This window comes from Helianthus annuus, chromosome 8 (genome assembly GCF_002127325.2).
Source record: "Helianthus annuus cultivar XRQ/B chromosome 8, HanXRQr2.0-SUNRISE, whole genome shotgun sequence".
NCBI classification, from domain to species: Eukaryota; Viridiplantae; Streptophyta; class Magnoliopsida; order Asterales; family Asteraceae; genus Helianthus; species Helianthus annuus.
In genome coordinates, this window is record NC_035440.2 from 87,704,950 (window position 1) to 87,777,038 (window position 72,089).

Sequence of the window (72,089 nt, forward strand, 5' to 3'; positions counted from 1 at the left end):
AAATGATAAGGCCCACTGCAGTATAATTATGGACACTCCGAATTTAAACAGTGTATATTACTTGTACATTTTGTTATAGTTTATCTTGTCAACCTATACTAACATTAGGTGGGGCATCTCACAATACACCTGCGTTGGTTAATAGTATTATCAGGTTTGACAATACAATCAATTGGGAAAAAGCGGCGACCGATCCTCACGCATACCGAAGAAAGCTTAAAAAGTTGCTTTACATACGAGCACGTAAGCCGCCATGCGCGCATGCTCCTTTACATACGAGCACGTAAGTCGCCATCCACGCATGCTCCTTTACTTACGAGCGAGCATACATGCGCTAGCTGTCGGATGCTCCTCTACAAACAAGCACGTAAGTCGCCATCCACGCATGCTCCTTTACATACGAGCACGTTAGCCGCCACGCGCGCATGCTCCTTTATATACGAGCAGGTAAGTCGCCAAGCGCGCTTGCTCCTTTACATATGAGCACGTAAGCCGCCACGCGCGCATGCTCCTCTACATACAAGCACGTAAGTCTCCATCCGCGCATGCTCCTTTACTTATGAGCACGTAAGTCGCCATACGCGCATGCTCCTTTACTTATGAGTGAGCATACATGCGCTAGCTGTCGCATGCTCCTCTACATACGAGCACGTAAGCCGCCACGCACGCATGCTCCTTTACATACAAGCACGTAAGCCGCCACGCACGCATGCTCCTTTACATACGAGCACGTAAGTCGCCACGCACGCTTGCTCCTTTACATATGAGCACGTAAGTCGCCACGCGCGCTTGCTCCTTTACATAGGAGCACATAAGCCGCCACGCGTGCATGCTCCTTTACATACGAGCACGTAAGCCGCCACGCGTGCATGCCCCTTTACATACGAGCACGTAAGCCGCCACGCGTGCATGCCCCTTTACATACGAGCACGTAAGTCGCCACGCGCGCATGCTCCTTTACATACGAGCAAGCATACATGCGCTAGCTGTCGCATGCTCCTCTACATACGAGCACGTAAGTCACCATCCTCGCATGCTCCGTTACTTATGAGCACGTAAGTCGCCATACGCGCATGCACCTTTACTTACGAGTGAGCATACATGCGCTAGTTGTCGCATGCTCCTCTACATACGAGCACGTAAATCGCCATCCGCGCATGCTCCTTTACATACGAGCACATAAGCCGCCACGCGCACATGCTCCTTTACATACGAGCACGTAAGTCGCCACGCGCGCTTGCTCCTTTACATATGAGCATGTAAGTCGCCATGCGCGCTTGCTCGTTTACATACGAGCACGTAAGTCGCCACGCGCGCTTTTGCTCATTTACATACGAGCACGTTGGTCTCCATACGAGTCTGCTGCTCTACATACGAGCATCTCAGCCTCCATGTGAGCCCTGCTGCTCTATATACGAGCATCTCAGCCTCCATGCGAGCCTTGCTGCTACACATGTAAGCACGCTAATCTCCATGCGGCCCTGCTGCTTTACATACGAGCGTGTATATCGCCCGCGCGCGCATGCTTAGCCATATATGAAAACGCTTACAAAATGTAAACTGTGCTACAAATGCACGCACCACTTTGGGTATACGCAAAAACACATTGGCTAAAATAAAGTTTCGCTTACACTTACAAACTTCAAGACAAGCCACATCTCCTTGCTTCACGCCACATTGTTGTTGTGGCACATCGGAGGATTAGCGCAGGCTCGGGTTTCCACTTCATTATCCTGACGCAACTTTATGCCAATTCTCATTCGCGATAACCTGTCCAAAGTGGATTAACACATGCAAATATTGTAGACAAGAATTTACACAGATTCAAAAACTATATATATATACGCATGCTTCATGGCCTAAGACACGAAAAGGTGAATATTTTAGAGTAGCCACACGACTGTGTGCGCACTGCTAAAGCTGGGCCACACTCGAAAATCATCCAAAGGGAAGACACTCATCCAGTCCAGAATTCCACCCACTTGCCTTCCACGAATGGGAGCAACACTTGACTGGGGGGACCTGAAGAGGTATGGTCCCAAATACTGCATAAGTCATGCGCACGTTGGGCCCTAACCACACTCAACTGTCAAAGCTCAGCCAGTTCCAAGACTCGTGCACAAGACCTAACCACGTACACGCAGCCTTGACAAGTTCATGGCAATGCGCCATTACAATTAGCAACTGCCCGTAATCAATTAGCGTGCGCCAGGTTTGCCAAAGCAATTTCCACGATGAACAATCGGGGGATAGTCACTGATCCATTATCTCTACACATAGCTAAAGACAGATGCAACAAGCGTGGGAAGCAACTTTCCCGCACCTGGGCGACAGGTAAGCCTAAAACCCAATCTTTACTTTCGAGCACTCCTAACAAGTCTAGTACTCCTCCCACGCTTGCACGCGGGAGCAGCACTAGACTGGGGGACTTGATGGGGTATGGTATTAGACCTGACCCGAGAGGTTGGATTTTCCCGTTACTTATTGCTTTTATTATAATATTTATTATTATTATTATTGCGTACTAACCCGCGAAGCCTAGCGCGTTGTAGTTTACACTACACTAGGTTGTGGGCTTGTAGAGATAACCCCTAACTAGGCCTGGCCCATTGAGGTTAGAGGAGGCCATATCCCCTATATAAAGAGGTGTTCACTTCATTATTAGGGCAGAGGATGGAGCCGCCACACTTTTGTTACTGGAAACAGGGGATTCTTTCCCCTACCGGTCATCTCTACAGCTCCACTTTTTTGTCTTCTCCATTGCAGATCTAGGTTCAAGAGGAAGAACAAGGTGTGATTCTTCACCCTCACAGAGAAAGCGGTCCAATCATCCCGGCGGTGATTTCGTGTTTCTTCAGTAAGGCTTGCTTATAACTGTCAAGAAGACTGTTTCTCCTGAAGACTCGGACTCGGCTGTTGAGAAGAGAACGTTGAAGCCGCAAAGAAAGGGTCTCCAACGTTCAAAGGGGAATATTCGAAGCATCCCCCATTTTTAGGATAGGTTGTTATTTCTTTTGCTATATAAAGGAATGATCGGATCAGTAGGAGCACACAACTTTTTACGCACACTTTTGCTTTCTACCAGCTGCAATCACTATCAATCACTAACACTTACACTCGAATATCATTGTAACACTTAGTTGATCCGCATCATATCCTGCACTGTATCCTGAAGTTTGAAGTAATAAGAAGAACAAGGCAGCTGCGATTGTCAGCTCCCGAGGTTTTGTGCCGGCGATCTAGATTGATCAAGGGCTTTCCTCGTATATCTCGTGTCACCCTTTACGTTTTTGCTCACTGTTTGATTGTTGGTATAGCTCGATATCCTGAGTTATATCCTGAACACTGTTTTTTGCAGACGATATAATCAGAATATTTTCAACACGCATTGTTAGCATACTACCTCACAAAACTAATTTGATCACTTAATTGCTTAGTTAATTTTTGACCAAAACAACAATTAGGGCTAAATTGTAGATAGTTTTTTTTAAGAAAACACATACCTTATAGACGATGGTGGTCGACGGTGTGGTGGTGTTCGGGGGTTGTCGACTGTCGATGGGGTGGGGAGTGTTGTAGATGTTGATGCGGTGGGGTCATTTTTAAAGCAACAACGGTATGTGATTAGTTTTGTCGGTTCCGTTGTAAATTAACAACGGTAGCTTGTTCTGTTAATTGTGAAGTTGCTTTTTGTACCGTATAGTAACAGTAATTACTCTAGTTGTACGTTTAGTATGTTAGTTTCATTTGTATGAGGATATGTCTAATAATAATAATAATAATAACTCTAGCTATTTGTACGTTTAGTAATAGAATATACTTTATGTGAATATAGTTAGGAACTTAGGATCATGTCATTAATTTTGTAATTATCTCTTCCCTAAATTATGGGATTGTATTTTGTATATATTGAGATATCAATGAAAGAGATTGTCAATTGAGCCATAACATTCTTCATTTAGTATGTTAATTTCATTTGTATGTATTTATAGGTACAATCCATCCCCAGGAGGACCAGATAAAGAAGACAAAGAAAGTCACTGTGTAAGTAGAACGATAAGAGAAAAGGGTTAACCAACATCTAAGAGCAGGGAAAGAGAATGTAGGGAAAATAGTAAGGAAAGAACCCAAGACTTTAATACTATATAGAAATAAGAAAACTAAGGTATATGTGTATTAGTGGTAAATCTATTTAGTGTACAATGGGTATAATTAAAAAAGATTTTTTAGTAGAAAAAAGGTATATAACATCCATAATCATATGTCTATGATTCACATAATTTACAGAAGAGTTAAATGTCATTTTAGTCTATCTGGTTTGTCTCGTTTTGCCAGTTTAGTTCAAATGTTTGAAACGTTGTCATTTTAGTCCAAATAATTTCAAGCGTTGCCATTTTAGTCCACTGGGTTAACTCTGTCCATTTTTTCTGTTAGCTAGAATGGTAATTCGATCATTTTATACGGTTGAATTGCCCTTCTAGTTAACAGAATTACATATAAAATGACCGAAATGCCCTTCTAGTTAACAGAATAAAGGGATGAAGTTAACCCAGTGGACTAAAATGGCAACGTTTGAAACTATTTGGACTAAAATGACAACGTTTCAAACCTTTGGACTAAACTGATAAAATGACCCAAATCACAAGGACTAAAATGACATTTAACTCTTTACGGAACGTATAAATGCCAAAATCTATTTAATAGGTGTACAATACGTATAATTAAAAAAGGATACTTTGGTAGAAAAAAATAATGTGTATAACATCCATAATCATAGGTTTATGATTCTCATATAATTTACAGAAAATGTTACTCATATAAAACAATTAAAACAAGGAACGAAACGGATAAGCAATTAGTTGATCATGCGATTGGTTTCATAGTATTGTTAGTGAATATGCACATAATCTTGCAAACACGTCAGACTGTTCTTCGGTCTTCACGACTGTTGCCATCCAAATCATGATGGGGTGAACAAAACCATGGATTATGATGTTAATTTACACCTCAATAACCTCATTTTCTCCACAATGACCAACCCACAAGTACATAACTCCTTCCTTTCTAGAAGGCAAAACTCTACAACAATCCTTTCTTGGTGCCTGCAAAACATATTGTCAAACCATTTAGCAAAAATTTGTTACATTTTGACTCATACAAATGGGGTGGTGGTTCATAGCAAACGTAAAAGCCTTTAAACACCTTGGAACAGGGAGGTCTTAGATTCAAGTCCCATAGATAATAGGGTTTAAAAGAAATATGTTAAAAAAAAGAAGCAATTTTGACTCATTTATTTATTAATAAATCGCCTTAGTTAGAGAAGACGGGGCGGGTGCGTTATGGAATCCCATAACGCGTTGAACATGTTCGTAACACCGCCGCCGGTGTTTTTTCCACGCGTTGTAACTTTAACGCGTTACACAGATCACGCGTTAACAATTCAAAAAATCGACCGTTGGGCACTTGTATGTGACTTGTATATGACCGTTGGGAGGGAGTGATAGAATTCCATCACTAGTGATTCCACCCCTCCTACATTTCTATCACTAGTGATGGAAATTGGATTGATGACATGGTATTACTTGATTAGATAGTGGGAGTGATGGAATTCCATCACTAGTGAACCACCCCTAGTCCCCTTATATTTCATATCTAAAAGACGGATAAGGAAAAAGAAAAAAAATAGATCATATGGGTATTGACGGACCCAAGAAACACTGGTAGCACAAAGATATACAGAAAAAAAATATACATCAAAATAGTAATAATCCTTAACAATTGAACTATTAGGCGATTACGCTACTTGCTTTCATCACGAATTTAAAAAAAAAAAAAAAAAAAACTAGCTTAAATTTTTTAATTAGACAAAAAATACATTTAAAAAAGCATATCTTGTTATTTTGTAGGAAAAATCACTTTATATTGTGTAAAAATGCATGAAAACTTATGTCAATATAGGTATTGTCAAATGCTATATGTAGTTATAAATTAGATAAATTTTACATAATGTTTTAACATTATTAAATTGATCAAAACAAATTGATATAATTTTACATAATGTAACTTGATCAAAATTTGACCTATTGAAAAGTCAATAAGTGCATTGTAGAGAAGTTTATAAATTTAAAGGTTCTTGTCATGTAATTTTTACACAAAACTACGTTGAGAGATTATTCCTAAATAATTTTATAATCATAGTTTAATTTTAATTCTTAGTTTTCAATAAAACATTAGAGTGCTCGGGTTCGAATTCCTCTTCAACCGAGCTTTGGCCATGTATAGCCCTAGCCGAGATACTGTTAAAAAAAAGACTTTTCATACCCGTGACCAACGATCAGGATCTTCATGCTTCAAAACAACCACCGTATGAATCTTTTCGGGTGATACCATCTTCCACCGGCACTTAGGTTGTCGTTGTCTATGAACACTATAAATCCCAATAATCTGCCTCCTCGATTCATCGTATCGCGTCGAATTTATATAAAAAACAAATGGTGCTTGACACGGGTGATGGGTAACGGGGCGAGTATTAAACGCATAAGCCGTAAAATCCAACACTTTGTACCAATTGACAAATGTCCTACTAGGGGTTTCGAGTTCTCGAGGCGAAAGTATCCCCCGAGTGATCTGGATCGCGAAGCCCCATGACACCAAAACCGACCATTCGCGTTTGGTGTCGTAGCAAATAGATTGTTGTATTAAACTTGCCGAGTCGTATTTGGTGGACTCAAGCAAGTGTTTGACCGACTCGACTCGTTCCATCCCCGGGAATATTGGGTCGATTACGTCGAAGTGGTGTAGCGACACTAAGGGCGTCACCTGGTGGCCGGAGAGTAAGCCCAAGAGGTTGCCGTACACGTCGTTTTGGTGAAAGCCTGGTTCTTTTGTTAGGGGGACGTTGAGTTCGGACATGCATGCTTGCATGCGGTCATCACTTCCGTACAACCCAGGGTACCTATAAAGGAAAATTACCAAAATAAACATACGATCGATTAAAGTTTAAAAAAATATAGGTATGAGTTTTAAAAGCATAAGACTGAACATGTATTCTTAGACTACCGGGTATGAGGACGTCCCCTGCCAGTCGACCTCCGGCGCCGGACCACCTCCCCACCCTCTCAGGCCCGTCACCGTTTTCAACGGCCTTCTGGAGCCGGTCTCGACGCCCCCAACGCACACACATATCTATATATAGAGTCCGGTTAACGTACTATATTCCTTAACGTATAAGTGTACGCTATGAAATTACGCACGTTGTAAAACTCAAAACCCTAATCACCCTTATTGAAAACCATAATTTCCCAACAGCCTTAGTGTAAAAATGTATTTTAACATGTGTATTCTTAACAGGCATACGCCCAAGATAAGTGATTTATAAAAATCAAATTATTTTTAATTGCTTGTTATTATTTTTTAAAATACTTAAGACTTTATTTAACTTCTCATTCTTACAATTAATGTGAATTTATTTTATTTTATTTTATTTGGCAATGGGTATTTTATAAAAACCTATGAAGACAACCATGCTTCATAGGTTTTAACATGGATAAGATTGCTACTCAACCTAATCCGTATCGTACCGATTTTAATACCGATATCAATACCAATACCAAAAGTAAATGGTGGTATGAACTAAAACCGTACCGATTTTGTCGGTTTGGTAGCGTTCGATACCGATTGGTATGAGTATCATTGAAGAAAAACATTGAAACGAAGTACCAAAAACATTAAAAAACGAATATTGATACCGATACCAACCAAAACCATCGAAACAAGGAAAATACATTCTGAAAGTGTTTGATCGGTACTGGTTTGATACGATACCACTAATGGCAATAAATGCTCATCCCTACCTTTTAATACACCGGTCTTGCATCTTTGCTAGCTCCTTCACCAACGGATAACTAATAGCAAACCCACCACCCCCATAAGCCATCGAGTACGAGAAAAATATATTCTGAAAATGACTTTCTGAAGAACTTCCAATATAATAAAATTGATTATGGTTATATTTGTTCAAAACTCTGACTACATTCTCCACAACAAAAACAGTATCATCATCCCCCATCACAAACCACCGGACATCCTCTAGTCCTAACCTCAATGCTTCCGAAACTATCCTCGATATGCGAATGGCCGACCGATGACCCTGGCGGTTTGTGTAGGGGAACCTTGATGTTGGTTGTGAAATGTGGATGTTGGGTAGGCTTAGGCTTTCGTTTTGCTTGATCTTGACTTCGTTGTCGAGCCAAACCGCCCCTCGGGTCTCCCCCGGGCGCCACCATAGCTTGATGTATTCCTTTCTTGAGTCCCATAGTTTGGATGATGCAGCAATGCAAAATGCAATGTGTTTAAGCTCGGTGTTGTAGCCGGTTATTTGGGGGTTGGTATTGTTGGTATTGTTGGTTGTGGTGGTGGTGGTGTTGGTGTTAAGGTTGGAATAATCTTGGCAACTTATTTTGGTGTGGGGAGGGTTGATGAGGAGTTGGGATGAGTAAATGAGGTAGACGAGGAGGAGGGATAAGAAGAGGAAAGGGAGGGAGGATCGGATGGCGGTGATGATGGCGATCAGAGGGCGGTGTGGGGAGGAGGAGGTCATTATAGTGGTGGTTATGATAGGATGTGAAAAGGGTGAAGGTGGTGGAGTATGGTGGTTTGTTAGACCTAAATTTTAGGGTCAATGGTATTTGGATGGGAAGAATGGTTTGTTATGAGTGATCTTCGGATCGTCATTTGTTACAAACTAAAAGTTCAAGAATAAGTCAAAGTATATCCCAAATATATTGAGTACATTATAATTTATCTACTTTAATGAGTTTAATATGTAAGTTTTGATAATATTCTTTTCTCTTCTACCTTTTTATCTTCTATCTTTTGCTTATTATCACTTTTATTTTATACCTAGGGTGGAGCCCCCGCCACGATGCGGCGGGAGCGAAAGGTTAAATCACGAAGCAGAGTAATTAAACAATACACGCACTTTACAATCTTTTAACTTCGAAATTTTCATAGAACTTTACATTAATAAAACACTCAAAATCATCTTACGAATTTTGTAATCTTTTAATTTTACATTTAATTTCTATTTTTAATAACCAATAACAGGTTAACCTATTATAATAATTTATTTTAATTATTATACGATATAAAAATAGCTACCCATACATAATTAGGAAAACAATAAGTAAACGTTACATAAACTAAAAGGTTTTTTTGCATATTTCCCCTTAAAAAACTTTGAAATTGCATATATACCCGAGCCAAAAATTAAATTGCATATTTCCCCTCTATTAACTAGTAAAATTGCAAATTAACCCATTTTAATTTAATTTATTAAAATTAAATTGTAGAAAGACTATTTTACCCTTTATTTTACTAAACTTTAGAAAATTGCATATTTACCCTTTTTTATTAGTTTTTGTCTTTGGATGCCTGTGCAAATATTCACGGCCAATGCAGCTGAATTTAAAACCCATTACTTTGAACTTAACACCACCAGCCATAAATAAAGTTATAATCGCCGGCCATAAAACAATAACTAACCTGAACAAGAATCGCCGGCCGGAAATCGCCGTTGAAGAAGATGAGTCGCCAGCCGGAAATCGCCGTAGAAGAAGAAGAATCACCGGCCGGAATTCGCTGCTGTGTGCTGGTCGCCTGTGTCGCCGTAGAAGAAGAAGAAACCGGCCGAAATCGCTGCTGTGTCTGCTGTGTCGCCTGTGTGGAGAAGAAGAAAAGGAACCGTGGTGTGAATTTGAATGTTCTGAAGATTTTTCTAATAGCTTGATCTTTTAATATTGAGAAGGGTAATTTTGTCATTTTAACAAAGAAGAGGAAATATACAATTTTTATTTAGGCTTGGGTAAATATGCAATTAAGGGTATTTTTAAGGGGAAATATGCAATTATTCCTAAACTAAAATATCAAAGAGTAAAATGCCCGGATAGTCCATGTGGTGAAGTTGGGGTTTAAAACCCCGTAGGAAGTCAGAACTCTGTTGTGCGTCGACGGAAACTCCACCGAAAACGATATTCTTCCACCATTCACTCTCTCTTTAAAGATTTCTCTGTTCTCTCTCTAAAATTTAAATGTATCAGATTATAATGTCTTTCTCTATGTCCCTTATATTTATATACAAAATAAAGCTTCCAAAAGAAGCTAGCTTCCAAGTTGTACCATACAACCAGCAAAACAAAGAAAACACAATGTTGCAAATTACAGTATTATATAATATAATTAGATAATATATAATTATATAATTTAAATTTTTATTTATTAACTAGTCAGTAGTTATTATTATTATTATTATTATTATTATTATTATTATTATTATTATTATTATTTAAAACAAATGAATTGATCATGTTAGATTTGTAAACAAGCTTACCGATCCAAGCCAAACCATGCCTACACTCGATCTTAGCTCATCTATACTATATAATAAAAGAAACTAACAAGTGGACACATGTCATTCATTGAAGGTATCTTATATTAATTAACTAAATATATAAAACAAGAAATTTATGTGTTTGTTTAAATTTTAAAAGGATTATCTTAGAATCTGTTTTTAAGTAAAATAAATTTACGTCATATCCATTTATATTAGATGTTTTTTGTTACTTTTTTCAAGAGATAATTGCATCTAATAATAAAAGATGATTTTGCTTTTCATTTATTTTTTGTTATCTTTTTCAAGAGATAATTGCATTTAATAAAAAAATAATATATCATTATCACTATAAATAAAAATTAAGTTATGAATTATAATACACGAATACTAATACAAATAATTACCAAAGCAAAATTCTAAAAATTAATATATGTTTATTAAACATATTTTATACATTTTATAAAATCTATACTTCTTTCCTATATAATAAAATCTATTCTATATTATATAATAAAAAAACCATTTTGAGAACACTTGTTATTATATTAGGCCATGTTTTATAGATAAGTATTATTTTAGTTTAATCTTTTCTAATTAATTATAGATAATTTTCATACTAAATATTATTTAGTTTAATTTTTTATGGATAATTATTATTTAGTATAATCTCCTTCTCATTTATAATATTATTTATTTAACTAATAGAGTAAATTACGATTTTGGCCCTTGTGGTTATAGCACTTTTACTCTTTTAACCCAAAAAGAATTTTTAACATCTGAGCCCCCAACGTCTTTTTCTAATTTTTTTGCCCCCTAACGTCTTTTTTCTAACCCTTTTAGCCCCTAACATTTAATGGATGGGGTTAGTGTTAGGGGCTAAAAGGGTTAGAAAAAAGACGTTGGGGGCTCAGATGTTAAGAAATTACGAATAAAGTTTCATAAATTATCTTATTATTTATTTATATTAATTACTAGGTTAGAAATATCTTAATAATTAAAACAAATATATTGCATTTTCATAACGAGGGTGGGGGGAACGATTTTCTTCTTTATATTAATTACTATATTAGAAATTATATCTTAATAATTGAAACAAATATCGAGCATTTTCATAACGAGGGGGGAGGGAACGATTTACTTGCTTACCAAATAATTTATTTATTTAATATATTTAAAATACAAGATGAATAATAACTACATTTATCATACTAATAAATTTATCTAAAAACAACCATCTTTTTAAGATGCAACTCAAGTCTATATGTTTAAATTTTAAAGTTATATAACTTAATAATTATCGATAATTTATACTTATTTAATTAATTTAAATATTATTTTGTAGCTATAAGTTTATCTAATTGGCTAATTGCTATATGCCTAATCTAAACATTTCAACAATATTTTTAGAACTAATAAATTAAGACCACTGTTATTTAAATAAAACTTGGGTTCACGTCGTGAGAAAGTCGATGATACAGTTTATCTTCTAATCGATGGTTAAATGTTTTTATATTTATAAACTTGACAAACATCACAAGTTTTGATCATACATAAAACAAAATTTTGTTCGGATATCAAAAAAGTGTCTTAAAATATCGTTTTATAATTGTTAAATCTTCGTTATTAACTATTTGATATTTTATTTTCTCAACCCGTGTAATAAACGGGGTTATAACCTATTTTTAACTTAAGAGATATTGAGCTTATCTCACAAGCAGGTAAATGATTTAATAGATAAATATATAGAAAGCTATATAATAAAAAGTACTTCTGAAAGGTTTGATAAATATTGCATTACTTTATTTATATTCGTTTTGTTGATATATGCTCATTTATGTTCGTTCATTAACAATATAAACACAATATAAACGACTAGTTCACGAACATAAATTTAATAGAGTTGGTATACGTGAGTTATAAGTAAAACTCGATGGGATGTTGAATACTATGTTTCTTGGGTTGTAGTTTTGTCGATGTTTTAAACTAATTGATTCAAGTAATTAAGTTTGAATACAGTTTGGATGATTGGATCACTTTTCCGCGCTAACTTTTTTTTTAAATAGAGGTTATTAAAAATTAGATGTTACACATATGTTCATGAACCTATAGTTTATACTATTAATGAACGAACATAAGCAAATGTATTATTATTTATACAAATATAAATAATACAATATTTTATAATTTTATAGCCTTATATGAATATATCAATTAAATCATTTACCTCCTCATGAAAATCATTTACCTACTCATGAGTTGTGCTCGATATCTCTTAAGTTAAAATGAGCTGAGATCGAGTAAAGACACGGTCAACCTTGGCTAGGGTCGTCCAAAACGTTTACCGCTCGTGTGTTGCTCGACGTTTGGTCGGCACTCTTCTCGGTTCGGTTTGTAAATGAACCAAACATAAGCAAAGGTCCGTTCGACTCGGTTCGGCTCAAACTTTATTTTTTAATTAGTACATATATACATATACACATACATATATAAACACATATAAATTATACATATATATACACACATATACATATATACATAAATATAAATTAAATTTATAGTTTTATATATACCGCTCTATTAGATTTCGGTCCACTATATACAAATTTCCAACTATATCTATACGTACTAGCCCAATCACGCCAATAAAAAAATTAACACAAAATCTAAAAGTTAAACCCTAAACTGCTAAACGACAGTCTGCTCATCGCCTCAATGTCTCATGTTGTTACCTTAAGTCGATCGTATCTTGCTCTCAACGTCATTGTCCGTGTAACATGATCATCGTCTCATCGGCCACAATATTGTTAAAAAATTTTATGCCATGAAATGTGCCATTTTTGAAGGCATAAAAACTCGAGACTAGGGATGAGCACGGTACCTGTTCGGTACCGAACCGATACCTGTACTGAAAGTACCGGTACCAAAAAATGAGAAAAGTGGGTACCGGTACCGGTACCGAATATACCGGTGCGGTATTGGTACCGGTACTGTTACCGAAAAACAAAGAAAGTAGGTACCGGTACCGAATATACCCGGTACGATTCGGTACCGGTACCTGGTATCAAATGCTCATCCCTACTTGAGACCCAACATTGTCACTATCTCTCTCGGCAAATTTAAATCGGGTAACGCATTTGTCAAACTAGCTCGAAGTTTGCTTGGGGCTCGCTTGGAATATTCACTGCTCAGAAAATGCTCTTTTGATTTGAGGCTCAGTTTTAAATATGCCACTCAGCTCGGTTTGGTTCGGTTTGTAAACAGGCAAAGCACAAACAAAGATCCTCTCGATTTGGCTCGACTCATGAATAACCCTTGCCCTTGGCTCTCTAGACGTGTTTTCAAATCTAATATGATTAATTAATTTTTTTAAATATAAAATAAATAAGAAAAGTAAATAAATTACTCAAACAAACGAGTTTAAATAAATTATAAAAAATATACTTTCATATAATAAGTTGATTTAATTAGTTAATAAAAGTTCTAAAATATTATAAAGTAAAAGTAAAAGAAAGAAAATAAAAAAAAAAGAATTATGAAAATTATAATTTTTGTCTTTAGTTTACGGGTAAAATTGTCACATTTAAAAATTAACTTAAAAGTTAAAATCAATTAGTTTAAACGACATAAAATGTAACAACTTTTTCAAGGACATACAAGTTCCAAGGACATAAAATGTAACAACTTTTTTCAAGGACACATTAAACTAAATAAGTTAGGGTTGTAAACGAACTGAACGTTCAGCGAACAATTCGTGAAACGTTCGGCGGAAAGTTTGTTTATGCGATTAGCTTAACGAACGAACACGAACAAAAAATTTCATTCGGTTAGCTTAGTAGTGAACGAACACGAACACAGGTCTCGTTCGTTCGACTACATTCGTGAACGTTCGGTAATATGTTCGTTTACGTTTATTCGTGTTCGTTTGATTATATCAAATAAATAATAAATAATAAACATTTTATCTAAACATATTGAAAACTTGAAATCCTGTTTTTTCTAAGTTAGCTAAAATTTGGACATTCTAAGACATTTTTGGGGATAATTATGTCTAAATTAGTTAAACTTGATTCATCATTTGGTGGTCTAGTAGACTTCTTTTATTTTGATTTATCATTTGATGGTTGTATTTAACTACTTATATCCAATGTTTAAGGATAACAATGTTTTTATTTTTTTATTTTCAACTTAAATGTTCGTTTGCATTTGTTTGTGTTCGAGACCAGTGTTCACGAACTGTTCATGAACAACTGAATTTCCTTAACGAACGAACACGAACATAAACTTTTGTTCGATATGCGTTCGTGAACAGTTCGGAAACATGTTAATTTCCTTAACGAACGAACACGAACATGGCCTTGTTCGCAGGCCCGGTTATAAGCAAGTTCAGAGTGAGCTTGGGAACAGGGCCCAAATAATTGAAGGGCCCAAAATTTTTATGTTTTCTTTATATATGTAGCCCAAATTTTTTATAGGCCCCAAAGTTTGCTAACAAACCCAATCCCTTAACTTATTATAGGCCAAAAACGTTTGTGAAAATACAATCGGTCGGTCGATCATGGCAGGAAATCAAAAGTCGCGTGGTTTTTGCTTTGCACCAGGGTTTTTTTCTGATCAAAATTCAAAGTCATCGACATCAAACGTTGCAACCTACAGGAGTGCGATTCAGGAATCATCAACATCAGACATCCGCAGAATCGCGATTCAAGAGGTATTTGTTTGTTGTCTTTTGATTTTTGTTTGTTGATTGTCGATTGATGTTCAAGAGGTATTTTTATGTTTCATCGTGAAAAAGTAATAAAGTAGTGTAGTCATATTTGTTCTTTCACATATTATGTTATTTTTAATTTTAATTAGTTTAAAGCAAATTACATAGAAAGAATTATGTTTTATGATCAAATTTGCAGTAAACATGAAGTAACTAACTGGACATTTATTCCTATTGTTTTGTAATACATAGCAAGTTTTATTGTTTATGGTCTTTTAACAATATTTAAAACCAAGAGCTTAATGTGTTTATCATCTTTACTGAAAAACGATGATGTTTAATTGATATTTTTGCTTCTTTTACTTTCTTGTATTCACACCATTCTGAATGATTGAATGATCTTACTGTTGTTTCGAGTCTGATTTCGAGTTATTTCGAGTTTACGAGTCGCTAAGTGTTTTCATATCCGGCTAAAGGGGTTGGCAACAATATCTATTGAAAGTGAAATATTAGATACTATGGATTACAAGGAGTTGATCGAGAGCTTTGCTTCAAAAAACGCTAGGAGAACCACACTGTTTGCTTAGCAAGTAAGTTCAATACTTTGATCATTTTTGCTATACTATTTTTGTTAATTTGTTTTATCTATTTCATAACAGTTATCGTAGTATTATGAATTTTTAGTTATATAATTGAATGATTGATGAGATTATGTTATATAAAGATTTGCGAATAGGGCCCAAATTTTTTATCTCGAACAGGGCCAAAAATTTTTTTGCGATTTTCGGAGACGGCCCTGCTTGTTCGTGTTCCTTCAGTTCATTTACAACCCTAGACATAACATAACCTGTAAATTGGTATATAATCAAAGGACATACAGTAACATATTTCAATCTTTTATGTTTAAATCATATATAACCCCATATAAACATAGTGGAGAGTTCAAATGAGAAGAAATTTTTTATAAGAAGAAAAAAGAAGAAATTTCAACCAATAAGAATGTTTTATTTTACTTTATTTAATATAAGTATTTAATGTTACTATAAGGGTACATTGGTAAATCTACATAGGTCATTAATTTGTAGTCTTCCTCTTTAATAGCTAGCTACATTAAATAATTTGTAACTTATCTTCAAAATCTATATTTTTTCAAAAAAATAAAATAAAATAATATAAAGTGTAGGATAAATTACGAGTTGTGTAGGATAAATTTCAACGTGTAGGATGAATTTCAAAATATGTAGGATAATTTTTGATGTGCGTAGGCAAAAAAAGTTATTGTGGAGGATAATAGTCTTTATGACTAATTAATTAGTAAAAAATGATAATAAATGGGATAAGTGAAAAAACTATTTAATGTTTTACAAAATTGCCCTTTGTTCTTTTTCTTCTCAATTAAATTTTCTTCTCAAATGAACCTTCCCCTATAAACATAAACATTCTATAGTTAAAAATCGGGGTTGTTCATAAAGTTAATTTTAGCTTTCGAAAATTGCTCTTTACAAAACTTTTAGTTAACTTTTGAGTTGATATAATAAGAGATCACTTGTTAGCTTGTTCAAATAAATATAAAAAGGCATAAAAGCATTTCAATCTGTGAAGTACAACTTTTTTTTAACGGCAAATAAAGCAAATATTTTATTAAAACAGGATAACAGTATGTTAGCCCACACCAAGATAAATAACATCTCACTAGAAGCAACAAATTAATTAACTACATCTGTTAGCTAAATCAAAGGCACTCCATTCTTCCCATGTGATTCCTTTCAACGTAAATCGGCTCTTGATCCAAAGAAAACTCAAATTTTTTGATTTCAGCCTTCGTCCGAGATAGATTCACAGATTTACAGTTGAAAATCAAGTCATTTCTATTTCTCCATATCACCCAGACTACACTTTGTATCAAAGAATATATCAGTTTTTTTTTTCCACTTTGCATTCCCACTAACCTGCTTATGCCAGTCGAGCAAGTCTTTCACATTGAACGCATATATATGGGATATTTTACACCATTGCGAGACAAAGTCCCACACCATTTGAGCTGCTCCACAACTAATGAACAAGTGCTCCACATCCCATCTGCATGGTCACAAATTCTGCACCTAGTGTACCCCGTCGACCCGTTTCTACGGGCAAGAGCAACCATAGCCGGTACCCTGTCCAATGAAAGCGTGGAAATTAACTTTGGATGGAATCTAGTTATTCCACTCAGAATCATTCCCCAAGTCTTTAAACTTAATAAGCCGAAGAACATTTTTGAGGCTTTTTACCGAAAACATACATGTATGGTCCAGCTCCCAAGCCTAGCAATCATCACCCAAACTCATTATTGCGCCGAACGCCTCCCGGGACAGCTGTGGTAGCTCTTCAATTTCAGTCGTAAGGGCTGGTTAACGAGTCTATTGGTAATCTAAAAGCACCCACCATTTATGAACTTTACCCTATCCGCAATCGTTGCATTTTTTTCCGTCTCCAAACGAAACAGAGCTGGGAACCTGATGTGTAACAACCAGACTTTCTGGGTCATTACTAGATTTGCCTTTTCTCACTTAATTGACTTGTACTCTCGAGATTCCGATTATCGCTAATGGGTTAACGATATTTTAAACTATGTTTTACAACGCATTCACAACGATTATTCAAAACAAATTATCGCATTCAAACGCAGTTTACAACACATACTATTTAAACGCATCTTATCGCATATCGCATCGCATGTTTATACTAAACACTATCACAATGCTATCGCATTGCAATCTCATCACAACTCGAAGCACAGATTTACTTTTATGCATTACGTATTATGTGTGTTAATTGTGTGATTACTTGTTTAATGTTATGTGGTTATCTCATCGCAACGCTTACTCGCAACTCACTTAAACGCAACGCAACGGTTAACACACGAAACGAAAGTTGGAAAACTAACTCGCACCAGTCGTCTAATCGAATGACCGTTCGATCGAATGATCATCCGTCCGGATGACTATCCGATCAGATAGCCATCTGATCGACTGGCCATCCGACCCACGCACCTGCACCGCCTTAACACTCTCTCACACTATAAATACCCACCTGTCACATCACTGTTCACTGATGTGACAGCTCTATCCGACCAACTCGCTCCCAGCTCGTTCTCAAGCACATTTCACTCGATTCAAGGCTATTTCTGTAAGTTTTCTTCTTAAATCTTGTACTTCCATCATCACTACACACTTTCTCATCATCTTCTCCACTGAAATCACTGATTTTCACCATGAAATCACCTGATTTGGACTTCTTGAAGGTGACGTCATCGCGGTTTCTTATGCAAACTGTTGTGTGGCATCATCTCATCAAGATTTGTTCAGATCTAAAGGATTTCTACACTATTCAACACAAATCTCAACAAGTTTTCAACATTTTCCAACTAATTTTATCTCTTTTTGAACTTTTCTTCACATTCACTCAAAACAGATGGAATCTAGACACATTCAGGCTCTTTGCTCACTCTATAGCTGAGAACCGGTCTGAGAACGGATTTCCACCAAAGAGATGACCGACTCACGGGTTAAACATGAAACTCCATCAAGAACAGTTAGTCTGATTGAATAGGGTGATTCTCATCCGATCGGCTGAGCTGGACTTAGTGTGGTTTCCGTTGTTTGACACGTCGTCACACCATCTCCGTTAAAATTCCAAACTTTTAACTTAGGAAACTTGTAAAATTTTCAAAACATCAGGTCGCCCAATCAAATAGCCATCCGATCGGATGACCATCCGATCGAATGACTATTCGACCAGGTGACTTGCCCTTTCATAATTTTCAACACTTAAACAATTTGACCAAACTTTAGGTTTCTCGATCGAATAGCCATCCGATCGAATGGCCATCCGTCCGGATGACCATCCGACCGTATGACTTGATTTATACTACAACGAAAACTTCAAAAGTTTCAGATTAACTCACACACACTCACATCTCAATCGAATGACCATCCGTGCGGATGACCATCCGATCGAATGGGTTCTTATCCGTTCGACTCACCATTCGACACTTACCTCATCCAACGCACTGTTTACACGCTATTCAATGCTTACGCTACTGTCCTATGCTCAGGCTAATCTCCAACGCGCTCCCTTCAATCCAATTCAAGGCTATGTTTATTTATTAAACACATACTGTGAGTATACTCAAACCCTTTTCGGTTAACGCACTTTTGGGTGTTACATACGTTCTCTATAACAAAACACATCAACACACAACGCAAACACTTTTAACGCTAACCGCTCTCGCATGTTATACGTGATTTGATGAATGCTTGTGTGTTATGTTTACACAGTGATTGTTGCCTGACACCTTAGCAACGATAGTACTATTGTTTGGACTCAGCACCTGTCGTGGACAGAGGTTGTTAAGGGTTTTACTTCACATGGTCACAGTGGTGATAATGTGTTGCGCATTCTACACTCGCAGTCATGTCAGTTGCATATGTCATTGTCGATAACTTGCTTGCTTCACATTTCTACGTGTTATACGCTGATTATGCGTAAACGCTTTCGCTATACTGAATGCTATCAAATTTGTGTACTCACCTTTACATTCTATGTATTGACTTTATTTTAACGTATGTGACAGGTGTTTAGGATGTTATGTCTGCTGTGACGAAACAAGCTAGGGAGTCTAGAAACATACTAAATAAATTTGAGTTGTCGGAACAGCTTATTTGTTTTTGAGGCTATATCTGTAATGATCGTTTGCTTTATATGTTTGATGGTATGGGACGTTAAACGTTAAATATAATGACATTAATAGTTGTTATGGATTCTCTTGAACAATCTGTTTCGCTCAATGTCACGCCCCGATGTTTCCGCCATCGGTTGGGGTGTGACATGATGCAAAATGGTTCAGTTCCCAGCCAATTTTCTCTCCAGAACATAATAAGATTCCCAGCCCCCAGGATCCCATGAAAGCACCCAGCCAAGTTCACCCATAATTTTCAATATCCTTGGACACATTAGAGATTTGCTTCCAAGGGCCGTATATCGTCAATTTTCCGGGCACAATATTCCATGTTCTAACATTATTGTGTATGCTCCACACTACTTTTTGCCATAAACTTTCCGGATCGATTTTAAACCTCCACCACCACTTAGCTAACATAGCTAAGTTTGCTTCCCTTAAAGACCCAATACCAGCTCCTTCATACTCCTTTGGTGTCATAACATTTTGCCACGCTACCCAATTGATCTTCCCCTGTTCGGTTATGATGCCCCATAAAAATTCTCTTCAAAGCCTTTCGAGATGGTCAATGACTTGCAAGGGAGCCTTATATAACGAGAAGTAATAAGGTTGCAATGCATTAAGGACCAATTTGATTAAAGTTAGCCTCTCCCTAAACGAAATCGCTCTAGCTTTCCAGATTTCCAATCGCTTTTTAAACACATCTACAACCGGGTCCCAATGTTTCGCCAAGTTCATATTTGCGCCTACTTGAAGACCTAGGTGTTTGAAAGGTAAGCTACCCACCCTACACCCAAGAGTACTCGCCATATTTTGGAGGCGGGCATCATTAAAATTTACCCTGAACACACTACTTTTTCCAAGGTTTACCCGTAACCCCGATGCTAGGTAAAAGCACCAGAGAATTCTCTTCAAGTTTTTTACACTCGCCACGGACTAATTCCCAAAAAAATGACATCATCGGATACAGAAAGTGCGATAACATCGAACCATAATTCACAAAGCGGATCCCTTCATATAGCCCAAGTGCGCATGCTTTGTTCATGACTCCCGTCAATGCTTCCATTGCCATGATGAAGAGAAACGATGACAAGGGGTCCCTTTGCCTCAACCCCCTATAACAAATGAACTCCTGGTGTTAAGGTTGGAATAATCTTGGCAACTTATTTTGGTGGTGGTGAGGGGAGGGTTGACGAGGAGTTGGGAGGAGTAAATGAGGTAGATGAGGATGGGGGATTAGAAGAGGAAAGGGAGGGAGGATCAGTGCGCGGTGTGGGGAGGAGGTCATTGTAGTGGTGGTTATGATAGGATGTGGAAACGGTGAAGCAGGTGGAATATGGTGGTTGCATGGTGATCCATTCTTAAAGCTAAATTTTAGGCTCAATGGTGTTTGGGTGGAAAGAATTGGTTTATTATGAGTGATATTCGGATCATGACTCGTTATAAAGTAAAAGTTATAAAATAAGTCAAGTATGTCCCAAAATACACCTTTATAATATATTGGGTAAATTACTATTTATCTACTTTAATTAATTCAATTTGCAAGTTATGTCATTTAATTTCGATAATTTCATCGAGTGTCATTTTTTTTAAAGAAGAACTTCATTAAACCAAACACACGGACTTATCTCCAAGATAGAGATAAGACACAAAACAAGGCTACGTCACATCAAAACAAAAAATACATCAATCCTTCCAATCTACCGAACCTTCTTTATGCCTACTTCTATACCAAAGATATCCCAATGATTTAACATCAGAGATAATCTTGTACACATTCGCATCCGTACTAGAGAACAACTTCTCGTTTCTCACTTTCCATATACGCCAACACGTCAAAACCAATATACCATACACCATTTCCTTCCTAGTTTTCGGGAGCCTCATGTGATCTACCACCTGAAGCAAATCAACAAACAAAAAGGCATAAATATCCGGAATCTTGCACCATTTAGCGATGCCATTCTATACACCATTCGCCAAAAAACAAGCCGTGAACACATGATCCGTAGATTCTTCCAACTCCCCACAAAACACACACATACAATCGCCATGAAAAATATTTCTCCTTTGAAGAGCACTTTTTGTCGGGATCCTATCTAACCAAGCTCTCCACATAAAGATATTACACTTGTTAGGAATCCATTTACACCACAAATACACCTTTTCGGCCGCTATCACACCTGTATTATTCATCCATTTTCGAGCCTCCTTGACTGAATACCCATCATTTCACCCATTATTCCATATCCAATCATCTTTCCTATCCCTAAGAACAAGTTCAGAGCACATTCGGTGACACTCAATTAGTTCCTGCACCTCATCATCGAGTGAATAAATGAAAATTTTGTCTTCGTTCTATACATTAACTAGGTTAACATTTCCTATTAGTTTTCTTTTTAATTTGTAATTTTCACTATACTTTTCTTTTCTACCTTTTTTTATCTACTTTCTTTTGCTTCTACTTATTATTACTTTTATTTTATACCTTAATTTAAAATTTTATTTATTAACTAGTCATTTTATTATTATTATTATTATTATTAAAATAAATGAATTGGAAAATAATAATCCTACCTATCTGAATTTGGCCAATAATAATCCCAAGTCAGGAATTAGCCGCTAATAATCTGATATATTCCACCACACACGGGTAAAAGATTTAATAGATAAATATAAAAGTGTTTACGATATTATTGAATTGATGATCGTAAAACATAATACAAGACCCTTTATATAGGGACGAATCCTAACCCTACTATAACACATAATTAGGAAAGGATAACAATGCCATATACATCATAATTATCTATTCTAAATATAAATGAATCTATCTAGAAGCTTCCGTGCTAATATCCCCCCTCAGTTTGAGCTGGTGGAACACAAACGCCCAAACTGGATCTAAAAGACTGAAAAAGCTGTCTCGAAAGGCCTTTTGTGAAGATATCTGCGTACTGGAGATCTGCGGGGACGTGTAGCACTGGAATATGACCGACACGGACCTTCTCACGAACGAAGTGAATATCTATTTCAATATGTTTTGTTCGTTGGTGCTGAACAGGGTTATCAGACATATACACAGCAGAAATATTATCGTAATAAACGACCGTAGCCTTTTGCAAAGGAACATGTAGCTCGAATAGCAGATTCCGAATCCAAGTAGCCTCAACAACAGCATTAGCTACACCTCGGTACTCTGCTTCAGCACTAGACCGTGAAATAGTTGCCTGACGCTTCGATGACCACGAAATTAAATTGTCCCCTAAGAACACACAGTAGCCGCTGGTCGATCTTCGAGAGTCAGGACAACCGCCCCAGTCCGCATCTGAATAAGCCACTAGAGAATGGGCAGGATTGGGACGAATACGAATACCATACTCCAGAGTACCCTGTAAATAACGAAATATGCGTTTCAGGAGAAGAAAGTGAGGATCCCGCGGTTCATGCATAAACAAACAAACTTGTTGTACTGCATAAGAAATGTCCCGGTGAGTAAAAGTCAAATACTGTAAGGCACCCGCTAAACTCCTGTATAACGTCGGGTCATGGAACAAAGGACCCTCAGTAGTGCTAAACCGGGGTGGTACATGGTTTAGAAGATTGCATAGACGCCCGAGAAATAATGTCCTTTTCATACTGGGACTGGGACAAAAATAAACCGCCACCTTGTCGACTAACCTTGATCCCGAGGAAATAATGCAAATCACCAAGATCCGTCATTGCAAATTCATGGGAAAGAACCTGAATAATCTTATCCAAGAGAGCAGTACTTGAAGCTGTAAGGACGATGTCGTCAACATAAAGCAACAAATAAGCAGTGTCAGGACCATGTTTATAAATAAACAAAGAATTGTCACATAAGCTGTTCCGAAACCCCTGCTTCAAAATAAAAGATGCGAATCGAGTGTACCAAGCTCTAGGAGCCTGCTTAAGCCCATATAACGACTTCTTCAAACGACACACAAAATCAGGACACCTCTTGTCAACGAAACCGGGAGGTTAATGCATGAAAACTGTCTCATTGAGTTGGCCATGTAAAAAAGCGTTCTAACATCCAACTGATGGATAGGCCAAGAATGAGAAACCGCAAGAGATAATACGGTTCTAATCGAAGCCAGTTTAACAACCGGACTAAATGTCTCCTCGCAATCTATACCCACAGTCTGAGACTTACCATTAACAACCAACCGTGCCTTGTACCTTTCTAACGACCCATCAGATTGAAACTTGTGCCGAAATAACCACATGCATCGTATTATCGGTCTGTCAATCGGACGTGGAACCAATTCCCAAGTCCCGTTTTCCTGTAAAGCGTCAAATTCTGCTTGCATGGCATGCAACCAATTCGGGTCGGCAAAGGCTTTTGCATAGGTACTGGGGACCGGGGATAGGGCAGTGGCGAAAGCATGGCTTAGGTTAACAGGTTTAAGGGAGCCGGTTTTGGTGCGGGTGGCCATAGGATGGACATTGGTGGAGGATTGGACTGGGTTTGGTTTGGGCCGTATGGGTAGGCTGGGAGGACGGGGCTGTTTGGGTGAATGTTGAAGGCTGATGTGTGGGTGCAGGTTGTTTGGGTCGTCGGGAGTACGTGAGAGGGAAAGGAGTGACCGGTCCGGGTGGAGGTGGGCAGGGGGATTGAGTTGAAGCTGGTGATGGTGGTGGGTTGGGTGCGGGTGAGGGGCCGGACTGATTGGGGTGAGGTGTGGGTGAGGTACCGAAGGTAAAAGATGGAGGTATGGGCTCTTCCAAAAAGGAATAGGGAGCTGTGGACTGGGGTTGGCCATATGGGAAGACTGACTCGTCAAAAGTAACATGACGAGATATGTGAACCCTACCCGTTCATGGATCGAGGCACCGGTACCCTCGAAAATCCGGAGGATAGCCTAGAAAAATACACTGGATGGACCGAGTGTGCAACTTATGAGGTTGAGTGGCGGAAGTATTCGGGTAACAGGCACACCCGAATACTCGTAGGTGGTCGTAGCTGGGGTGGCGAAGGTAGAGGGCGAAGGTGGGTGTGAAAAAATTTAAGCGTTTGGTGGGAAGTATGTTGTGAAGGTAGACGGCCGTATGCAGGGCTTCCACCCAAAAGAATGGAGGAAGTCAAGTATGAATAAGCAGGGACCGGATGATATCGTTTAAACGGCGAATCATCCGTTCTGCACATCCGTTTTGGGAGGATGTTTGGGGGCATGAGAAACGGAATAGAAGTCCGTTCTGATGTGCAAATGTTTTAAACAGGTTGTTGTCAAATTCCCCTCCCAAATCACACTGAAAAGTTTTTATGTGGCAATTAAATTGGGTTAAATCAAGCGGTGAAATTTAACAAATGTTGGGTATGTTTCAGATTTGTATTTTAACGGGTATACCCAAACAAAGTGTGAGAAATTATCAATTAAAACCATATAGTATTTGTAACCGGTTTTACTGACAATGGGCGAGGTCCATAGGTCACAATGTATGATATCAAAAGGTGAAAAAGTGAAGGAACTGGACGTATAAAAAGGTAATCGTTTACTATTAGATAATTGGCATGAATTACATAGTTTAGACGAACCATCTTTATTACAAGAAAAATTAAATTTGCGACTAAGAATATCTAGGACTTGAGCGCCAGGGTGGCCAAGCCGATCATGCCAAGGGAGAGAAGTGGTCGAAAGAAAACATGCTTGTGGTGGAAGTTGTGGTGGAGTGATTAGATAAACGTCCCCCGTGCTATTGTGGCGGGAAAGGTGGCGTCCAGTTTTGAGATCCTTCACAGAGAAACCGAAAGGGTCAAATTCAATAGACACACTATTATCACGGGTAAAACGTCTAGGAAATAAGGGTTTTGATGACTGATGGGCTATGAAGGATGTTTGGTAAAATGTAGGTACGGTTGTCAATTTTGAAAAAACTAGTGCCGGACCCGTGTATTGTTAGATATTGCCCATTGCCAACAAGAACTTTAGTATTTACAGGAGACGAGTTGGGAATGGAAATCATACCTGAATCCAAGGTGACGTGAGAGCCCGCTCCAGTATCCATTAGACCGGGATCCTGTTGTTGCTGATGGAGATTCATAGCTGAGAAGGCAGCCTGGAGATCAGCTGGGTTCAGTGCATTATAACCCGGAGGTGGCGGAGCTGATGGGCCGGCCTGTGTGAAGTATGCCGGTGGGCCTGCTTGGCCGGATTGCTATGTTTGGGTTGAAGTGGCTGTCGGGCTGAACTGGCCGCGGGTGTGGTCCAATATGGCTGGGTCGGGTAAGGGCATGGTGGTGTAGTCCACCAAGCCCAAGTGGGATAGCCTGTGTTTTGAGAAAACCAAGTAGTATTACCTGGTGAGCGTCCAGCACCTCGTCCACGTCCTCCTCGGCTGTTTTGATTAAAGTTGCCGCGTCCGCAACCTTTCCCTCGAAAGGGTTGCTGCCCACCATAGGATGGGTTCTGGGAAGTCGGTTGTTGAGTGGTGGGAGGTTGCCGCTGTGCAGTGGGTGCAGCGAGAACCGAGGTGGTTGCTTTTTGACGACCCTCGATTCGAATAGCTTCATCGTTCAGCATGCTTAATGCTAGATCCCAATCTGCGTTGCTTGAATTAATTAGGGATGCAGTGGTGTCAAACTCAGCCGGTAATCCGCGTACTAGCTGAAGAACAAGACGGGATTCGGTTATTGGGTGGTCAACATCTACCAATTGATTTGCAAGTTCCTTAAGTTTCTGGCAATAATCATCAAGCGAGGAACACGCGGCGAGGGTAAGGTTTACAAATTTGGTTTCCAAAGCAGCCGCGCGCACCTTTTTGTTGCCTAAATAAATTTTCTCAAGTTTGACCCAAGCGCCTCGTGCTGTTCCGTCGGAGTCCATAACTCGGGGTAATAAATCATCACCGAACAGATGCTCTAATGAACAGATGCTCTATTAATGAACATATGCTCTATTAATGAATAGATGCGCTAAATGCTCTAATGGCTGAACAGATGCTCTAATGAACAGATGCTCTATTAATGAACAGATGCGTTATTGCTCTAACAGATGCTTAAACAGAGAGATGCGCTATTAATTGAAAATTCAGAACCGTGGCTCTGATACCATAAAAGTGTTTACGGTATTATTGAATTGATGATCGTAAAACATAATACAAGACGCTTTATATAGGGACGAATCCTAACCCTACTATAACACATAATTAGGAAAGGATAACAATGCCATATACATCATAATTATCTATTCTAAATATAAATGAATCTATCTAGAAGCTTCCGTGCTAATAAAATACACAAATGGTTTAATTAATAAATACACAGAAGGTTATATAACAAAAAAAATATCTTAAAAGTTTGATAAATATTGCATTACTTAATATTTGTTTTGTTGATATATGCTCATTAATGTTCGTCCATTAACAATATAAATGATCGGTTCACGAACATAGATTTAATAAAATGGGTTATAACTAAAAGTTGGGATGTTGAATACTATATTTCTTAGGTTGTAAATGTTTTTATAATCTCACTAATTTCATATTCTATTGTGACTAAACTAAGAGGGTGTTTGGGATTGCCTATTTAACTTTAAAAGAACTTATTGATGTATGACTTTTTAAAAGGAGTTTTAAAAAAAATTATTTGTTTTAGCTTTTATAATGAGAAAAGTAAAATACTAAAAAAGATGAAATAAGTTTCCATGTTTAGTTAAAGGAGATGAATATATTGGTAAATTTATGATCCAAAAGCCAAAAATCATTTAAAAAGCCAAGATTTTGTGCCTTTTGAAAAACAACTTTTTACTTCTTTTCAAAAATCAAAATAAAAAGTAGTTTTATTATTGACAAACACTTTTTTTAACTTACTTGCTTTTTTAATAAGTCATTTCCAAACTCAATCCAAAACACCCTTTAATTAATCCAAGTAATTGAGCGGTTTGGATCACTTTTCAGCACTAACCATTTTTTAAAAGTAAACTGCCATTTTGGTCCCTGTGGTTTGGGCACTTTAGCCATTTTAGTCCAAATCTCAAACTTTTTTTAAATCTAGGTCCCTCTGGTTTCACTTTTGTTGCCATTTTCGTCCAAAATTCAAATTACCTCCTATTTCACTATAAAAAGCTGGTAGTTTTGTCTTTTTGTTCAGAGGTATAATCGTCCAGTTTTTTATAACAGTTAAATTATTAAATTAATTATACTCATTTAATTAATGAGGTTGAAACTGTGTTGTTATCGGTTTGTGAGGGGTTAGGGTTTTGGTGGAGGTTGTGTGAAGCTTGTTTGAGAGCTTTGAGGATCTGGAGGAAGATGAACTGCTGTTAGGGTTTTTTGGAGAAGGCGATGGCTAAATGGGGGGTATAAAGGAATTAAATGAGTATAATTAATTTAATGATTTAACTGTTATAAAAAACTGGACGGTTATACCCCTGAACAAAAAGACAAAATTACCAGCTTTTAATAGTGAAATAGGAGGTAATTTGAATTTTGGACTAAAATGACAACAAAAGTGAAACCACAGGGACACGGATTTAAAAAGTTTGAAATTTGGACTAAAATAGCAAAAATGCCCAAACCACAGGGATCAAAATGACAATTTATCTTTTTTTAAACAGAGGTTAGTAAAAGTTAGATTATACAAATATGTTTCACTAACCTAGATGTTACATATATTTTTCATCAACCTATAGTTTATAGTACTAATAAACGAGCATAAATAACCATATCAATGAAACAAATATAAGTAATACAATATTCGTATATTATTTATTATTATATCAATGAAACAAATATAAGTAATACAATATTCGTATATTATTTATTATTTTTATAGCTTCTATGAGAGTGTTTGGGGTTGAGTTTTTAAAGAAAATTTTAGATTATTGAGTTTTGAAATCGTAAATAATTAGTTTTGAGTGTTTGGGTAAAAAATTAAAAAAATGATTATTTGCGTTTAGAAAGTTACAAAACGCAGTTTTCCAAAACCAGCTCCCCCCCCCCCCCCACTGCAACAAAACGCAGTTTTCCAAAAATTGATTATTTGCGTTTAGAAAAGGATTTTCACTTGTTTATTTTTTTAAATATATATTTGCCAAACACTCAAATAACAACATAATCAAATCCAAACACTATCTTTCAACATCACGTTTTGTTACAGTTAATTATCTGATTCTGATTATTCAAAACGCATAATCTATTTTCAAAACTCAACCCCAAATACCCTCTATGAATATATCAATAAAAAATGCACATGGCTTTATAGCCTAGTGGTATCTTAGGGGTGAGATAAAACTTTGGGCCAAAAGGTCCTGGGTTCAATTCTCACAAGGGGGTTTTTCCCATATTTATTGGGTTTCCTCCTGAATTGGTGTATAGGCATTATGCCTAGTTGAGATGGATATGATCGGGTGGTTCCGCTGGTGGCACGATAATACTCCAGTGGTCCTTCAGTGATCCAAATTTACCGTTCAAAAAATATATATATATCAATAAAATCATTTACCTACAATAAAATCATTTATCTACTTGGGAGCTGGGCAATTGTCACCTTTAAAACTTAAGATAAAAGTTAAAATTAGTTTAAAGAACATAAAATAAAATGTAGTAACTTTTCCAATAAAGAAATATTAAAATTAAAAGACATAACTTGCAAATTAGTATAGGACATACACATATTTCACATTTTTTTTATATTTAAATTATAACCCAATATAAACAGTCAATAGTTAAAAATCAAGGATGTTCAAATAACTCGTGACTAGGTTGGGCTAATTTTAGCTTTCGAAAATTGGTTTTTACCGAACTTTTAATAATTTTCGAGTAGATATGAGCTCACTTGTTAGACCAAGCGGTGTGACAGTGTTATGGTGGTGTGGAGGCTTCCACCACGCCGGCACACCGCCTCGTGCCACTCCCTGGTTGTAGCATGGAGGGGAAGGCTTGTAGAATTCCACCAGCGTGGAGAATGTGGGTGACGTGACGGCTCTTGATTGGTGGATGGTGTTTAGGTTTGTTTTGACTGGTTGGATTTTATTTGTTTATTTTTTTTTTTAAAAAAAAGCCCCTTTCAAGCTCCTTACACCCCGTATTCTTTTACCACGCCCCCTACAACCTCTTAATGCCCCTCCACACCGTCCAGTGTCAGCTTGTTCAAATAAATATTACAAAGGTGTAAAAGCATTTTAATGCGAGAAACACAACTAACATGTCTAATTCTTTTTTATTAGTTTGAGCTGTAAAAGTGGCTTTTTGACAACACCCCAATTAAGCTACCCGTATGCATGTTCCTTTCTCATGTTCATTCTCCATCTTCCCGGAAGCACTCAGGTTTACCAAGCAGTGACGGCAACACTTCACAATCGTCGTCTTCATTGGCGTCTCACCATTTTGGACAAAGCGGCTTGAGAACTGCTTTGAAACAGTGTCTATGAATCTCAAGCCATTGTGTTTCAGAATGTGATCACATAATTATAAACTAATTAATAAATAATAATAATAATAATAATAATAATAATAATAATAATAATAATAATAATAAATATTGTAACACAGCTAAAAAACCAAACTTGCAATGATACCCCTTCTATCATATCATATGTGCTAAAATCTATTTACGAATCTCGTGTTAAAAAATATGTATCTCGTCTAGTTAGATGTTTTCTGCACCACCAGCTTATGATATAATCAAATGTCTTCCCTTGCTCAGCTCATATTGAGGAGCCCTGCAAACAAATATCATATGAATATGATCCAACTTTACAACACACACATATCTAATATTAACATTAGCGACAAAAAGTCGTTCAAATACACAACCAAATTTAAGTAGAAAATTGTGAGAACCGCATAAACACATGTACCTGTTGTCTACTTAAAACTGATTATGCTTATGTGGTTTACAGTTTGCCGTTCAAAAAAAAGAGTAAAATGTCATTTTCGTCCTGGGGTTTGACCACTTTTGCGACTTTCGTCCAAAGGTTTGTTTTTCTGCATCTAGATCCAAAAGGTTGGAAATCTTGCCATTTTCATCCGACTCGTTAACTCCATACATTTTTAACGTTAAGTCAGGGGTGTTTTCATCATTTTAGGTTTTTGTTTAGTTTATTTATTATATCAAAATGACAAGATTAAATGACGGAAATACCCCTGACTTGACGTTAAAAAATGGATAGAGTTAATGAGTCGAATGAAAATGGCAAGGTTTCAAACCTTTTGGATCCGGGTGCGAAAAAACAAACCTTTGCACGAAAGTCGCAAAAGTGGCTAGACCTCAGGGACGAAAATACGAAAATGAGATTTTACTAAAAAAACTGATTGGGTATTAAAAGAGCACCTATATGTGTGTGTTTTGTAAGTGTACCTTTGTTTAACTCCAATCATTCCAGTGCCTGTCTGCATTGGTATGCCCATGATAATAGATTCACTAACACCTTGAATCGTGTCTACTCGACCATTCACAGAAGCGTTAAAAAGATGATCTTGTGATCTCTCAAACGAAGCCAACATCAACACACTTTCTTTCATTTTTTGAATTCCAAATCTCGTCATCCCCAGAATTTCCCCCTGTTTAATCACAATTCCAAAAATAATAAGTTAGAATAAAAACTAAATGGAATATTTTAGCAACAAGATCATTATTAACATAAAAGTATTACAGAGGCAAAATGAATGGGTCAGGTGGCTTGGGTAATGTGTCAAACTGGTAATTTTCTGTGCCGGCTGAAACACATTGAGTCAGGTTTGACACTCTTTAAGTTTTATTTTTTACATAAAATTAATATGTCAATTTTTTTTTTTAAAAAGTATATAGTTTCAATAAAAATCTGTTTTTTTCAGTAAAAACATAAACACGTTTGGTCCTATTCAGTTATGGCGGTCCAAAATCAAATATGGGTCAAGGGCCGATATTTGAGATATGGGTTATCGCAGTGGGATATCGGTAATTTTAATATCATGCAGAATTTATAGTTACACATATATAAAACGTAAAACATAATATAATATAATATTAATAGTAATATCAAAAGTCAAAAGTCAAAAGTCAAATCTCAAAAACGCCAATATTTGAAACATGTTCTAATCGTAAGCCATGAAATCTTCCTCAGAGTCCACATCAACCAAGGCATCCAAAGTAATGGACAATATCGGTCAAATATTGGTCAATATTGGCCAAATATCGGTCAATATCGCCGATTATATCGGAACCGATATTCCGGACTGATATTTGACACCGACATTTTGTAGAGGGCTGATAACCGATATCCCACCGATATTAACTACAAAGGTTTGGTCAAAGTAGGTATTATTTTATGGTTTGAAATAATTTTCTTTTCTTTTTTTTAATGCAAACCTTCTAAAGTTAAAAGAAAACATTTAGTGTAAAATAGAACTACAAAATGATCTTATGTCAACTAAAATCTAACTTTTTGAATAAAGTTATTTACAAAGTTGTATGCATTAAAATACACTTCGGGGGACTTTCCAACCGCTTCCTATTTACCAAAATTAATAATGTTCTATAATAGAAAAGGTGTATTAGAGGAATGTACCTTATATGTCATGACATCAGCTAAAAGCATCATATGTCGAATATCAATACTCATTCCATGACTTTCCATTGTGTATTGGATCTCTTTAATAATCGACCGTCTTGCAGCTTCAATCCCGAGCGTGCTTTGTACTTCAAAAATATGATTACTTGTCGTTTCATGTCCGTTAATTCCTTCCATGCCCATAACCGCTTGGAGGCCCGTTCTGAACGCAACACGTATTTCCATAACGTTAATATACCGTCAAAAGTAGTACAAAGATCAACGGATTTCAATTGTCGAAAAAGTAAATTCGATTAAATACTTACCCTTCTACAAGTAAGTTAAACTTGTCCTGCTCCTTCCTTTTGTTTATCACCGCACGTTCAATCGAACCAATGCCCTGTCGTAAAAAAAATGTATCGGTTGACCAAAACACTTTTTGTCCAGTATTTATATACATAACTATTGTATCACATATGATTACAAAATAACATTTTTTCTGTAAGAATATAACTTTAAATAATCGACTAAAATGTCATTTTCGTCCCTGAGGTTGGGCCAGTTTTCCGACTCTCATCTAAAGGTGTTTGTTTTTCCGCATCTGGATCCAAATGGTTTGAAATCTTGCCATTTTCATCTGACTCGAAACTCCATCCATTTTTCTTCGTTAAGTTAGAGGTATTTTCATCTTTTTTGTTAACCTAAAGGGCAATTCGGTCTTTTATATACTTGTACATTATGCTAAATGCTTGTGCATAATGTGAAAAGGTCTGAATTGCCCTTTAAGTTAACAAAAAAGACGAAAATACCCTTGACTTAACGAAAAAAATGAATGAAGTTAACAAGCTGGATGAAAATGGCAAGATTTTAAACCTATTGGATCCAGATGTGGAAATACAAACCTTTGGACGAGACTCGCAAAATGGGTCAAACCTCAGGGACAAAAATGACATTTTACTCTAAATAATATGACTAATGAGATGTGATTTATCAAAAAATACTTCATGCAACTTTTGATTCCTTTAACCTATAATAATAAATCATAATCCGAATCAACTTGATAATAAGTTACTTTCAATGTGTTTGTACCTTAACAACAATTGTTGCGAGCCTATTTCTGAGCGAATGAAGATCAAAGTAAAGTTTGTTACGGTCAGATGGAGGATTAATTTCAAGTTTCCGAGCATCCAAAACCTTGATATGCTGCACGTAAAACAAATCATTGCGGTAAATCAGTAATTATATAAAAAGTTAAAAACTACTTGGACAAATCTTACGTGTTCTTTGAGTTTGATTCTAGGAGTCTTTAGTATCGATTCCCTCACAGTATACGCATCGATAGAGAGTTGTAGGGCTTGAATTGTTGATTTGTCGAGACTAATAACAATAGAAGCGGATCTGTTTCCCAGTATAATCTTTATACTCTTTGCAACCTATATTAAATAACAAAGATATCTGTTACGACATTTCATATGATGGGCGCATGTGCTAATCATTGCACCAATGCAAGACGAAGTACTAGACATAAGCAAGATGGGCGAGTCAGGTAGGGTAGCATGTTGTTTTGTACGGGTCAAAATGGGCCTCGAATGAGGTTGGGCTGACCCGCAAACACACTTTTTATCTAAGTTTTTAAAATAATAAATTGTGACGTATTTTATTTGGAAATCAATATTTTCACAATATCAATCTAATGCTTACATTTATATGTATTACAATTACCAACATTCGTGAAAAATGACTTTGACTATTTTTCGTCTTTCTGTATACTTTTACCCTTCAACTTTTAGCATTGACACTTACAATCCATTAACTTTCTACAGACTTTTTAATCGATATGTTCTCAAATATGATTACATTTCTCAAATATGATATGTTCTTTTGTCTTTTTGTAGTTATGTATACTTTTACCCTTCAACTTTCAGCATTGACACTTACAACCCCTTTAACTTTCTAAAGACTTTGTAATCTAGTTTTATGTGTTTAATTTTATTTACGTGTGGGTATAAATTCAAGTTGATTTACGTAATTCCCCGTAAATGAGTCGGGTCAAATATAATATGTACTTATGCTTATTATTATCTACGTTTTCGGTTGGTCTACGCTTTGATGTAAATTCCGGAAATGAGTCGGTCAAATATAATATGTTTTCATACTTATTTTTATGTGCGTTTTCAGGTGATCTACGTCTTGACATAAAAAAAAACGAACGCCGACAAGCGGGACAATTTACTAGTTATGTAAAACTTGAAGAAAATAAACAAAATCTAACCTGACCCAAAAGAGTTCTCTCCATTTGACTTTTGACCAGCTTAGCAAACGATACGTTATCGTTAGATCTAAGTTTTGCAGTAATGACAGGCGTGCTGATTTTCTTGGCTGCGTTTAATATTTCCTTGATTCGAGGAACCCCAAGAGTGACATCTATCAAAGAGTTAAGTAGTACACAACTCTATACACCACAAGTAAGAATAAAAGTACGTACTATGATTAAAATTTAAACAACATACGATTAAGAAAAAGGATACTCATGCTTGCAACTCCAGCAAAATGAAAGGTTTTTAACGTCATTTGTGTTCCGGGTTCTCCAATACTTTGAGCACCAATTGCACCAATATTTGTTCCAGCGTCAATCTTTTTTTGATGGTAACGTGAGGTACATGTATTTAAGAATACCTATTTTTATGAAGGTTTTAACATCGAAAACAAAAAAGAATAATTAGATTGTCACCTCTACTTTGATATATAGAATAACGTAGTCAAGTACTCCATATAATTCTTAAATTACATACAAATATAATAAATAGGTAAACAACCAAAACTTTTGACTAATGCCATTTTTGTCCTTGAAGTTTGACCAGTTTTGTGACTTTCGTCCAAAGGTTTGTTTTTCCGCATCTGAATCCAAAAGGTTTGAAATCTTGCCATTTTCATCTGGCTCGTTAACTCCATCCATTTCTTTCCGTTACGTCGGGGGTATTTCCGTCTTTTTGGTTAGTTTAAAGGGCGATTCGGTCTAACGGATTCGGTCAGGGGTATTTTAAATGCTTGTACATAAAGTGAAAAAGATCGAATTGCCCTTTACGTTAACAAAAAAGACGGGAATACCTTGACTTAACGGAGAAAAATGGATGGAGTTAGCGAGCCGGATGAAAATGGCAAAATTTCGAACCTTAGGGATCCCGATGCGGAAAAACTAACCTTTGGACGAAAGTGGCAATACTGGCCAAACCTTAGGGACGAAAATGGCATTTTACTCCTATTAATATATATATACCTGAAGCTGCTGAGAAGTGATGCCACATATGCTTTGAGCAACGTTTTCTATAATTTCAGATTGTTCATAATGTAGCTGTCCATCATGCGGTTGAAGTGCTAATTTAGTGAATTCTAACGTTGCGGCATATTTTTCAATAAATTGTCTCAGTTTGATCCTAAAGTCCTCAGAGCAACCCCCTTCTGGAGTCATATCGTGCATTGAAAGATGTTCATTGACCAATTGACGTATCTCTGAAGAAGATATGCCTTTATGTTGCCCAGCAGGGCATGTAGCCTGTCATAAAACCTTATTAGTTTTTTGATAAATGGGGTTGATATAATCAAAGTGAAATTAGGGTCAAAGTCAAACCTTGACTTTCATCAATAACCGGTCAAAATTGAGAGGAAAACCAGCCTTTCCTTCCATCTGAGAAGGGTCACGCCCGTCACCACCGTAGGTAAACTGAACAATACACGCACTAGCATCCCGTACTGTGTTGTCATAGTAAATTGATAGATCTTCCAATCCCTTTATCAGTTTACGGGACAAATAACCCGTGTCAGCTGTCTTAACCTGTCGTGAAACGAGTCGGGTTAGACCAACCCACGGACCTTTATGTCCTTTTCTTTTTTTGAATTTTATAATTAGCTTGTATTAAATATGAATACAAAAATTTGATGGTTTACCCGTTTACAGAAAATCTAGTAAGTGCTAGTACTAACGTTGATGAACTTCGAAAAGAACTTACATATGTTATCATCAAGTAATAACAAGGGCACAAAACTATCAAGATTTTATCCTTAGTTTCCATATGGTACAACTTCTGAATAATTATTTGTTGAGTAAAATACCTTTTTCGTCCCTGAGGTTTAGCTGGTTTTGTGACTTCCGTTCAATTGTTTGTTTTTCCACATTTGGATCCAAAAGATTTGAAATCTTGTCATTTTTATCCGGCTCATTAACTCCATCCATTTTTCTCCGTTAAGTCAAGGTTATTTCTGTTTTTTTTGTTAACTTGAAGGGCAATTCGGTCTTTTTCACTTCATGTAAAAAAGACCGAATACCTCTGAAAAAGACCGAATTGCCCTTTAAATTAACAAAAAAAGACAGAAATATCCGACTTAATGTAAAAAATTGGATGGAGTTAACGAGACGGATAGAAATGGCAAAATTTCAAACCTTTTGGATCCCGATACGGGAAAACAAACATTTGGACGAAAGTCGCAAAACTAGCCAAACCTCAGGGACGAAAATGGTATTTTACTCGTTCTTTGTTTAAAGTTTAGAAGCTTACTGCTGTATCCACAAGCCCTTCTCGTCCTCCCATCGTGTGGAAGAAAAACTCAGTAGCAGTCAAACCACTATAAAACGAATTTGCCACAAACCCTTTTGCCTGCATTGAAAAATAAAAAAGAAAAAGAGAACAAAGTAAAAGTTACAACCTATTTTTTTACAATCAATTACATGACCTTTGTTACTTTTTTTTTTGAACGGCAAGGAACGACGTGCCAGCCACCGTGACACCGGGTGTTGTGGCCAAGGTCGACTACTCGACTGCCGCCAGCCCCTTGGCTCTCCCACATGCGCGGAAACCTGACCTCCACCCGCCCGAAGGCACGACAGTGGAATAATCGGTAAAACCTCGCCTCCCATCCAAGACGAACCGGTGCCACCCGTATTCGCCCTTCACCTGGATGCCGCAGAAATAATGGGGAGAGTGGGAGTCGAACCTGGGTCACAAGGAACACCAAGTCTTTCCCCAACCACTCCACCACTACGTTATTGGCACATGACCTTTGTTAATAGCAGAAACATACAGCAGGGGTTTTTGAGTCTCTGGGGAAATGGGGAAGACTCCGGTCCATAAATCCATTGGGCGCACGTTGACCTCCAACTGACTGTTGACCAACACACGCAATCATTTGACTAATATTGATGGGAGATCCTTTTGACCCACACTGAGACATAATTAATGGGCTGTTCCTCCAATGTAATTTTTCCATACAAACCTATAAAGAATCAATAACTTTCATTATTTATAAATTAATAATCACTTAAGAAGGGAACATTACAAAATGGAGAAGGGAAATTTAGTTCAATATCCCTTTTGAAATTGTTTCATATACTAATAAAAATGCATATTATTTACAATCGAATTTGTTGCTTATATAATTATTTATTTACTTCTGTTTCTTCACCTTATGCATTAGATATTATCTTTTAGTTTCAAATAGACAGTCAATATTTGAAGCAGATAATTAACAGACAAAAGCTTTAAACATTTGTACTTGATTAAAAAACAAACGGTGCTTTACCTTTCCAGTCTCATCCCTAATTTTATTTAGGACACCTGTTATCTCGGCCTCAAGGGTCTGGGCAGCGTTACAACCCGGTTGCAACTTGAGCTTTCCTTTATTGAAATTGAGTATGAAATTATCGCATTTTTTATTGCCTTCAGAAATGATTTTTATCGTGTTGTCATTCAAATTATCTCCAGGTTGAACATCATCAATTCCAATTGAGAATCCATGATTTCCTATCCAACGTGCACTTCATCAAAAAAAAAAAAAAAAAAAATCATTAATCACGAATCTTTAACTCAATGAGTGATATAGTGCTGAGAAAACGTACCTTAGTTTTGCTAATCGGTTCATACATGCAGCAGCGGCGTGCATATTGTAATCCCGAAGAAGAACCGAGTAGAGTCCATCTTTGTTTCCATTCCCTGTAGATTTCAGATAATAATTATTGTAATTATTGAAACATATCTAAACAAGAATCGAACTCCATGCAGATAATATGCGTATGATTGATAGAATCTATATCACGTATGATTGATTTCCTTATAAAAAAGTCAACTCGGGCTATTTTTATCTCTATCTGGTCAAATAGGTAAAAGTAAAAAAAAAAAAAAACTAAACTAAAAAAGAAACTGGGTCAAGGGAAAAACGAGTCAAAAGTCAACGGTCAACCTACATTGTTACTGAAATAGCATTATCGGTACTAGTACTAGTAGTTTAAATATTAAAAAGAGTTAATTACGTTTTTCGTCCATGTGGTTTGTTGAAAATAACCACTACAGTCCATTAGTTTAAAAATTGCCAAAACAGTACTAGTACTTTCACTTTTGTAACAATTACAGTCCACCTTCGTTAACCCCATCCAATATACCGTTAAGTTTTTGCTGAAAAGACTAAAATACCCCTCACTTTTATAACAACTACAGTCCACCTCCATCAACCCCATCCGGTTTTGTCACATTAAATTATTGGAAGACAGAGAAAACGGACCTAAAGTAGCTTTTCCAAGCTGGCCACTTAAAAGTTCACTGTTGTGAACGTAAACATATCCGTCATTAGGACACATTGTCTCATAAGGCTTGACCCGTTTTCCACTCGGTTTGGAGTAACTCTTTTCCGTAACAGTCAGATTCAAATAAACTTTCATATCTGCGTGTGGTCGCAACAATACGCTAAATAATTGCTTACCGGTCCAAAGCTCTATCGGCTGCAAAATAAACAGTAGAATAAACGTATATTAAACACGTCATAGCATATAAAATCCAAAAACAATATTACCTTAAGTATAGCAGGAGTTGGCAAATCGAGTATATCCATTGCATCACCCATATAACAACACATTAGTGAAAATGAAGCGCGATCGTAAAATGTGTCTTTTCTCGTTATAAGAAACGAAGATGTCAAAAAATCTTGAGTGGATGCAACCAAAATCTCCCCATTTTTCGGTGTGCATAAATTGTTTTGAACCTGCATAATTAAAAAAAAAATTAAGTGAGAATAACGGTAATAAGTAATAACAACAATAATATGTCATATCACAAATAATCTAAATTCTAAACAAAGCTCTTCATGTGCTAAACGGGTTGGGCTGTTGGGTTCACCCCGACCCGAACCTGAAAATTTTTGACAAACCCGAACCCGAAAATCGTGTCATACATATGAACCCGAACATGACCTCTTCAATCCGATTTTTTTTTTTATTTTTTTATTTTTTTCTGCAAATCAATATATTAAAATTAAAATTTACTACAAAATATACAGATGTATGTAATACAATTACATTTAAATTATAAAATTTTATTAATTTCTCTTTAAGTTATAATTATGTCATACAATACACACCCAATTTAATTTATGACATAAATCATATTGTAAAAAATATAATATAATATAAATGGGTTAAATGGGTCAACCAGCCAACCCGACCCGTTTAGACTAAGCACAAACCCGCAAATTTCGTGTTAGGTTCGCGTCGTCTTTCTAAACGCTTAAAATTACATATCTCCTCCTTTGAATTGTATAATACTCGTTTAGGCATGTTTGATATATATTGAACTTACGTCGGAAAACATATAAATTTGGATTTTATAAAGAATAAATATTATATTATGAAATGTGCATGGAAAAATACGTTAAGTCAAGTGTTCTGTAGAGATGATTACCCCCATTAGCGTTAGAGCCTCTGTTCGGGCCTCCTCGGTTTGTGGCACATGCATATTCATCTCATCACCATCAAAATCAGCATTGTATGGATTACAAACAGATTCGTTAAATCTTAATGTCCTCCAAGGCATAATTTTTGCCTGCATAATAAAATTATCAAATAATAATACTAATAAAATCAGAAACTTTTATTAAAAATCAAAGTTCTATCAGACTAAACTCACCCTGTGACTCATGATTGACATACGATGCAAACTCGGTTGTCGATTGAAAAGGACAACGTCACCATTGACTAAGTGCCGGTCAACTACGTCACCGAATTTCAACTCATCAGCCAAACGCTTCCTAGCATTAATACTCAAGGACAGCAAGGTACCATCTGGTTTTCTGATATGCTTCGCACCGGGGTACTTAGACGCACCATTACACACCGCTTGCCTCAGTCTCTCGATATTGTGATATGACACGCGCTCCGGGTATGTCAAAATCTTCGCCATTAAGATCGGAATCGCCACCTGGAACGATAATAATCTCGTCATAAGAAATCAAGTCTCATAAAATCATTCAATATCACAAGTCAAAAGAGCCATATGTAGGGCTGCACACGAAACGAACGAACACAAACAAGACCCGTTTGTTAAGAAACATTTCACAAACTGTTCTTGAACACTTACAGAGCGAGATTTTATGTTCGTGTCAATTTGTTAAGGAAATAAACGTGTTCGTTTGTTAAATTTAGGCAACGAACAAAAACGAGCGTTGATGAACACAAATTAACACAAACTAATGTTCATGAACACAAATAAATGGAAATAAACGAACACAAAAGAAATGTTGATGAACAGAATTTATAATACACAACAATTATTAAGTATTTTATTTGTCTGAATTTAGAAGTATTTAAATAAAATATAAGAACTAAAATCACTAATGAACTATCGAACATAATGAACACGTTACCAAACATTCACGAACATAAATGAACGAACACGGCCTCTGTTCATGTTCGTTCATTTAACTAAACGAACGAAATTTCTTGTTCGTGTTCATTTGTTTAATAAACGAACAAACACAAACAAACTTCCCGCCAAACAGTTCACGAACTGTTCGCTAAACATTTAGTTCGTTTGCAGCCCTAGCCATGTGTCCACTCTAGAGGTTGCGCTGTGGCAGATCGACTAACACGTTAAAACTGTATTTTGGTCTGCGTGTGAAAATGGGTCGGGCCTACATGCGAAACCTTTTTTCAATTTTTTTAAATAAATTATTTAGTTTGTTTTATAATATTATCAAACCTATGCAACACGAATTGACCCATTATCATATAAACGGGTTTGAATTTCCATACCTCTGTAATCTTTAGATTAGGATCAGGAGAAATAACAGTTCTGCCGGTATATTCAACTCGCTTCCCAGATAAATTCTGACGAAAACGACCTTGCTTTCCTTTCAGACGTTGAACAAGACCAGCCATTGGTTTTTCAAGAGCACAAGATGAGGGTACTCTTACATCAGTGTTTATATATAATGCAACCTTATGTTGCAAGTCCTCCCAAATATTCTACAAAATCATCATTAAAAAATAAAGCAGAGTTAATATAAGAGGGTGTTTCAATAGAAAAAAAACCATACCAGAGGCCGTGTTCGTTCTATTTGAACAAAATCAACTTAAATTTTTTTTTTTTTTTCTATTTGAACGGGACTGAGAACAAAAGCATACCAGATATTGGTTAGATGCACTTGTTTGTGATAACACTTCACGAACTGCAGCGTTTGATTGTATAACCTTGCCCAATAATACGGTAATGTCATTCTCATTGCTGCAAAATGTAATATATATATATTCAGGTTTTGCTATTTAGAAGGGGGGTAGAGGCGCAGCTTGTTGCCCGTCTACCTACCATTAGTAGGTAATCGTCTATGTTTTAATGAAAATTTAACTTTTCAAATATATATATACTAGTGGATGCCCCGCCCGCGTTGCGGGGCGATGGCCGAATAATGAGCGAGTGTTAGGCAGCTCATTGATACGAAAAACAATTAAATCGAGTCAACCAATTAAAACAAAACATTTTTATAGTTTTGATAAAAAAAAAAAAAAAAAAAAAAACTAAAACAATGGCAATATTGTAATTTTTAACTGAAGGAAAGTTGTATTTTTTGACTGGGGTAAAATCGTAATTTGCCAAAAGCTAAAGTGATGGCAGTACTGTAAATTTGAACCAGGGGCAAAATTGTAAATTTTCACATGGGCAAATTCATAATTTTGAACTTGGGGTAACAGCATAAAATAAATTTGAACTAAGGGCACAATCGTAATTTTAAGTTAGAGGCACAACCACAATTTTATTTTGAACCGAGGGCAAAATCGTAATTTTGAGTTGGGGGCAAAAGAAAATTTTTATTTTGAACTGGGGACAAAACGTAATTTTGAATTGAGTGGGAAATCATAATTTTTTAAACGGGGAAAACCACATTTTTTAACAGAGAGCAAAATCGTAATTTTTAGCTGGGGGCAAAAACAGAATTTTATTTTGAACTGGGGGGCGAAAAGGTAATTCAGAGCTGGGGGCAAAACCACAATTTTATTTTGAATCGAGAGAAAATCGTAATTTTGAGCTAGGGACAACATCGTAATTTTATTTTGAGCTGGGGGCAAAAACGTAATTTTAAAATTGATAGAAAATAATAAACTGGTTGGTCCAATGAAGGAGGGCCAGGCAAAAGCGTAATTTTGAATTGAGGGCAAAATCGTAATTTTGAGATGGGGAAAAAAGTGTAATTTTATTTTGAGCTGGGAGCAAAACGGTAATTTTAAACAGGAACAAAAACGTAATTTAAAAATGGAGATAAAATAATAAACTCGTTGGCCCAATGGGGGAGTGCCAGCTACCTGACACTATTCCCCCATTTGGTAAATGTATCTATAGTAAATAGGGTTGGGTTCATTTCAGAACTCTAAATAATTGCAGAATTTTCAGAACTCCTAATAAACAATCATTTTATATATATATTTTTGTATTTAGGATCTTTTTATCACCTATTATATGTATTTTAATGATTACATACATGTGTAATTATAAATTACATATAAAAAATGATAAAATTAATCTTAACATGTAGGTAATCATAAAAATACACATAATAAATGATAAAATTATCCTAAACATAAAAATATATAAATAAAAAGATTGTTTATTAGGAGTTCTGCGAGTTCTGTAATATTTATGGTTCTGAAATGATCCTTACCCTATATATATATATATAAAATGTAAGCAAATAAGATGCCAACTGAACAATTAAAAATTTACTAAAAATTATTATTGTTATTACCATTCCAAAACTCATAAACTAAGTAACTAGTAATTACACAAGTGAAAATTAACTAAAAACTTTCAGCTTACAAATATACATATTCTATAATTCTTTAAACTACACATGTGTGTATCCTACCATTTTTTAACGGGATATTGGATTCAAATAACCCCAACTTTCATCAATTGGCCGAAACCACTCCCAACTTTCAACTTTTTTTCCAACATTACTCCCAAACTAACCCAGCACTAACCCAGTTTGCTAACGTCAGATGCCATGTAACCAACCAAGTGCCACATCAGCTGCCACGTCATCATAAAAGACAAGTCAGATGCCATGTCATAAAAAAGCCAAATCAGCTGCCAATCAGCTGCCACGTCATCGAATTATTCCATATCAGATGCCACATCACGACACAAGTGCCACATTAGCACAAAACTAATTTCAGTTAGTTTGGGAGTGCCAAAGGAAAAGTTGAAAGTTGGGAGTGGTGTGGTACAAATCGAAAGTTGGGAGTGCTATCGGTCAATTGATGAAAGTTGGGTTATTTACTAAGGGACGGATGGGGCAAAGAATGGGGTAGGTTTTCTAGTGGCTTTGGAACTGTACAAAAATGTGGTTGAGGTGATACGACACAACGATAGGATTATGGTGTTGAGGTTAGTACTAGGAGGAGAGGTAGTGGCAGTGGTTTGTGCTTACGCACCACAAGTTAGGGGTCCAGGAGAAGAGAGACTTTTGGGATTGTTTAGATGCAGTTGTAAGGGCCATACCAAGGGATGAAAGATTATGTATAGGAGGTGATTTTAATGGTCACATTAGTAAAGGTAGTGATGGCTTCCAGTCAGTACATGGGGGTTTTGGTTTTGGTGATAGGAACGACCCTGGTAGGGATCTTCTAGACTTTGCAGTAGCTCACGACCTAGGTATTATAAACTCATTTTTTAAGAAGAGAGATTCGCATTTGATTACTTATAATAGTGGAGGACGTAAGACACAGATTGACTATCTTTTAATAAGGCGATGTGATCTACGATGGTGCAGGGATTGCAAGGTTATACCAGGGAAGACGATGGTGGCTCAACACCGTTTACTTGTTGCTGATATAGTCATGAGAGAAATTTTGACTAAGGGGAAGGGGAATATGCGACCTAGGATACGATGGGGTAATTTGAAAGGCGACAAGATTGCACTGTTCAGAGATAAGGTCATCTCGATAGCATCGGCCCGCCTGGATGGGGACTCAAACCGGGTATGGGAGGCTATGGCGACCACCATTACTTACGTGGCAAAGAAGACTCTAGGGGTAACAATAGGAAAGACAGATGGGCGTAAGGAGTCTTGGTAAGGATAAGCAAAAGAGCTTTAGGGATCTTTTGAGATGTACGGATGACGTTGAGCGTGTGAGATTGAGGGAGAGATACACAAAGGCCAAAAGGGATGCAAAAAAAAATCAATGACTAAAGCAAAGAATACAGCCTATAAGAAGATGTATGAACGCCTAGAAACAAAGGAGGGGGAAAATGACATGTTCAAGATTGCCAAAGCTAGGGATCGCAGGAGGCAAGATCTAGGGGTAGTGAAGTTTATAAAGGGAGAGGATGGCGTGTGTTAATCAAGGAACATGACATAAAGTCGAGATAGCAAACTTACTTCCACAAGCTTTTCAACGGCGATGGGGCTTACCAACATCAAAGAGACAACTCGATTACACAGAGACAACAACGAAATAACTGCTATTGTAGGCGTATCACACAAGGAGAGGTGATGGCAGCACTTAGGAAGATGGGAAGGGCTAAGGCAGTGGGTCCAGACAACATACCAATTGAGGTGTGGAAGTGCTTGGGACATGATGGAGTTCAATGGCTAACTAATTTGTTCAATCTCATTCTAAAATCTGGAAGAAGGCCAGTGGAGTAGTATTGTAGTGCCTTTATATAAGAACAAAGGAGACGCCCAATCTTGTGGTAGTTATAGAAGGATTAAGTTGTTAAGCCATACTATGAAATTATGGGAGAGGGTGATTGAGACTAGACTTAGAAGAGAAACCCAGGTTACGGTAAACCAATTTGGTTTCATGCCAGGGCGGTCAACTTTGATGGAAAAATATAGAGAGCTATGCAGTTAATGCGGAAAAATATCGGTTATCGGTCAAGGACGGATATTTAAGATATCGTTTATCGTGGTGAGATATCGGTAATTCATAATATCATGCATGAATATATATATATACACACACACATACACACTAGAAGTCTTGAACCTATATAATATTAATAGCAAAATAAAGAAGTCTTCATCAAGATCAACCAAGGCATCCGATTGTAGCACAGGAGCTTGGGAGGGACGATTAGGGTTCAGCACATCAGTTGTCGTCGTGTTAATGGTGTGCGAAGTGTGATAATATGATTAAGGTTATAATATTTGGGCCAAAAATAACATAAAAGAACTGGGCTTTGTATTTGGATGGTAGCCTAATAAAGAAAAACATAAAAATCTGGGCCTACCGATATTCTCACTGACACGACCGAGATAACAATATCAAAATATCGGCGATATCTCGGTATATATCGCCGATATTCTCGCTAGCGGTATTTCAACCGATATTTTGGACCGATATTATAGACCATGACCGATAACTGATATAGCACCGATATAGCGCCGATATTGACTGCTTAGATAGAGAGAAAAATCGTGATCTACATATGGTATTCATTGATTTAGAAAAGGCGTATGACAGTGTGTCACGTAGTTGATATGGGACAGTTTAGAGGATAGAGGGTTACCTAGTAAGTATGTAGACTTAGTTAAGGATATGTATGTTAAGACTAACACTAGTGTTCGTGCACCAGTAGGGGATACTGATTTCTTTCCTGTGGAAGTAGGACTCTACCAAGGGTCAGCGTTGAGCCCTTTTCTATTTGCGATTGTCCTAGATGAGTTGTCAAAGTCGATTCAGGAGTCAGTTCCGTGGTGCTTGCTTTTTTCAGACGATAATGTGTTGATTGAAGAAAGTAAACAGAGCTTGAATGCGAGGTTAGAAGAATGGCGTGTAGCCTTAGAATGCAAAGGTTTGAGGATAAGTCGCTCTAAGACTGAATACCTTTACTGTGATTTTAGTGGAGCAGGCGAGGAGCACGACACCCAGATCACCATTGAGGGCCAGGTGGTTCCACAAGCAACTAAGTTCAAGTATCTAGGATCGTTTGTTCAGAGCAATGGAGAGATAGACAGCGACGTAGCTCACCGTATCCAGGTTGGATGGTGCAGGTGGAGAGCAGCCACAGGGGTGTTGTGCGACAAGAGGTTCCCTGATAAATTAAAAGGGAAATTTTATAGGGTTGCAATTAGACCCTCTATGTTATACGGAACAGATTGTTGGGCCATCAAGAAAATTCATGCACGAAAGCTAGAGGTAGCAGAGATGAGGATGCTAAGATGGATGTGTGGGCACACTAGGTTGGACAAGATAAGAAATGAGGTTTTTAGAGAAAGATTAGGAATTGCTAGTATTTCAAACAAGATAAGGGAGGGGAGATTGAGATGGTTTGGGCATGTCAGGAGGAGGCAGACGACAGACCCGATGAGAATAGTTGAAACACTCACTGTAGATGGAAGGAGGAGTAGAGGCAGACCGAAAATGACTTGGGATGAGCGGATTAGGCAAGATTTGCTAGATTTGCACCTCTTTGAGGACATGGTCGAGGACAGAACTTCGTGGAGACGTAGGATTAAGGTTAAGGATTTTTAGGAGTTTGGCCTGGTCTTTCGCTTAGGTTCCTGTCTTACGAGTTTAATTTTTCAGTTTCTATGAGGTGTGATATAGTTATTTTTTTACAGGTTTTCACCTATTCCCGGTGTCGTAGTTTTACTAACAAAGACTTACTTATTTATGTGTTTATTATTATTTTTATTTCTACCTTTTTTAGTAGTGGCGTGCTTATATATGTGTTTTTTTAGAAGCCTATGTCTTGGTTATGGTTTTTGGAGCCGGGGCTCTCACTGGAAGCAGTCTCTCTATCCCCTGGGATAGAGGTAAGGCGTGCCTACATCCTACCCTCCCCGGACCCTATCAATAGTTTCACTATAGGTGGGATTATATTGGGTATGGTTGTTGTTGTTAGGGTTATTTAAATCCAATAACCCTTATTTAACCTTACAATTGTAATTATCTATATCCTATATTTGTAACCTACACCTAGTAAATAAGTAACCGGTTGCGGGACGTGTCACAAAATGTCGTTTTATAATTCCTAAATGTTCATTAATAATTATATAATACTCACTTTATTCAATTCAACCAGTGTAATACATGGGTTTCTAAGCTATTAAGCAATAAAATATGGAAAAAATGGACTTGAAGTTAACCTTGTTGCTGCCGCGTCAATTCTGACAGAAGGGCGAATAGGTATTGGAGGAACGAGTATGACTGATAAAATGAATTTCTCAGGCCTATCATCAAGGAAAAGCAGATCACAATCCTGTATACAAACAAAAAAAATCAAATTATTAACAAGTAATCAATGTTTTCAGGACCAGACCAGATGTCGAACCGGTCTCCTTACCGGTTCACTGGTCCGACCGGTCTGGTTCCTGGTCCGACCGGTCCGGTTCGGTTTTCAAAACACTGCAAGTAATGATCGATATGTATACACCAAAATTGGAACAATAATGAAGCGGAAGTCAACTATACCACATCTAGCATCTTCTTAAAAAGTTTAAGAACTTTGTGAGGGTTTAACATAGAAAACAAATTCGTGGGTGACTTCATCTCCTTCGTTTTAGAAGTAGCATCACTTGATTCCCTTGAGGTATTATCTTGAATTTTGCTACGATCATGTATGACTCCCACTAATCCAACAGCTTTTTTCACTATACCTGTAATATTTATTATTAATAAACAGTCGTGAAACAACCACATTGTAAACAAGAAACAGAAAAATTAAAAGGGGTAAGTTTTGAACCGTTTATATAACCACATCTGGAGCATGTTACCGCCTTCTTACTACTTGCCATTGCAGTACACCTTTTAACTATGCTTTTATTATGTTGTTCCTTCTTCAAATGATCCTTTAGGTTTCTTATCTTCTTTAAATAGTCTACACGTTCTTCCTCAGACAACAATATACGAGAACAAGACTGGAAAAGCAAAGGAATGGTAATTACAAAAATCAAATTAAATATAACTCATATATGAAATCTGCACTACCTTGCATATGCACTTCAAAACGTTCACAATATGAGATATGTATCCAACGTTAAAAACTGGCAGCGCAAGTTTCAAGTAACCGAAGTGACCAGGGCATTCTTGGAATTTCCCGTGACATGTCTCGCATGTGCTAAGCCTGTTTGGAGGACCCTGAAATACCAAACGACATGTCTTTCAAAACTTTATCGACAAAAGGTTAATTACAGTTAAAACTGACCAAACCATCAAAATAAATCAGCCTGTTTAAGGTTTATATGATTCAATTCAAGGTTTATGGTTCAAAAACCCCACCCACTTTTAACGGTTTGTTTCACAGTTTAAACTTGCAATCGGCCGCTTACCATTATCATACAACTTTTTGATTTATTGAAACATGTCATGAACCATCTTTACTATTTCTAATTACTTCAAATAAACTAATCAGTTTGAAAAACAACAAAAATAACAAATTCAACCAGCTGCAAATCACCGAACCGCTTTCGCTGGCGTGGACGGTTTGGCTGGCCCACCAACCTGGCTGGTCTGATTTGTTTTTTTTTTTTTTTTTGTCTTTTTTCTAGTTAGTGCTTCGACCTAAATTTGTGTAGAAATGGTCGGACGGTGAACATCCTCCTCGCACTATAGGGGTGTCAATCATCTCTCATTGTAAATTTGTAATTTTAAAGGATTTCGGGTTGGCAGGTTCACTGTTAACAGGTTGAATGAGTGAATTGAAACACAACCCATATAATTATTCATGTCAAACACATCAGCCTTGACTCAGGCACACTTAAAATTGTGTCTTGTTCATGTCGTGTTTCGGGGCGACCCGTTTGATGTTCATTCAAAAATCTAAATAGTAATTTTCTAAACCCTTCAACTTTAACGAGTTAATAGGTCAACCTGTTTGCCATTCAGGGTGAAATTAAGGGCATGGTGTAAAATTAAGAATATATTGTCATAGTTTAGGAATAGGAGTATAGTAACACTCGCAGTTCAAAAAAACGGTCAACCCAATTATTAAACTGTTCATGTTTGAGTTGACCCGTGTATTAAACTTCTCGGAAGCACGGAAACGCCTATGAGGTGCCGTCATGTTCTGGTAAACCTATTTATAAACTGATTATATTAATCAACCAGAGACCAATAATAGCAGTAAAATAATAATAATAATAATAATAATAATAATAATAATAATAATAATAATAATAATAATAATAATAACAATAACAATAATAATAATAATAATAATAATAATAATAATAATAATAATAATAATAATAATCTACACCTATAAGATAAACTACTACTTGCACTCCGCGAGTTACAATTCTGTGAACATAAGATTTTTTCTTGGCTTCTCATATTTACCCATTCGCATAGTTGTTAATGGCGAATAGTGACAAGGTACCTATATGTTACATAGCGAATAGCGATAAATAGTGGGGCGGCTATTTTATAAATAGCGAGACACTAGAAAAAAAATTAAAAAGTTTATATGTATATTATATCAAAGGGTTAACTTTGTACAATAGTAACCAAGTTTCAAGAGTGTTCTAATTAGGTCACTCATAATTTTTTTTGTTCCAATTAGGTCATTCAAGTTTCATTTAATGTTTCAATCCTAGATATTTTACCTAAATAGAATGTCATCCATCCTACATGGCATTTATTTAGGTTTTTAATTTAAAAAATTTGTTGACATGGCACATAAATGCCAAATGGTTTAGAAAAAATGCGAAATAGATTTAAAAAAATTTTAAAAAATTGTAGAAAAGTTAAAAAAAAATGCGAAAACATTAAAAAATGTGATTTTTTTTTTCAAAATCTCTAAAAAGTTATCAAAATTTTTATAAAATCGTGAAAAATAGTTAGATGTCAGTAAATTTTTAATGAAGAAAGTACTAATTACTCCTATACCAAAAGCATTTAAATTATAGTTATAAAAGAAGATAAACAACTAACCATAAATAAATGTCATATAGGACTATGACCTGCTATTCAGGTAAAATATCTAGTACTAGAACACCAAAATAAAGTAGAATGATCTAACTGGAACAATAAATTTTATTAGTGACCTAATTGGAACACTCCTCAAACTTCATTATTGTTCTGTGGCATATTCCCTATATCAAAATACCCTGGTATATACGCTATTTTACATGTATATTTAACAAAAACCTAAAATCCACTTTTACAGCTATATTTAATTGCAATATTATTAAAAAAAATTGTCACTATTATCGCTATCTATCACTACAACCCTAACAGCGAGCCTATACCGCTATTGACAACTATGCCCATTCATATTCTTCTTTACTAATTTTTACCACGCGCATAACATATCATAATAAAACAAATACTAACTATTTAATATTAGATTACCAAACACATAACAAAACAAATTACCATGCGTGGATCCAACAATCCATTCACAACAGTGCCTGTAACAGCTTCACCTCCATAACACTTCGAGCTATAAACTTCAACTTCCCCAATATTAAGCACATCCGCATCCGACAACATCGAGAATTTAATACTCTTACTGTAACCAAACCAAAACAAACAATAACCAACATCACCAACACATTATCATAATATCATTAAAAATTTAAAATTATTATAATAATTATCAACTATCAACAACCTAACGTATAACAACGACTAAAAACTACAAAACTGTACGAAACAATTGCGAAAAACGCTTACATTCGTTTTGTACCAACATCTTCGACGTACGGATGTTTTGTAAACGAAATTGAGGTGTCTTGTTGCATAATTATGGTTCTGTGGATCGAACTAGCCGTTGATCGCACGTTGAATGAGTTGATTTTGACGTTTGTTGGAGAATTTTAGGGTTTAGGGTTTTGGAAAAGTGGAGAATTGTTGAAAGTAAGAGCGATTAATCAGGTTTTGTGTGTTTCGAGTTATTTGCGGGAGTCGGTTGTTATGGGGTTGATTGTGTTTGTGCGTTCGGGTATCGGGCTCCGACTATGGGTTTCGGGTCGGGTTGGATCCGTACAGGTTTAATTGTTTGATGTTGCTTGTATCATACTAAACTATCAAAATGGTACATGAGTTTGATCACTTTTGTCATTTAGTGTAAAACTTAAGCCTTTTAAATCTGAATCTCTATGGTTTCAATTTTGTTATCATTTTCATCCAAAATCAAAATCTGATCAGATTTTTCAGTTAATATCCAGTTTTTTTTTCTTTTTTCCTCCTTTTTAATAAAGGGCAAAATGGTCGTTTAATGTTTTATTATAACAAATTAAAGAAGTTTGACTATTTTGCACTTCATTAAAAGGGAGAAAAGGACAAAAAAGTTGGATGTTAACTGAAAAATTTGATTAGATTTTGCTTTTAAATGAAAATGGCAACAAAATTGAAACCATAGAGACCCAGATTCAAAAGATTTAAGTTTTGGACTAAAGTGACAAAAGTGATCAAACCTCAGGGACCAATTTGGTAGTTTACTCATCGTAGTATTAAAAATTTTAAAAGTATATCTTGAAGAATATTTGTTTATAAGTAGACTATATAAAGAATCTGATTTGAAAATAGAAGATATACACCAATAACACAATGTTTTTGAAGGGTGATGATCAAATAGAAAGTTTATTTTGGCTAGGAAGGATATGAAGTAATAGGATTAAGACATGTGACAAAATTTAAAATAAAGAGGAATGGTATTTTAGTCAATCTTATCATTTTCTTCTTCCTTCTTCTTCCCAGTAACATCAAAACCCACCATCTTCAGCCATTTCTTCACTTTCTATCTCAATAATCACTACATTATAGTGCGATTTTCGTCACCAATCAATGATTCAACGTATTCTTCAGCTTTTTTTTTGAAGAAAACCCAGTTTAATTTCATACAAAATCTCGTTTTTTCGGTGATTTTGAAGATAATCACTCGATCCGTTTGATTCGATCGCTGATAAGTGTTTCAATCATTCAAATTTCGTCAATCGTTGAAGAAATCGGTTTCGATCTATATAAGAAATTCTTTAATTTCATTTTTACGATATGGGTTTTTGATTTAGTCATTACGTTTTACAATCTTGGCGGAGGTCCGGGGGCAGCGCCCCTGGTAGCAGGGTCCCAGGGGCGGCAGCCCCTGGCTATGGTTGATCTGCTTCAGAAAATTGTTTTAATAAAAATGCATCAGAAAATTTAATTTTCTAGAAATTGGCTCATTTCAAAGACAGTAATTCGTAGACAATTTAGATAATTTTCCAGAAATTGGTCCATTGCGTTTTAGAAATAAGAGAGTTTTATGTGTTTTCTGGCCATTGCGTTTTAGAAAAAAACACATTTTTTAACTGTTTTTAGTCATTCCGTTTTAGGTAAAACACATTTTTGAAGTTTTTTAGTCATTGCGTTTTAGGTAAAATACATTTTTAGGTGTTTTCAGTCCATTGCTTTTTAGAGAGAACACTTTCTTTTGTTTTTTTAAGCCATTGCGTTTTAGAAATGAGACATTTTTAAGTGTTTTCTGGCCATTGCGTTTTATAAATAAGACATTTCTTTGTGTTTTTGGTGCATTGCGCTTTAGCTAAAACACATTTTTATGTGTTTTCAGTCCATTGCGTTTTAGAAAACAGACATTTTAAGTGTTTTCTGGCCATTGCGTTTTAGAAATAAGACATTTATTTGTGTTTTTTGTGCATTGCGTTTTAGGTAAAACACATTTTTATGTGTTTTCTGTGACAACCCGAACCTCTAAGGTTAGTAACGTTTAACCTTCTGATCTTAACTCCTCATTTTCCCTTTTCGATGTGTTACACGTTCCTCGCTTGGTTATTAATTTGTTTAGGGTGCATGATAATTTTATTAAACTAACGTTAATAGCACTTTTGGGGTTGCAAGCCATTGGGCCACATTGGTGACCCTTGTGATACACTTCACCTCGGACTGAATAAACATGAACCGAACCCAACCTATTCTGCGTGGGCCTTGATCAAACCTGGCCCAGTTGTTTTAACGTTTAATGTGTTATAGGACCGGCCCACTTGTTAGGTTTTGGCTATATAATTAAGTATACGTAATATCCTATGTCTCTCATCATCATAAAATAACAAATTAAACCTACTTCTCCTTTGTTCGCGTTGACAGACCTCGAGAATCCCCCCCTCTGCTTCAATCCAGCTGCATTAGAGCCCAGCCAACTAATCCCTTATGTGTGCGTAACACAGTGGTAAACGCATCCTCTTCTCTAATTCGTGGTAACCCTAACCTCCTGTCTAACACTCAAGCGATGACAGTTTCTTCGGCGAGCTCTACTTCTCGAAAACATAACCTTCATCATTCCAGCATATCCTCTTCAACCTCGACCCCTTGGTTAGTATAATCGTATTTGTTGTAATTTTCTGATTGACTGTTACTAGCTATGTGCGAATCTGCGGGATTTGTGATGTGTGATTGGTGATTATGATCATTAGAAACTATGTTTGAATTTTATGAAATATGATTAACAACTGAATGTGAATAAATGGTTTCCATCGATGATTGAATGGTTGGTTAATATGGAAGATTTGCATGATAATGAATTAGTGATTTAGAATCGTATACGTGTATGATTGTACGATGTTTAGTGGTATACGGTTCTTTGCTATGATTGGATGGTTAGATTTAATGGCATTATTGTTTGTGATTAATCTTAACATTGAGGAAACTAGGGTGCACGATCAAGAAGTATTTATGCATGGACTGATCTGATTAAATAATGGGAATAGTTTATTATTGTTTAAAAGGTAATTAGGGTTTTTGTAGACTTTGGTTTTTAATTGCCTGATAGTGTATGATGGGGTAATTATGGAACCACATAAGGGTGGGTGGTACCCAGCACACACCTCGTACACCACTGTAATGCATAATGTGTAACTGTAGACAATCTGGTCACATACTAGTCTAGTGTACATACCTGTATGGCATGTTGCACAGTCGGTAATGCGTAGTCGCACACTTATAACGTAGTCGCACAAACCACAGGTCACACACCTCTACTGAGGTCGCACATGCGTGTAATGGGCCATTTAACCGATTCAGTCGCACATTTAAATGGGCCTTATCTAGTAACCGGGCTGCCCAAATCTTAGACGAACATAGATACAGTTGGGCCAAGCACTAGCGATCAATCGCACATGGGTATGAGGGACCGAAGGCTGTTGGGCCACAACTTGGGGCCGTACACCTGACACATGGGCTCACACCGACTTAGGCTGCACACGGGGTGGCCTGCATTGTTAATAAGTCGCGCACTAAAAGCTCGGTCGCACAATTGCTTGAAATACATATTTGTCTAGGTTAAACAGTGATAATGAATTGACATGATGTATGATTAGTATAAGGGTTGGATGATGAATGATAATGAACCGTTAGATGGCTGGTTGAAACATGAACTTGTGGTGTGAACCTATATGTGATCCAAATATCCGCTATGTGTTACGTGATAACCCAACTGATGATTGCAACCTGTTAAAATACATGATTTGAATGAATGTGAATCTGATTATCATTGATAACCATGTTAGGATTTGGTTGATCAAACTGTGAACACATACTTTAATCTTACCGAGCAAATCAAAGGTGAGTTCACTGCTCTTTTTCCAAGCATGCATCCCGGGGAGGGATAACGGGTAACGTTCCGGGGAGGAATGCTAGTTTATTGGGATGTTTGTTTTTATTACTCAGTTTCTATCACATAAGACCCGTTACATCTACCGAAAGTTGCCGAGGAGGCAACGAGGTTATTAGTTGATAGCGCTATTAGGTTTGGCACCCTCACACCGTACCGGGGAGGACGGGCGTGAACTAATTTCCTTAAAGCATGACCAATGTTTTGATAGAGACATTGGGGTTGGGCAAATACATCTTGTAGCCACATACGGTAATCGAGTTAATAACAACATCAAAACAAAACGTTGAACTGTTTTAAACACACATCTGGTAACTAAATGCGTTAACAAAACTTTGAACTCACCAGTGTCGCCTGACACACTTGTCTGCATGCTTGTAGGTCGTTAGATGTCTTGGATTGGAACTTGCTGTCTGGATTAGCTGGAGTGGTCATGGGTCGACCGGAGGAATTCATGTGATTGAACTATTGATATCATACATTGGTTTTTGAAACAGTTTAACATTGGTTTACTACTGGCTTCCGCTGAACATGTTGGTTTTCATTTAAACTCATTGATGGTATTTTATATTAATAATTAAGGATTTTATTTTGAAACTTGTACGCGTTCAATGTAATTAGTGTCTCATTGTTGGTACGTCACACGCCTAAGAGGGACATTCCCTAGGTGGTATTTTGGGGGTGTGACAATTTGGTATCAGAGCCACTGGTTATAGTGAACTTGATTTTAAAACGCCTTTATAAAACCAGACTATAACCGAACAGATCCGAAATCAACCATGACACTCGGCTCCAGATTGCAAGGTTCGTCTCTCGTATACTCATTGTACTGCGTAACTAGTGAACACTTACATATGATATTGTATGTGATTGCACGTTTAGCACAACAGTATGAATTCATGTATTACTTGCATATGTTATGTGACTGATAAGGTGGTATTTCCCTAAACATTCATGACTTACTTTTCGTGATGCTCTTTGTTTGCTACTCGAGTTTGAGGAACCATTTGACATGAGTTGGGAGGAGCTGAGATGAGAATGTAAATCACAATATTATTGTGGGTGCACACATAATAATAATGTGGGGTACATGCGAGTCCCAGTGAGGCTTAACAAGTGAAAAAGGGGTTCCGTTCCGTTATTTGATTGATGTGAAACATAACAGTCTATAGGAGTCATAGCAGTGATTGTCTCTTACTCGAACATGATATTTTCACTCCTTTATGAACCCTTACGAATCTCGATGCTATCGAGTTTTACTTGAACACCCATCTGAATGCCTAGCTAAACGGGTAGAATGTTAGGTGCTTGCACGAGCGTCCTTGAGTTGGTTTATACTTTTCTCGCTTCTTTTCGTTTGATGGAACTCTATTGACGTCTTAGATTCCGAAGTGTGATCACTTCTGCAACACTCTCACAGCATACCGCGTATTACTCGATCGACTTGCTAGATCGATGGACAAAAGGGTGAGCGTAGTATTTTACCGACCTTAGTAATTGGACAACCCTGATCACCGGCAACGAACACCAGCAAAGTGACTGCAATCGAATCTCCAACCCTAGTCAGCGACTAATGGGAGTCAACCTTTACGAACTAATCAGGACATAAGCAATGACAACTGACTGTAGAATGGAATGTGAAACTCCCCGCACAGTGAGTAGTGCGTTAGCACATACCATGGAATGTGAAGAGGTGGAACCTGTCGGTGAAAGATCGTATAGCTCCGTTTCAAACAACAGCATTAGAGGCAACAATCACGGCAACATCAAGGTATTTGTAATGGTAACCAACAGTATGGAAAATGAAGGTGCCTACGACATGGAGTGGTCGTTGTTAAGTCAAGACATCAACAACCTATGGAACAATGACAGTTTTGGGAGTTCTAGTAGCAGTAGCAACAACACTAGATGTGGTACTCGTGAAGGGCATTTAGGATTGGCGTGGGCGACGCCAGGATTATAACAACAAGGTGGCCTACACGTTCTTAGTAACTAATCGCTTCGTCACTGTTTTGCTCAACCGTGATGCTTCCTGAAACCAAACCTGCTGTGGAATCGGCAGATAGCAAACCCACTGAAACCTCATATGATTGTTGGAATGCAAACTCGACCTTGTGGGACAAGTGTTCGACGTCGACCATCCTTCTACTACCCTTGACAGTTTTGATGCAGTAGTCCGTATGGATTGGTTATCCAGATATCGCGCAGATATACCCCATGAGGAGGAAGTTGTCACCTATCGTAAAGTATAGGAGTGGTGCAGAGGTTAGCAGCAATCCAGCAATGAAGGTCAGAAGTGTCCATGGAAGGATTACCCCGCTATGTTGGCACTCGTACCGATGTTAAAGCTAAGGGAAAGAGGATCGAGGATCCAACAACTGTTCGTGATTTCTTTCGGTGAGCTACTCGATGAATTTTCAGGTTTACTTCCATAACTGTTAGATGGACTCTCAGTTTGATCCCGCGCCAAAGGCCGCCATGATTCTTCATACCTCTTACAGTCTTGCGCCAGGTGGGTTGCAAGAACTGTCAAATCAACTACAGGAACTGTGGGACAGGAGTTTCGTCGAATCTAGTTTTTGCTCTGGGGAGTCCCGATTATATCCGTAAAGATAAGCCTTATCGTTGGACATGTGTACTGCCTATCGAGAACTCAGCAAGGTGACAGGCAAGAACTGTTTGCCTCGACCATGTATTGACAACCTGTTGACCAGCTGCGAGGGTTAAGTCCTATTCGAGGATTGACTAACGAACGAACTCATCAGATGGAAGTCCAAGGAAAAGAAAATTGATTCCTACAACAACATATCGAACGCAGTACGGCTATTGCGACTTTGTATTCCATGACTTTTGGGCTAATCGTCACATCAGCAGTTGTATGGATCACATGAATCAGCTATGCTTATTGACGACGTGCTGGACGACATCTGTATCTTAATTTAGAGCTCCTGAGGGAGGAGCCATTCCATGTGAAGTCCTTTAAAATGTAACATCTGGATTCGAGAGATACATCTTGGGCATGTAACCAACGAAGTGGGAACACATGTGGATCTTGCTAAAGATTCATTTTGTTAGAAACCGATCGACACCAAAGATTCCTTCGGGGATGCAGCAATTCCTTGGTTTCGCTAGATACTATCGCAGCTTATTCACAGGATTCTCGAAGGTCGCACAACTTAAAACTCTTTAGCACAGCCGGGTGTTGTGTTAGTAAAAGACGAATCAGGAAGACATCATTTCAGCTTTCGAATTCCAACTCTGCAATGCACTGAGCATCATCTTTACCCGAGGGTGGGGGTGATTTAGTGGTATGCCATGATGGTCCGAATCAGAGTCCCAGTTACACACCGACGCAACACGAGAGAGTGATGACTTACGTGATGGAGTTACAAAGAGGAACCGCACGACACACAACTGGCGGTGAAAACCGTGGTCTTGGAATTTTAGATGGAGGCATTACTTGGACGGTACCAGATGCGTTATTCAGACCGATCACAAGGGCCTCCCGTGTACCTTGGCTTCGACTGAGCTAAATCAGTTAATGGCATCGCTGGAGGGAACCTTTTTTTGACGATTACAACTATGAAACTTGAACGTACATGAGCTTTGCAGTCAACTCTAACTTACCTGATCCGACTCGCCCTGTTCAAACTGGAGAACTGAAGGAAGAGGATTTTCCAGTTGAACACATGCGGGGCATGGAGAAGCAACCTTGGCAGGACAGATGATACTCGCTACCTCGTGGAACTAACGTGGATCTCATTATACGGCAACTTTAGAGAATTTGTGTTGATCAAAGCACACCGGCCTCGATATTCCAGTTGTCTGGGTTTTGATGAGAGATATTAGGGTCTATGAATCTTGTACTGGTGATCGGGCATGAAGCCCACCTGGCAAGGTATATGAATAATGTTTGGCTTGTGGCAAAGTCAAGGTGGAGTATCAACAACCAGAAGCATCGAAACAGAAACAATAACACTTGGGTGATCGTTGATTATCTCACGCTACCAGCACGCCTTCTTGCAACCAAGGAAACGGACGAGTCTTCTCAGCTGTGAACGTTCCTTTGAGAGAGGCGGCTTCTAGGCACGAGGTGCCAACTCCCGTTACTTCTGATTTTGAGGTATACCTGATTTATGACAGGCAATACACGATACCCAGGGCTCACGTCTAGACATGGGCATTGCCTATCACCGTAGGACAACCGGATAGGGTAAGCGAACCATCCCGACACTCGACGACATACAGCGAGCATGTGTGTGGATGAATTTAGTGAAAACTGGAAGGACACGTATCTTTGGTTGTGTTCTACCGTAGCAGTCACCATTCTAGTATTTAGACGGCTCTGTTTGAGACATTGCATGGACAGTAACGCTAATCTCCTTGTTGGATTAAGATGGATGGCAACCTAATCACTGGTCCAGGACTTGTGCTCGAAACTCTTGAAGATTGCTTAGATCGGAAATTGTTTGATAGCAACACGTGACTGCCAGGAAAACTGTTAAGCTTTAGGAAACACTGGGAGTTCGCTATGGGCGAACGTATCATAATCAAAAATCTCACCCTGGGAGGGTGCGGTACACTATGGGAAACGTGGTTAGCCTAGTTTGCGGTACACTGGGATATTTGGATTTCTAGAAAGGATTGATGATATGACTCACGAACTCGAGTTACCTGACGAATTAGGTAACGTACACGATGTCATTTATGTCTCGAACCTAAAAAAGCATCTCTTCGACGCAACACTTCTGACACCCTTGTTGAGGAACCCACTGTTAACACAGTCGAATTTCAATCGTGAGAGTTCGTTGGAACTCAAGACATGGACCGGAGTTCACGTGGGAACGAGAGGATCAAATGAAACTCAAATATCCTCAACTATTTCCTAATGATAAATCCAATTCTGGTAATAATGACGAATTTCGGGACGAAATTCCATTTCAAGTTGGGGATGATGTGGCACCTGGGCAAAGCTGGCAGCAATCCTATTTTTTTCAATTCACTCTTCTGTGCTTACTTATCAAATTTCGGGACAAAATTTCTTTCAAGTTGGGGATGATGTGACAACCCGAACCTCTAAGGTTAGTAACGTTTAACCTTCTGATCTTAACTCCTCATTATCCCTCTTCGATGTGTTACACGTTCCTCGCTTGGTTATTAATCTGTTTAGGGTGCATGATAATTTTATTAAACTAACGTTAATAGCACTTTTGGGGTTGCAAGCCATTGGGCCACATTGGTGACCCTTGTGATACACTTCACCCCGGACTGAATGAACACAAACCGAGCCCAACCTATTCCGCGTGGGCCTTGATCAAACCTGGCCCAGTTGTGTTAACATTTAATGTGTTATAGGACCGGCCCACTTGTTAGGTTTTGGCTTTATAATTAAGTATACGTAATATCCTATGTCTCTCATCATCATAAAATAACAAATTAAACCTACTTCTCCTTTGTTCGCGTTTATAGACCTCGGGAATCCCCCCCTCTGCTTCAATCCAGCTGCATTAGAGCCCAGCCAACTAATCCCTTATGTGTGCGCAACACAGTGGTATACGCATCCTCTTCTCTAATGCGTGGTAACCCTAACCTCCTGTCTAACACTCAAGCGATGACAGTTTCTTCGGCGAGCTCTACTTCTCGAAAACATCACCTTCATCATTCCAGCATACCCTCTTCAACCTCGACCCCTTGGTTCGTATAATCGTACTTGTTGTAATTTTCTGATTGACTGTTACTAGCTATGTGCGAATCTGCGGGATTTGTGATGTGTGATTGGTGATTATGATCATTAGAAACTATGTTTGAATTTTATGAAATATGATTAACAACTGAATGTGAATAAATGGATTCCATCGATGATTGAATGGTTAGTTAATATGGAAGATTTGCTTGATAATGAATTAGTGATTTAGAATGGTATACGTGTATGATTGTACGATGTTTAGTGGTAGACGGTTCTTTGCTATGATTGGATGGTTAGATTTAATGGCATTATTGTTTGTGATTAATCTTAACATTGAGGAAACTAGGGTGCACGATCAAGAAGTATTTATGCATGGACTGATCTGATTAAAATAATGGGAACAGTCTATTATTGTTTAAAAGGTAATTAGGGTTTTTGTAGACTTTGGTTTTTAATTGCCTGATAGTGTATGATGGGGTAATTATGGAACCACATAAGGGTGGGTGGTACCCAGCACACACCTCGTACACCACTGTAATGCATAATGTGTAACTGTAGACAATCTGGTCACATACTAGTCTAGTGTACATACCTGTATGGCATGTTGCACAGTCGGTAATGCGTAGTCGCACACTTATAACGTAGTCGCACAAACCACAGATCACACACCTCTACCGAGGTCGCACATGCGTGTAATGGGCCATTTAACCGATTCAGTCGCACATTTAAATGGGCCTTATCTAGTAACCGGGCTGCCCAAATCTTAGACGAATATAGATACAATTAGGCCAAGCACTAGCGATCAATCGCACATGGGTATGAGAGACCGAAGGCTGTTGGGCCACAACTTGGGGCCGTACACCTGACACATGGGCTCACACGACTTGGGCTGCACACGGGGTGGCCTGCATTGTTAATAAGTCGCGCACTAAAAGCTCGGTCGCACAATTGCTTGAAATACATATTTGTCTAGGTTAAACAGTGATAATGAATTGACATGATGTATGATTAGTATAAGGGTTGGATGATGAATGATAATGAACTATTAGATGGCTGGTTGAAACATGAACTTGTGGTGTGAACCTATATGTGATCCAAATATCCGCTATGTGTTACGTGATAACCCAACTGATGATTGCAACCTGTTAAAATACATGATTTGAATGAATGTGAATCTGATTATCATTGATAACCATGTTAGGATTTGGTTGATCAAACTGTGAACACATACTTTAATCTTACCGAGCAAATCAAAGGTGAGTTCACTGCTTTTTTTCCAAGCATGCATCCCGGGGAGGGATAACGGGTAACGTTCCGGGGAGGAATGCTAGTTTATTCGGATGTTTGTTTTTATTACTCAGTTTCTATCACATAAGACCCCTTACATCTACCGACAGTTGCCGAGGAGGCAACGAGGTTATTAGTTGATAGCGCTATTAGGTTTGGCACCCTCACACTGTACCGGGGAGGACGGGTGTGAACTAATTTCCTTAAAGCATGACCAATGTTTTGATAGAGACATTGGGGTTGGGCAAATACATCTTGTAGCCACATACGGTAATCGAGTTAATAACAACATCAAAATAAAACGTTGAACTGTTTTAAACACACATCTGGTAACTAAATGCGTTAACAAAACTTTGAGCTCACCAGCGTCGTCTGACACACTTGTCTGCATGCTTGTAGGTCGTTAGATGTCTTGGATTGGAACTTGCTGTCTGGATTAGCTGGAGTGGTCATGGGTCGACCGGAGGAATTCATGTGATTGAACTATTGATATCATACATTGGTTTTTGAAACAGTTTAACATTGGTTTACTACTGGCTTCCACTGAACATGTTGGTTTTCATTTAAACTCGTTGATGGTATTTTATATTAATAATTAAGGATTTTATTTTGAAACTTGTACGCGTTCAATGTAATTAGTGTCTCATTATTGGTACGTCACACGCCTAAGAGGGACATTCCCTAGGTGGTATTTTGGGGGTGTGACATTTTCAGTCCATTGCGTTTTAGAAAGTACACTTTCTTTTGTGTTTTTAGGCTATTGCGTTTTAGAAATAAGACATTTCTTTGTGTTTTCTGGCCATTGCGTTTTACAAATAAGACATTTCTTTGTGTTTTTGGTGCATTGCGTTTTAGAAAAATGTCATTTTTTAGGTTTTTTCATTGCGTTTTACGCAACTGGGTTTTTTTCATTGTGTTTTACGCAACTGGGTTTTAGAATTTTTTTTTCGAAAATATAGCAATAGTATACTCGTTTTAAAGATAAAAAACGCTCGTTTTTTTGGTGCAATTTTTATTAAAAAATAATGTCATATGAAAGAGTTATTAACGTTTTAAAATAAGGGGGAATTAGAGGAGAGAGAAACTATTGACTTGAATTGACTAAAATGCCCCTAAACAAACTCACGCGCCTCTTTTCTTCCCTTCAATTTTCCTCATTTAATCTTAGCCGTTGATTAACTAAATGGATGGTCAAGATTACTTCCTAGCCTTCTTAGCCAAATAAACTTCTTATTATATCCTAACCCTGTTTTTGAAAATTTTCTTTTTATAGATTTATATGAGGCCTACACTTTCAAGGGTTGCCCTGCTTTATTTTTTTTAATTCATTTTATATAATAATTTGGGGATTATTTAAGTCAGTATTTAAAAGAAAAAATGTATTTTAATAATGTCAACTATTAGCCGTTGGCCGGTAACGGTCTCAGCTTCAAAAATATCTGGTAATGGTCCCACTTTTTCACATACTACAAACCAATGGCCTTTACTAACAGAAAAGAAAAGGGACAAAAAGAAATTAAGGTTCTGTTAGTAAGGTCCATTTGGTTTACAATATGTAAGAAGGTGAGAGCACCACTGATTATTTTGATATTGGGACTGTTATCGGCCAACGACTAATAGTTGATATTATTAACATTTAGTAATCCCTAAATTGCCATTGATTCAAGGTAGTTACTTAAAATAATAAATAAATATGTAAATTTGGGGCCTTAAGAAAAAAAATCAAATAACCTTTTTCGCATTAAATGGGTTGTATTCATGTCATCTACAAATACACATGTTTTATTGAATTTATACGTGTGATTAGGGGCGGAACCATAGTGTTAGGAGTCGTAACACGGGCTACGAATCAACCCCGTATTCGTAGTGTTTTTTTCGGTTTTATACAAAGGATATCCCTAAAGAATACAATGATACCTCTAATAAAAAAATAGGATACCTGATACTACTAAAATATCATTCTTTTATAAACCCAAACATTTTACAATCCGAAAAATTTGTAGAATAATTAAGTCCGAATGATAAAATAAGCACAAATTAAAAATAAATAATTGAAAGGAGACTCTAAATATAGTTGATAAAGTTTGCCCAAGACCCAAAACAATATTATAATTGAATAAGTGATCTTGCTCGTTTTATGGTGGAAACCGTAACAAATAGTTATTGTCCTTTGGCTTATTGGGTAGTAAAGCTAGCTTTGGTTTTATCGGTTGCAACCGCAACTGTTGAAAGATGTTTTTCTAAATTGAGGTTTGTCAAGACGGATTTACGCAATCAAATGGGCCCGGAATATTTGAACAATTCTATGGTTTGTGTGGTCGAAAAAGAAACTTTTGATAAAGTAAAAGACGATGATGTGATAGAACGATTTCAACCTATGAAAAAAAAAAGAAAACAAATCTATTAGATAAAAAAGAAAATTTAAAATATCCTTAAATTAATGAGCTAGTTCTGCCACTTGTGTGATGATATTTAAGTTCTTGTGAATTTTCAGGTTTATATTGGGTTCAACCCGTTTAATAGCACTCGACAAGAAGACTCAACAGTGATAGTTGCAGAGGAAGATCTGAACCTCCATATGGAGAGAGGGAGAGGATGAGGCGAGAGGTGGACGGATGTCACCTACCGGAAAAAGCACAGGGATCGTAATGAAGCAAAGCCGGTAACCACCTTTTATGTTACGAATCTTCCAGGGGGTGTGTCGAGAATGATGTTATGGAAAGCTTTTCAACCGTATGGCGTGGTGAAGGACGCGTATGTAGCCAGGAAGAAAGATTCTAGGGGGAACTATTTCAGGTTCATCCGATACGAAGGGGTGCATGACCTTGTGGCTACTTTGCAGGGGATGAATAATGTAAAAATCTATGAAACAAAGCTAAGCGTTTCAGTGGCGAAGTTCGATAAAGACCATAGGTTATTCCATAATAACCATCAACTACCAGTGCTTAATCAAAAGCAGATGCCTTCGGTACCAACAGGTAACCCGCTCCCTTAGAAACGACCAATATACGAGTACGTGCCTGTCACAAATAGGAAGTCGTATGCAGAGGTTGTGACAGAAACTAGGGAGCCGCAGTTGAAGAGGAATAAAGTTGTGGTTGCCGATGCAAGGATAGCTACTACCCAGATTATTGTATGATGAGGGCAGTGGTTTTGGAGGTCAAAGATCTTGCGGCGTTAAAAGGGTTGAGGAAGATGCTGGACGTGGGGGGTTATAGTGAAAACCCAGTTTGCTATTTAGGTGGGCTGAAGTGTATGATCGTTTTCAAGGATAAAAGACAAGCCGTTGACTTCATCGACAAAGAAGGAGTGGAGTGGAGCCGAATGTTCAGGAGCCGGAGATTACAAACACTTCGGACCCATTCAACCTCGAGGAGATCTTCCGTTTGGAGGAGGAGGTCAACAGGATGAGGGAAACTGTTTCAAGTTGTAGTATACACAGGGAGGCGTCGGAAGAAATTGCGGGGGAAGAGCAGGTTCGCCTTAATTTTGAGGAAGAAGTCTCTCATACTTTGGATTTTGGGGACTGTCTGGGGATAGGTGTGGATATATTTGAGAATCACGTGAAAAAATTGGTTCGTGGGGAGATGGAGATTAACCGGGATCAATGAACTTTATCCCAATCAATATCAATGGGGGTTTGGTGTCGGTTTGGGATCCGGATGGTATTGGTTAATTTTTGATACTGTAGGTCTGATGTAATTGTCTCTGTGTTTCTGTCGTTTTTTGTTTTTCCTATTTTGTTTTCCAGTTTCTAACTGACTATTTATATACATATATATATATATAGGATTAGATTCAAACGTGAACAAAATCCCAAGAGTGAACTGCGTGAACTGATCTGGGCTCTTGATTTTTATGATCTTGAGATTAAAGTGAGTGGCATGATGGTAATTATTTGGTTAATTTTTTCCATTTAATTAAATACAAAAAGGGTATATGTGTAATTTCAATCTTAAATTGATTCTATAAATCTCTCACAAATCAAGTAATCAATTATCCTCTTAAATTGATTGCATAAATCTCTCACAAATCAAATCAAGGATTTGGAAAGATGTAACTTAATTCAATTATTAAAATAATTATTTGTTTAAATGCGATGTACACATGTGTATTCTGATTTTGCCCTCTTTTTAATGCGATGTACACATGTGTATATCGTCTGTTTTTGTGATATCTCAGAATTTTTTTTGTATTGAATGTTGATGTACACATGTGAATTACTGTACACATATGTACGATGCTGAGTACACATGTGTACTGTTCTATTTATATCCAAGTACACATGTGTATACCGTTGAAATATGAAGGTTACGTGGATCTTAAAAATCAAAATTTGAATTCTGGTGATGAAATCTGAAATAAAAATTAAAATTGAAATCTGGTGATTTGTTGTTTGTTTTGATAATTATCTTATTAATAAATAAACATAATGTGTATAATGAATTTAAATTAGGAAATATGTAACTTAATTCAATTACTAAAATAATGATTTAAATCTAATCTATATATATATATAAACATGATAAATAAGGGCTTATGTGGCATTAAATGAGAGCTTGGAAAATGAGGTGGCATTACCTAAGACAACCTACAATTTGGTTTTGGCTCCAAAATTCGGGTCAAAGATTTTGATAAATGGGTTTACACGGGATCCATATTGTGTTTTTATGACCCACACGCATATACACGTTCTTTTGTGAAACCCTAATTGTATCTCCTTCTCCTTCTCCTGTACACTTCTTTCTTCTAATACAATCTCCTGTACTCTTCTCCCTTCCCAGTCCGTCATCGAAACCCTCAAGGTAAGTTTGAAATTAACTTCAACGCGGATTTTATTCGCCACCACGACGTTTGATTTACTAACATTCATCTAATATCTGAGTATGTTCAACGCGGATCTTATCCTGTTGGCCTTTGTGCTTAGCGAGGCAAGAATGAAATTTGTAGGGTTTGATGAGTCAACAGGCTCTGCTCTTACACAAGGATTTCAAATCGACCACTCTTTCCATTTCTTGGAATCATTAAATGAGGTATCTTCAAAATGAAGTATAATCCTCGTGAAATACTTTGGAAAATAAGTTTTTTTTTTGTTCCATAAATTATATTCAATTTGATACAAAAATGTGCTTTTAAGGATGTGAATACTGAATACCGAGAAAGGCCTCCAGCGACATATTTCCTCGACTACTTTTATTTCCCGAGGGAACTACAACCAACAGAAGGCTGCTTATTAATTTCCAACATGATGTGTTTATTCCCGGTTATCCTATTCAACCGGTGGTTGTTCGTTATCCACATGTACATTTTGATCAATCCTGGTAAGATCTTTAAGCAATACAAAATCTCAAAATCATGTTGCCTTTTTTGTCTCTCTTTTTAATAATACATTTTATGTTATAGGGGTCATATATCTTTGGGGACACTCATGCTTAGAATGTTCACACAGTTTCACAATTTCATGGAGGTATGCTTCTTTAGCAGCCTCTTTACGATTTTATTCTGTTGACTATAGAAAAAAGTCATCACATTTTATTAGAGGTATGATGTTTTTGGTTGCAATTGTACTCTCTAATATTGTTACAACGATATCACTGACATATGCACAAGAGGTGCGGACTTCACAGGTAGGGGTGTTTACTGGATTTTCTTCGGGTTTTGGGTTTTTCGGGTCGGGTAGTTCTGGTTTTTGTCTAGAGAAAACTGACCTGATAATCAACCCATTTAAAATTCGGGTTAGTATTGTTTGGATCGTTCAGGTCGGGTTGTTTGATTTTGAGTTATAGATGTAAAATGAAAATAAATGTTATTTTTTTTACAAATATAATCAAAATTCATATTGTTACTTTAAAAATATTATCAAAGTTATTATGATATTTAAAAGTTTCAAAACTTAATGTTCTATATATTAAAGAGTCCATACCAAGATGACAACTTTTGGGCTGTAGGATCACTTTTATTTGCAGTTTACGTTTCTGTTGAGTTTCGGTTCACCTTTTTTTGTGACAACGATTGGTTGTCATAGTGATCTAAGATGATGACGAAACGATGATGTTTGAAGTTGCTAAAGGGGCTACGAGACAAAATTGGAGATGACGGGTTCAGAGTCAAGGGACTTCGAGATAGAATTGGAGATGGCGAGTTCCGACCGACTCAGGTAAGTTCCGTGATTGAATATTAAATATTAAATATTTTTTTTAATAAAAACTTCTGTATTTGTTTGTATATTTATTTTTGTTTTCAGTTTTTTAACCTTGTAGTAATATATATTTACCTTAGTGACTTGCTTGGTTTTAAAAAGCGTGAGGCGCACAAAAGCGACGAGGTCTAAAACTGAGGCGCAAAGCGTAAAAGCGGTGGGCTTTTCGTACCCGAGGCGCAAAGTGATTATATAATTTTTTATATATATCATATAGGTTTTTAGCATTTCTTATCCAAATTATAGCTATAAATAAGGTTTATATATAATTTAACCCATAACTACAAGCTAAAAAACTTATTGCACAACAGTTTGATGCTTAACAAACAGCATAAAAATACCCTATGTACATGAGGCGCGCGCCTCAGGCCTTGGGGCTTTTTGTAAAAAGCGCGCCTCGGGCTACCTAAGGCGCCAAGGCTTTCATCACATACTTGGGTAGCAAACATGGATGTTGAATTGGTATTGGGTTCCATGGATACTTTGCAAGCAAGATGATGCTTCTGATCCTATTTTAAGCCCGATCCGACACGTTCACATGGTCGGATATTTGGTTTTGGGCAGAAAGTATTCTTAATATGAATATATATACTTTTTTCGACTTTTCACCCAAGAAGTTAGAAGCCTTACAAGCCCGCAATTTGGACCAAGGTTTCGACTAACGGGTATGTAATTTTTGTTCTTAACCTGTTTAGATCATATGCTTAGTTATAAAAACCTCTAATTCATAATATTATTCTATCTGAATGAAACTGATTCGATTCTACTGATTAAACATTTTTTTTTTGTCAAAGATTGAATATTTTTGGTATTTATACATCCAGGTAGACTTGAACAAAACTGAGATTATATACATCTTGGCAATGTATTTATAGGTACTCTTATGTATTTTTGACAAATATGTACTCTAATGTATTTATATACAGATATTCATTAAATGTTTATTAGCATGTTTTGAATTTGAGAGGGGTTATAAATTAGGGATTTTGGTTTATTGCGATATTTTAAGGGGATTTTGTGTAAACTGCGTGCCTTTTATCATGCAGGTATTATGGTCTCTTGCCCCATTGCTGAGGTGGGGGTGGATCCTCTAATGTTCATTAAGTATTGAAACTCCAATTCAAGTAAGGTTTCTAATTTATGCAGTACCACATTGTTATTTTCCAGAACTTTAATTTGTTTCAGTTTAATTTATGCAGTCCCGCACTACTGTTGATATGAAACTGCTCAAGTAACATAGAATTTTTGAACTCTTTGAATTAATGTTCAGGTTTTTGTTCATCCATCTTTTTGAATATCTTGCTGACGTCATCCAGGTTAACAAATTAAATGATGAAAGAATTTGGAGAAAATGTTTTCGTGTTTGGTTGTTGATTCGGCGTTGAGTATGTAACTACTGTGAACCTTTCTACTCCAAACAAGTCGAATAAAGAAAACTTAACGGGTTTAATGGGTTTGCACAAAGTATTATTCTAACGCGTATAAGTATATAACTTCTGTTTAATTAAAAACTTGAATTATTTATCGCATTAATTACTGATGCTAGAAAATCTGGATTTTTTTATAAAAGTTTATGACTCAGACACTACATATTGGCAGGCTCAGGAGAATTCAAAGAAAGGATGGGGACGTGGCTGTGGTAAATCAAAGTCACGCACCCTGACCCACGGTACTTTTGGGCTTCTTGCACCATCCCGGCATACAAGCAGGTCAGCACATTTGGATGCATCACCAATGAGACATCACTGTTCGGAAGGCCCAAGAATGCCAGATGGGACACAGGGTAATACAATGGGAAGAAGGAAACCTGTTCTAACAGGTTTACCATAAGGTTTGATATAGAGGCTTAACATTGTATTGAATTTTTTTAAAGAGGACTTAAAATCATAGTGGGTTTATGATCAAGTGGAGGTTTATGTAATGGGGCTTCTAAATATAGTATTGATTTTTTTTTAACTTTAAAAAATAAATTAATGAGTTTGACCCATACATGAATTTAACTAAGTTCTTTTATTTAAAAAAGATTGCCTGTCGAGCCCATTAGATATACTATATTTACCAACCCATTCATCTTTGTGAGTAGTGTACATCTAGACCATATAATTTATTGTCATTGCATATTACTGAACTAATTTGTTCATTCCCCACAGTCTGTGTTTAGAGACTTGAGAAATCACCAAACGGATTTTGTAAGCTGGTGTGGAGAATGCCAATAGGAGATGAGAGAACGTGTTTATCATGTTGTCACGGCAAAAAAGAATGGTACCATTTGTTTTCTTAATCTTCTATGCCCTTTTGATATTTTATCTAAAAACAAGAAAAAAAAGGTATAATAATTTTGTTTTCATTTTGCAGGAGTTGTTTAGAGATTCGAGAAGAATTTGCTTCTTGAAAAGATAGTGGAATCAGTTTGCTATTGTTTTGTTGCTAGATCAATGTACTTTTAGATTATTTCTCTAAAATTTTAAAAGCTTATTCTTCAAGATCGTGATCACGATGAATGTGACAATCACCTCGCGATCCAGTGACAATCAGAGGGATGAAAATGTTTCCGGTTACCATCTTTGATGTATAAATTTTTGTTTCAATGAATTTAAAGTGGATGTGTGAATTAGAAATTTTGCAATTATCAATATATAAACACGCATGGCCAATAAATATACCGGCAAAAGATCAAATACAAATAATCTTAACATACTAAACATACAAATTGAAGGAAAACCCAAAAAGACAAGGTGACATTTTTGTAATTACCACCAACTATCAAAGTTACAACCAAAAATACCTAAAAAAACACAAATTTTTTTTAACATTTTTTATTAAAAAATCGCTACATTTCGTTAGCAAAAAAAAAAAAATTTTTTTTTTTGGCTGCTACTAAAAGTAGCGATTTTTTAATAAAAAATGTTAAAAAAATAAAATAAAATAATTTGTGTGTTTTTTTTTATTTTTTTAGGTTTTTTTGGGGGTTTAGTTTTTAGCTTTTTAGCATTTTAGCTTGGGTGGGGGGGGGGGGTGGTTAGGTTTTTTGGCAAAAGATCAAATACAAATAATCTTAACATACTAAACATACAAATTGAAGGAAAACCCAAAAAGACAAGGTGGCATTTTTGTAATTACCACCAACCATCAAAGTTACAACCAAAAATACCTAAAAAAACACAAATTTTTTTTTAACATTTTTTATTAAAAAATCGCTACATTTCGTTAGAAAAAAAAATTTTTTTTTTGGCTGCTACTAAAAGTAGCGATTTTTTAATAAAAAATGTTAAAAAAATAAAATAAAATAATTTGTGTGTTTTTTTTTTATTTTTTTAGATTTTTTAGGTTTTTTGGGGGGTTTAGTTTTTAGCATTTTAGCTTGGGTGGGGGGGGGGGTAGGTTTTTTAGGTTTTTGGGGGTGGGGGTTGGGGGTGGGGTTAGGTTTTTTTAGGTTTTTGGGGGTGGGGGGGGGGGGGGGGTTAGGTTTTTTTTAGGTTTTTGGGGGGTGGGGGGAGGGGTAGGTTTTGGGGGGGTGGGGGGTTTAGGTTTTTTTTGGGGGTGGGGGGAGTGGTTAGGTTTTTTTAGGTATATTTGTATAGTAACTTTGATAGTTATTGATAATTACAAAAATGTCACCTTGTCTTTTTGAGTTTTCCTTCAATTTGTATGTTTAGTATGTTAAGATTATTTGTACAAGAACTTTACCCTAAATATACCTACTAAACATAAAATAGATATATTTTTTAGTAATAAATTTAGTTTTT

The 72,089-nt window shown here is 36.8% G+C and overlaps 3 protein-coding genes and 1 long non-coding RNA gene across 34 annotated transcripts; 1 reads left to right on the forward strand and 3 right to left on the reverse strand.

Annotated features, from left to right (window-relative positions):
- Positions 1–4,760: 4,760 nt before the first annotated feature.
- LOC110873394 lies at positions 4,761–8,728 on the reverse strand. Its single transcript, XM_022122312.1, has 3 exons — positions 7,854–8,728; positions 6,322–6,955; positions 4,761–5,102 (listed from the first exon to the last, which is right to left on the reverse strand). The coding sequence occupies exons 1-3, from the start codon at positions 8,597–8,599 to the stop codon at positions 5,001–5,003; spliced, it is 1,482 nt and encodes a 493-aa protein (XP_021978004.1). The 5' UTR covers positions 8,600–8,728; the 3' UTR covers positions 4,761–5,000.
- A 16,802-nt stretch (positions 8,729–25,530) lies between these two features.
- Positions 25,531–26,660, reverse strand: LOC110870326. Its single transcript, XM_022119513.1, has 3 exons — positions 26,135–26,660; positions 25,803–25,976; positions 25,531–25,568 (listed from the first exon to the last, which is right to left on the reverse strand). Exons 1-3 carry the CDS (start codon positions 26,658–26,660, stop codon positions 25,531–25,533), a joined length of 738 nt encoding a protein of 245 aa, XP_021975205.1.
- Positions 26,661–30,277: 3,617 nt separating this feature from the next.
- LOC110873393 (DNA-directed RNA polymerase III subunit 1) lies at positions 30,278–51,491 on the reverse strand. Its single transcript, XM_022122311.2, has 26 exons — positions 51,241–51,491; positions 50,941–51,076; positions 48,553–48,702; positions 48,308–48,482; positions 48,037–48,221; positions 47,712–47,824; positions 41,749–41,848; positions 41,377–41,589; positions 40,253–40,543; positions 40,028–40,168; positions 39,144–39,332; positions 38,856–39,072; positions 38,197–38,290; positions 37,881–38,115; positions 37,383–37,574; positions 36,860–36,958; positions 35,935–36,138; positions 35,584–35,859; positions 34,835–34,982; positions 34,579–34,730; positions 33,584–33,739; positions 33,396–33,509; positions 32,633–32,706; positions 32,325–32,529; positions 31,136–31,338; positions 30,278–30,497 (listed from the first exon to the last, which is right to left on the reverse strand). The coding sequence occupies exons 1-26, from the start codon at positions 51,306–51,308 to the stop codon at positions 30,449–30,451; spliced, it is 4,179 nt and encodes a 1,392-aa protein (XP_021978003.1). The 5' UTR covers positions 51,309–51,491; the 3' UTR covers positions 30,278–30,448.
- A 15,337-nt stretch (positions 51,492–66,828) lies between these two features.
- LOC110873391 lies at positions 66,829–70,961 on the forward strand. 31 transcript variants are annotated; one of them, XR_004865368.1, is made up of 9 exons: positions 66,841–67,177; positions 67,282–67,465; positions 67,548–69,008; positions 69,168–69,218; positions 69,390–69,467; positions 69,529–69,613; positions 69,943–70,174; positions 70,494–70,605; positions 70,699–70,961. It is a non-coding gene; the product is annotated as an uncharacterized LOC110873391 (long non-coding RNA). The 31 variants fall into 31 exon arrangements; XR_004865362.1 differs by having other exon boundaries at positions 69,543–69,613; XR_004865367.1 differs by lacking the exon at positions 69,529–69,613 and adding an exon at positions 69,614–69,732.
- Positions 70,962–72,089: the final 1,128 nt, after the last annotated feature.

Bases quoted from the DNA above. Each gene is read 5' to 3' on its own strand.
- LOC110873394 (XM_022122312.1), bottom strand. From the start codon at position 8,599: ATGACCTCCTCCTCCCCACACCGCCCTCTGATCGCCATCATCACCGCC. The intron at 6,956-7,853 runs GTAGGGATGAGC...TTTCCTTTATAG, and splicing joins CAAGACCGGTGTATTAAAAG to GTACCCTGGGTTGTACGGAA. The intron at 5,103-6,321 runs GTATGAAAAGTC...TATGTTTTGCAG, and splicing joins ATCCTGATCGTTGGTCACGG to GCACCAAGAAAGGATTGTTG.
- LOC110870326 (XM_022119513.1), bottom strand. From the start codon at position 26,660: ATGGACTCCGACGGAACAGCACGAGGCGCTTGGGTCAAACTTGAGAAA. The intron at 25,977-26,134 runs GTAATACTACTT...CCGGCCAAGCAG, and splicing joins AGGTGCTGGACGCTCACCAG to GCCCACCGGCATACTTCACA. The intron at 25,569-25,802 runs GTATGATTTCCA...TTCTCTGTGAAG, and splicing joins TCACGTCACCTTGGATTCAG to GATCTCAAAACTGGACGCCA.
- LOC110873393 (XM_022122311.2), bottom strand. From the start codon at position 51,308: ATGCAACAAGACACCTCAATTTCGTTTACAAAACATCCGTACGTCGAA. The intron at 41,590-41,748 runs GTATGCTTTTGT...ATGATTTTGTAG, and splicing joins GTGCATCTAACCAATATCTG to AATATTTGGGAGGACTTGCA. The intron at 36,959-37,382 runs GTATGTTTCTGC...TTTTCAATGCAG, and splicing joins GAGACTCAAAAACCCCTGCT to GCAAAAGGGTTTGTGGCAAA.